The sequence below is a fragment of the Eucyclogobius newberryi genome, unplaced genomic scaffold (assembly GCF_026437365.1).
Source record: "Eucyclogobius newberryi isolate DKJ021-1_F unplaced genomic scaffold, fEucNew1.0.hap1 SCAF_16, whole genome shotgun sequence".
NCBI lineage: Eukaryota > Metazoa > Chordata > Actinopteri > Gobiiformes > Gobiidae > Eucyclogobius > Eucyclogobius newberryi.
The window spans coordinates 18958274-19022711 of NW_027315790.1; the positions used below are offsets into that span (position 1 = coordinate 18958274).

General features: G+C 41.2%; 3 protein-coding genes across 4 annotated transcripts in view; 1 reads left to right on the top strand and 2 right to left on the bottom strand.

The window, feature by feature from the left end:
* LOC140361898 (juxtaposed with another zinc finger protein 1) overlaps positions 1 to 5956 on the bottom strand; it is a 22324-nt gene extending 16368 nt beyond the window's left edge. The window contains exon 1 of one of the 2 annotated variants that reach the window (XM_072447797.1): positions 5618 to 5956. In XM_072447797.1, coding sequence (XP_072303898.1) covers positions 5618 to 5732 — 115 coding nt within the window. In that variant the 5' untranslated portion in view covers positions 5733 to 5956. The remainder of the gene's footprint in view (positions 1 to 5617) is intronic. The other variant, XM_072447798.1, reaches the window with a different exon arrangement.
* Positions 5957 to 22686: 16730 nt separating this feature from the next.
* On the top strand, positions 22687 to 51453 carry LOC140361899 (cyclic AMP-dependent transcription factor ATF-7-like). The gene is made up of 9 exons (XM_072447800.1): positions 22687 to 23111; positions 28355 to 28418; positions 29024 to 29117; positions 30181 to 30287; positions 31676 to 32130; positions 38288 to 38414; positions 47343 to 47645; positions 48383 to 48646; positions 49515 to 51453. The coding sequence occupies exons 2-9, from the start codon at positions 28365 to 28367 to the stop codon at positions 49629 to 49631; spliced, it is 1521 nt and encodes a 506-aa protein (XP_072303901.1). The 5' UTR covers positions 22687 to 23111; positions 28355 to 28364; the 3' UTR covers positions 49632 to 51453.
* Positions 51454 to 56284: 4831 nt separating this feature from the next.
* On the bottom strand, positions 56285 to 58888 carry tril (TLR4 interactor with leucine-rich repeats). Its single transcript, XM_072447801.1, has one exon. It carries the CDS (start codon positions 58656 to 58658, stop codon positions 56346 to 56348), a length of 2313 nt encoding a protein of 770 aa, XP_072303902.1. The 5' UTR covers positions 58659 to 58888; the 3' UTR covers positions 56285 to 56345.
* Positions 58889 to 64438: the final 5550 nt, after the last annotated feature.

A 64438-nucleotide genomic window follows, 5' to 3' on the forward strand; every position in this document is an offset into this window, starting at 1 on the left:
GCGTAGTGATAATATATGCTGCATCATAATACTTTTCAATAATAAATGATGGTTTAATCATCAAACTTAACTAATGACCAGTGCATTATGGCTGAATTTTACAGAGATATTCATTTTGACATTTGACATTAAGGGAACTGTGGATTTGAAATTCTGATGCTTATTATTATCCTACATTAGGGGTGTTGAAAAAAAATGTATTCTTAGATTATACAGTACATTAAAGATTTTGGATCAATTCCAAATTCTTGATTTTAAATGCAGTCATTGTTCCTGCTGTATTTACTGTCATAATAAAATGCACATGCATTTCACGTGATCAGAAGACTGGTGGTGAACCATTTTTTATAACATATTGGTATGTCACAATTTCATTAAAACATGAACATGTGTGCAGCAGCAGCAGCTGGACTTTCTCTCTCCACCGTTTTTTTAAATTTAGTTTTTAATTGAATCTCAACCCCCAAAAATCTGAATCAAATCGTATCGCTAAGAACTTCAAGATGCACATCCTTATTCTACATCATATAAAATATAATTTATTGCACTTTTAAGGTCTATTTAGGAATATACATGTATCGGAATACATATATATGGTATATTGGACCTTGTATCAGGATATGTATTGCATTGTGAGGTACTTGCTAATACACTTTGGTGACAGCATTGCTTAGTGGAGACCAGAGCCAAATGAGGAAAACACATCAGATTTATATCTATTGTAGATTATGTTCATTGGACAGACATTCTCTTCCTTCCTACTGATCTACCGCACTACTTTCCTGTTCAAAACACAAGCACGAAAGCAGAAAATCCCATGCCATCAACAGCCTATCCACCAATATATGCAATAATGCAACAGATAATTATCAGCATGCCTGAAGCAGAACTTGTATTATAGCCTACAATGCATGATCTGTGTAACCCTGTCTAAACAGATCACCAGTGTTTGGGATTCCCCTGCATCGCTCCCCTGGTTTTGTCCTGCTGCTTCCCCGCTTCCCCCCCTCCTCTGCTGGGCTGTCCTCTGCTCTCTACCCCCGTCCCCCCCCCCATCCCCTCAGGGCCAAGCGCTGAGGTAACACACAGGTACAGTCTTGTCTCAGTTAGCAGAAGCCTGAGATCACCACATTCCTGCAGCCTTACCTCCCACAACAGCACACTTCCTCCTGGGCAGACACCACCGTAAACAGGGCATGAGACGCAGTGAGCTCAGAACTCTCTCTCACGGAAGCCTTCGCCATTAGGGCCGCGCCAATATGCAGAGTTATCATGGTCACGGTATCAGATAGGGCCAGATTCAGATTGGAAAGAAAATACCATTATAACACTGACTTCTGATTCACATTTTTTCCCATGTATTATGTTTATTATTTTTCTATAAATTAAAAAAATAAATTAATTAAAACATATATTTGATTTTATTCCAAGTTACTTCAATGTACTCATCTAATTGCGTTGTAAACATATTGTTATGCCATAATCTAAGTATAAAATCTATTCTATCCTCAATCTAATGCTTTGTAAACATAAAAAAACGAAATATATATATATATATATATATATATATATATATATATATATTTGCTGCTGCTGCTTTTGTACTGTTGAAACAATGCACATTGTAGGGCACAACTACAAGTTCCCTGCATCTTCAAAAAAGTGAAATGAAAGGGAACAAGTGGTAGAAAATGGATGGATGGATGGATGGATTACATATTTGGTGTTTGATCAAGCTTTTCAAAATGGTATTGTAAAATCTAGCAAAAACGATTGTAAAAAAAAAAAAACTGCAGGATTCAACTATGGATGCTGTCAGCCATTATGCTTTATGTATTAAAACAATACAGGCTCGGGCAGGATATGAATATTCTTTGTGTATACTTTGCGTACTCTTGTTACACTAAGAGTACCTAGCACTTTACTCCACAAGAGGGCAGTGTGTTCTCAGCTAATGGATGAACGGCATGGGACGGAAAGTTAACCTTAAAAACGTTATGACTCTATATCAGTTTGGTTCATGGAAGTGCTTTGTCTAAATGTCCCAAACTTATCTAAAAATGCATTTATTCTACATCTTCACAAATATTCTACACCTGTTCTTGCCCCATATTAGTTAGTTTGTGTGCTTATCTGGCTTGTAATCCAATTTTGACTGAATCAAAATTTGGATAGTCAAATGTTCAAAACCTAATATTTCACATTCCAAAAGCACCTTATAAACGCTATAATAATGAAAATAAATGTGTTTTAAATAAGGTAGAACAATATTGGAAAAGAAGTGCGTGGTTGCAATGGCATCTCAGGGGAAAGCAAGCATTTTGTATATTTCACCAATGCAAATCCCTCTGCAGCCAGTAGATGGAGCCCAAAGTCAATTCCTGACATGGGAAGCGCCAGAGTGTCATGAGGTAAATTTGTTTTATGCAAACTTCTTTTTTGTTCTGAAAGATGAGATGCCAAAGTAAAAGTGTTCAAAGGCCAATAACCATACAAATAATGCATAATACGTGTTCAAACTCTGTTAAAATAATTAAAACAAGACTAAATCAAGACTAATTTAGACTGAAAAAGGGAATTGTGAATAAAATCAGCCTTTTTCAGCAATTTTATTCTAAAAAATGTGCATTTCTGTCTATCTTATTGCAAAATATTAACTTTGCTGCAATTATTGTGCCAATTTTGCATTATATAGTGCAGCCCTTATTTTAAAACACACAAAACTGACCAAATATTTCACAAACACATGTTTTGATCAAAAGAACAACATCTGGATCTTCCACACTAATAATGTTGTTTTATAGGCCTCGGCACAGCAGGTCGCCCCTAATCCCTCTGTTATCTCCCAAAACGACATTCCTTAGCGGCATCTCGCCTCCAAAGGAAGTGAGTCGGATCAAATCAGATTAAGTGCAGATTGAGTATTGATTACAGACAGTCTAAGTTAAATGCCAGCCGCCACTTTCTCCTCTATCCATCCGTCATGTGTGTTCTTCTAGCAGCCGTATTGATCTGAGCCGAGCAGACACGCCACGGGGCACAATTCATTAATCCAACCTGGACTACGCTGCCGGGGGGGTCAGGGGGGTCAGGAGGTCAGCCAGATGGCCAAACACACAGCACTGACGGAGAGGGTAATCACGCAACGACATATTACTCCAACTACGCCAGTAATGTATTTGACGGTGTGGCAGTAAGTTCACTTGACGTACAGTTTTGGTTTCTCAAAACTTTTTTGCTGCACCGCTCTTTCAGATATGTTAGTTTTCTCATTTTTTGTGTCCTTAGAAAATACTCGGACTGCACGATACATCAACGCAACAATCGATATTACAACATATTGCAACAACGCCGAGGTCTTCCTTCTCACAGAAATGTACTGTTTTTCAAATTAAAATGTTGGAAAAAAGCAGATTTTCTTCATCTTTTTTGGGTCTAACTCAGTATTTTTTTTTAAGATATGAGAAACTTTTTGAAGGCATGGACGTATTAGTTTCAATATAACTGAAATGATTGTGTCAAAAAGTATTCAAATATTGCAATACTATAACGACATAATGAATATCTTGTCAATTCCAAACAAGTCCAACATATTTTAGCCCTTGAAAATAGCCAGATTGTGTTCATTCATTGTTCATTGTGTTGTCTCCAATTACTCTTACTTAAGTAGTAGTTTCCCCAAATACTTTTTTTTTACTGATACTTGAGTCATGTCTTGAACTATTTTGCACTTCTACTAGTCATATCATGTTGAAGTTCTTAGTAATATTACTTTTTTGCTACTCTTCCACCGCTGCTGCTTATACATACTGTAGAGGAGGTGGGTGAGGTGTCTTGCCCAAGGGTACAAGTATAACAGCAGTATGCAGTTGTGCAAGTACTGGGAATCGGACTGGTAACAGTTTATCTCCGAACCTCACTATAAAAGGACAGCAAGCGACACAAGATAAGTTACTTTCAATAAAATATTAACCAACTTCACTAGGGCTCAATCAGTGCACATACTTTTACTTTTCATATACAGCAGGCCTATGCGTATTTATCTAATAGGGATGAGCCATGTGTTGGTTCTAATATTATTTTCACAGACATCACATCGGTCCGTTATTGAACATTTGACCTCAGTGCATCATATTTGTCTTTTGGAACAAACTAATGAGTCAAAAATGCACTAGAAGAGAATCAAATTAATCAATATTCCAGCAAAATAATGTTTTACAACAACTTAACATACACATATATATAATACAATGATCAGCAACTCTATGTGAAATGATACAAGCAGAAGGAGGGGAACAATTAGTGGTGGTAACCGTGGCAACTTCCTGAATAAGGTGAATAAGCTGATGCAGGTAGTGAACAGCACAGTCTCATTTTCACCCTAAGAGTGGCGCGATCTGAGACTTTACTTTATTACATCGGGTACAGCTTCTTTCATTTGGTATCTGCAAATATCGCTTATCGGACAGATAATGGATATCAATATGCACCACATGATACTCTCCATAACTGTCGATCAAATTGAATCAGAAATGTCGAAAAGCATGACAGCTTTGTTTGTCAGAGTGTAATGATCAGTGCAGCAATCTGATGGTCCACTCTTTGTTGTGAGGACAGCAGGTGTGCGCCAGTGCCTGTCCCCTGCCCCTTCAGAGAGGGCCAGTTTCCATGACAACCAGCTCAGTGAATCCCCCCTGCCCCATTGCAAACAGTCTCCTGAGGACAGATACACATCGCTAATCATGATGAGGACACATCAAGTCATTAATAGTCTAGTGGTGTCCTCTGCAACATCATATGTGCCATAGTGAGGTATTATAATGTCATGGCAACGCGGGGGGGAAGCAGGATTTATCATTGACCATGCACTTCAGGCTTATGGAGTTTGAACCCTTCTAGTTAATGCAAAAGTAATACCTATGCTATAATTATTGTGGCCGTCGGCCGCCTGCACATTCCAGAGCGGCTCTGTGCGCATCACAGGTCACAAGTCAAAGAGCCTCTTGTCTGCTGGAGCAAATGTAATAAGCACAGCAACAAGTACGAGCCTTGTGCTTTGGCCTGAATCTCATTTTCAGACTGTTGGAAGTGTCAATGATAATGAGGCGGTGATGCATTTAGAACTATAGCCTTTATAAAGGTGATTCCTTCATGTGCTGTGATGACACCTTCAGTGACTAAACTGACAGGCTTCTGTCCGGTGCAACAGCAGCGTGTGAAAGCCGAGCATCCCCCGGAGCCCGGGCTCCGGGGCCGCGCTCCGGGGCCGGGCTCCGGCTGCACCGCTAGTTACCTATGGAACCTACGGCCTCGTATTCTAGTTACGGCTGCAAACAGAACTACCACGTAAAAGCGACACACCCGCAGTGCGTGACGAACACCGTTACTGCGGATATAATGCATGCGGTGCGCAACGTGCAGAGCCCCGACCACCACGAGCCCCGGGGAGCCCCGCGGAGCCCCGCGGAGCCCCACGGAGCCCCGGGGAGCCGCGGGAATAGCGGAACGAGGAGCGCTCCGTCCGCAGACTGCTAACTAGCTCCACCGTGTGCTAGCTGCGAGCGGCTAGCTCCGGCAGCCCCCCCTCCTGGCCCCATGCCTCTGGCCCGTGACTCACCGATGTGATTGTCCTCGATGTGGACGATGAGCTCGGCCAGGGACTCGAACTGGAGACCGCAGCCCCCGAACCTGCAGGAATTGGAGAAAAACGAAGCGGCCGCGATGCCCGTCATGGTGCGCGCCACGGGATGAAAGGGTTCGGGAGCCGGGGCGGTGAACGAGGAGCGAGGAGGCAGAGGCTTCGGGTCCGGGGAGGGAGACACCGGGGCGGGCGCGCGGGTGGCGGAGCAGACAGGACAGCGGCAGACGCAGCTGGAGGCAGGACGGAGGTGGGGGATGGGGGCAGGAGGTGGGCTGCGGTGCTACGTCACGACCTGTGCCACAGCCTACAGTTCACCTCCAGCCCACAGTTCACATGCAGCCTACAGTTCACATGCAGCCCACAGTTCACCTCCAGCCTACAGTTCACATGCAGCCTACAGTTCACATGCAGCCCACAGTTCACATGCAGCCCACAGTTCACATGCAGCCTACAGTTCACATGCAGCCTACTGTTCACCTCCAGCCCACAGTTCACCTCCAGCCCACAGTTCACATGCAGCCTACAGTTCACATGCAGCCCACAGTTCACCTCCAGCCTACAGTTCACATGCAGCCTACAGTTCACATGCAGCCCACAGTTCACATGCAGCCCACAGTTCACATGCAGCCTACAGTTCACATGCAGCCTACAGTTCACATGCAGCCCACAGTTCACATGCAGCCTACAGTTCACATGCAGCCCACAGTTCACATGCAGCCCACAGTTCACCTCCAGCCCACAGTTCACCTCCAGCCTACAGTTCACATGCAGCCCACAGTTCACCTCCAGCCCACAGTTCACCTCCAGCCTACAGTTCACATGCAGCCCACAGTTCACATGCAGCCTACAGTTCACCTCCAGCCCACAGTTCACCTCCAGCCTACAGTTCACCTCCAGCCCACAGTTCACATGCAGCCTACAGTTCACATGCAGCCCACAGTTCACATGCAGCCCACAGTTCACATGCAGCCTACAGTTCACATGCAGCCCACAGTTCACATGCAGCCCACAGTTCACATGCAGCCCACAGTTCACATGCAGCCTACAGTTCACATGCAGCCCACAGTTCACATGCAGCCCACAGTTCACCTCCAGCCCACAGTTCACCTCCAGCCCACAGTTCACCTCCAGCCTACAGTTCACATGCAGCCTACAGTTCACATGCAGCCTACTGTTCACCTCCAGCCTCCAGTTCACATGCAGCCTACAGTTCACCTCCAGCCTACAGTTCACCTCCAGCCTACAGTTCACATGCAGCCTACAGTTCACCTCCAGCCCACAGTTCACATGCAGCCTACAGTTCACATGCAGCCTACTGTTCACCTCCAGCCTCCAGTTCACATGCAGCCTACAGTTCACCTCCAGCCCACAGTTCACATGCAGCCTACAGTTCACATGCAGCCTACTGTTCACCTCCAGCCCACAGTTCACCTCCAGCCTACAGTTCACATGCAGCCTACAGTTCACCTCCAGCCCACAGTTCACATGCAGCCTACAGTTCACATGCAGCCTACTGTTCACCTCCAGCCCACAGTTCACATGCAGCCTACAGTTCACATGCAGCCCACAGTTCACATGCAGCCCACAGTTCACCTCCAGCCTACAGTTCACATGCAGCCTACAGTTCACATGCAGCCCACAGTTCACATGCAGCCCACAGTTCACATGCAGCCTACAGTTCACATGCAGCCCACAGTTCACATGCAGCCCACAGTTCACATGCAGCCTACAGTTCACATGCAGCCCACAGTTCACCTCCAGCCCACAGTTCACCTCCAGCCTACAGTTCACATGCAGCCTACAGTTCACCTCCAGCCCACAGTTCACATGCAGCCCACAGTTCACCTCCAGCCCACAGTTCACATGCAGCCTACAGTTCACATGCAGCCCACAGTTCACCTCCAGCCCACAGTTCACATGCAGCCTACAGTTCACATGCAGCCCACAGTTCACATGCAGCCCACAGTTCACATGCAGCCTACAGTTCACATGCAGCCCACAGTTCACATGCAGCCCACAGTTCACATGCAGCCCACAGTTCACATGCAGCCTACAGTTCACATGCAGCCCACAGTTCACATGCAGCCTACAGTTCACATGCAGCCTACAGTTCACATGCAGCCCACAGTTCACATGCAGCCCACAGTTCACCTCCAGCCCACAGTTCACCTCCAGCCTACAGTTCACATGCAGCCTACAGTTCACATGCAGCCTACTGTTCACCTCCAGCCTCCAGTTCACATGCAGCCTACAGTTCACCTCCAGCCTACAGTTCACCTCCAGCCTACAGTTCACATGCAGCCTACAGTTCACCTCCAGCCCACAGTTCACATGCAGCCTACAGTTCACATGCAGCCTACTGTTCACCTCCAGCCTCCAGTTCACATGCAGCCTACAGTTCACCTCCAGCCCACAGTTCACATGCAGCCTACAGTTCACATGCAGCCTACTGTTCACCTCCAGCCCACAGTTCACCTCCAGCCTACAGTTCACATGCAGCCTACAGTTCACCTCCAGCCCACAGTTCACATGCAGCCTACAGTTCACATGCAGCCTACTGTTCACCTCCAGCCCACAGTTCACCTCCAGCCTACAGTTCACATGCAGCCTACAGTTCACCTCCAGCCCACAGTTCACATGCAGCCTACAGTTCACATGCAGCCTACAGTTCACCTCCAGCCTACAGTTCACATGCAGCCTACAGTTCACCTCCAGCCTACAGTTCACATGCAGCCTACAGTTCACCTCCAGCCCACAGTTCACATGCAGCCTACAGTTCACATGCAGCCTACTGTTCACCTCCAGCCCACAGTTCACATGCAGCCTACAGTTCACATGCAGCCTACTGTTCACCTCCAGCCCACAGTTCACCTCCAGCCCACAGTTCACATGCAGCCTACAGTTCACCTCCAGCCCACAGTTCACATGCAGCCTACAGTTCACATGCAGCCTACTGTTCACCTCCAGCCTCCAGTTCACATGCAGCCTACAGTTCACCTCCAGCCTACAGTTCACCTCAAGCCTACAGTTCACATACATCTTACACTATTTACCTGTGGAGAAAGATGTGCCTGGGTTTTCCTCCTTCATATGCATGCTTTGTAGGACTTATGCAGGCTTAGCACGCCTCTCAATCAACACCAGGGTATGCACAAGGATAGGGCACCAGCAGACAGCACACACGGCTGGGAATAGTTCAATCAAAGCTCTATGGCTGACCAAAAATAAATAAAACCTACATATAGGCCTAAACCTGATTCTTTTGTGTGCAATTAGTTGTAAGTAGTATATGTTGACAATTGGCCCCTGAATGTAGATATGGCCCCTGAATGGCCCCTGAATGTAGACATGTTGATATTATTATGATTATTACTATCCTTCACCGTATATTGCAAAATCGGGAGTGACAGTGAATATTGTTATAGACAAACTCACCACCTTAAACAAATACAAATATACCTCTATATTTGCCCATTCAGCCGGCTAAAACCAGGCCTGGTGGAAATGCCAAGGTCAAGATTTAACTATTATTCTCATGCTTTGGATCAACATTGTCCTGCCCAATGACACTGCCACAGTATGCACAAATACGATAATAAAAGGTATATGTTAAAAACAGATAAGCCCTTCCTAGATTATGTCCTGAGGTGGAAGCGGATGTTTAAAATCTAAGAATATATCATATTTATAAAGGAGCGTTCAAATGCACGTATGAAACAAAACATAACTCATACTTTGATAGTGAAAACACATTAAAACATGCTCTAAACTGGTTATGACAATCTTCAGACTCTGCCAGTCTAAAATAGCCTTTGATCTTGAAAAAATAAGTTCTGTATAGGAAGCAGAGTCTATTCCCTTCATAAAGTTTAAAGATGAAAGTGATATAATGCCAGGGTGGTGCAGTAAAGAGGAGAGGCTCTGTACTCTATGAGGGGCACCTTAAATCTCCGGCTTCGTCCAGGTCTGACCGGTCTGGGGCAGACTTGTTAATCGAGCGTTATAACAGCTATCGTAAACCACTGAGCACTAACTACAACAAACAGGCTTCAGAAAGGGAACAGATTCTCTGCTCAGTCAGCCATACCAGGACACTCAGGGTTTGATTTGAGAACAGAGATGGGTATTGTCCACAAATCTAACTAAAATAGAGGTAAAATAACATAACTCACACAGAAATAAAACGAGACTATCACCAGTCAGACATAGGGATAGGCAATATTGACAAAAATGTATATCGAGATATTTGGATTATTCTGACAATGAAAACAATTAGAATAGAACAAAGTACTCAGTAATCAGAAATGTACTGAAATGTGCTGAACATGCTGAAATATATTTAAACTGAACAGTTTAAATATATTTGTTATTACACATTACATATATATATATAACATTATTTATTTTAATTTATTTATTTAAATGTATTTATTTATATATATATATATTTTTAATGAATAAACACAACAGAGAAAGCAAATGAAACAAAGCTGAGACATTAATTAAACTTATGACCATTGTCCAACAAAAACATACAACTCAGTCCAAAGATTGTAAAAATGTATACATTTTCAAATTAAGCCCGAAGGTTATTTTTCCCACTTGACTTGATGTCTATTACTATGTCATAACTATGTCTAAGGGCCCATTACTAGGGCCCGAGAGCTCAGTGGTCGCCACACATCGATTTACCTTAATAAAAATAACATATTTGAGGGTTTTAGTTGTCAGTGTAGCTTTGTTTAATACAGTATGTACTGTAAGTATCTATAAAAGTCCTGTCTCTCTAAGCCAAAAGGTTCATTTAACAAATCAAAGTTTTAATATTTGATTTTCTTTTATGATCTGGTAAAAATATTTATACACATTTTTTTATCCAGAATCTTTGGTTGGTGCTGTTTGATGCAAATTGGCAAAACTATATTGCTTGTATCTCCTAAACAACAATTGTGCTATTATAAATTGTTTGATATAGCCTTGAACTGACATCTAAGAGGTTACGTTCATTTTGATGGTCATAATTTCAGATGGTGGGTAAGGACTTATGTACCACTATGGGAGATTCACTCTTAAAAAAGATATATGATAAAATAGAAATCCACATGAAATCATTTCATTATTTTAGGGGGATTGGCTCCACAAACCTCTCTCTTTATGATCAAATAAACTAAACAGAACGATCATAGAGACTGAAAAAAAGATTTAAAAAAATACACACACAAGGTGGAAATCAAGTAAACACAAATACAAACAAAGTCATGGCATATTTTCTTTACGTGCCCAAGTCCATTGTGCCTACATCTGCCTCCGTGGTTTTAGATCTGCCTTTATTGAGGATAAAGAAATAGTCTATTCTGAAATAGATTGCATGTGAATTAGAAATATAGCTGTACTGGCGTGTTCTAGGGTTCATCTCCCTCCAGATGTCAATCAGTCCTAGTCTTCATTAATTTACAGAATTCCAATCGCTGCTACAGACTAGGGTTCCCTCAGAGTGGTTTACAATCAGGTCCATAATATCTGTATAAAAGGTGATATCACTCCCTGGTGGAGCATACACATTAAACAGAGCAAAAATCCTTCCATTAATAGCAGTGGAGGGAAGTCCATTACTAATGAAGGGCCCCCGAGAGCTCCCCAGTCGCTCCTGGCTCCAATCCACACAAAGAACTGGATACACTACCTCCCCACTTCATCATGCCTCCCGGCTGCCCACTACATGTATTTTTCAATTGTCCCACAATTCAATCTCCCACCTTTGGCACTGCGATGAGTGGATGCAACTAGACACAGAGTTTATGTAAATGTACTAAAGCAAACGACCAACATGGGGCATAAAGTCTGATGTCAAAAACAAACAAATCACATCACTATCATCAGTCTCTTCGAATCAACAGAAATGTATTACCATGAGGCCACAACCTGTCTCCATCTCTTGTTGCTGTTCAGTTCTCTGTGTTTTGCCTCATCCTGATGTTCTGATGTTTCCTTCAAAAGTCATCAGAAGAGTCGCTGGGAAAGAAAACCCATATCTAAATGTTCTCTTCCTGAATTCCTCACAAATCTGGTGTAACTTTGCTCGTTGTTGATAAACCTCGTATGGAATATCTGGGGCAAAGAAGACGCGTTTGCCTTTGTGTTGGAGGCCTTCTTTATATTTTGCAGCCTTCATAACATGTTCCTTCATGCGATCATTAAGAAACCTCAGACCTTGTGATTTATCAGTTGCTGGTCCAGGCAATTGGTTCTTTCTATTGTAACGGGGGGACTTTTGGAGGAAAACTTTCAGTATCTTCTCCTTCCTCTCCTTCTGGGAGCCCCACAAAGTTGAGGTTGGGTCTACGTGATCTGGACTCCAAATCCAAGATCTTTTCATATTCGTCCGCAGCATCATCAGCTGGGCTCGGGTCTCATCCATCTCAGCCCTCTGTGTCTGCAGTTCATCTGTATGGTCTGAAATACGACTGAACAAGGGCCCAACAGGTATATCACTTATATCGATATATCGGCACATCAGCCAAACTCCCCCCTTGGCATGTTATACGTTGTTTTAAAGCTTAAACTTTCTAGAATCAGCCAGAAAGATGAATGCCCCAATATGTAGCGCAGCTCTATGTTTTTGTGCAGTAGGTTGTTTGTGTGTCCGAGATGCCGTAGTGCAGCTGGATGCAGCTCCAGAGTGACGCTCTTGTTTGTGTGGCTCCGATTAGTCATGGCTCTGACTGAGGCAGCTCTAGATTTAAACAACTCCTCAGCACAGATCACACCAGTTTTTATCAAAGTGTCAGTGGAGAAGATTCTGGTTGAATAACATTAGCATATCCATAGCAGTTGGGCCCTAGACTAAACTTGACTCGAAGGCATGTCTCTGGGTCCTGTGTTTAAATAAACTTCTCCTTAGAACTCCAACCTCACTCTTCTTTCAATTCTACAACCATTAACCAGGTCAAAATCTTAAACAGCAAATTCCATGATAGAATTTGAACCTTGTTGCTGTTGTTGTTGTTGTTGTTGTTGTTGTTGTTGTTGTTGTTGTTGTTGCTTTTAATGGCGGCTGGCAGCCAACTGCAAAGATGCATTTACCGCCATAGAAAATGTCACCTGCTTAATTTTATATAAAAGTTCTATAATGTTGTGATGTCACAAACCAAACCTATTCAAGTAGATTTTTTCAAGAAGTCTAAAGAATAAAGTATAAAGTCTAAGATGTACAACTACAGTATGTGGCAGTATTGTAACACTTGGATACCAAACGCCATAAAACACCAAAGAAGAAGAAGATAAATGCACAATAACTGCTTGTGTTCCATAGACTTGTCGTATGTATGAGGTCCAGTGTTTCCGGGGAGGGACTTGCCTCTAGCCAGACATGCTCCACATGCAGAGGGCCCATGAGCTCAGCGGTCCCCACACATGTGCAGTGATCTCACACCCTCATGCAGATGTTTTCAGTTACGTTCAACATGGCCGGCCTCATTACACACATGTTGTATCGGGGCGCAGTGTGACGCAGGTAAGGCCGGCGTTACGCCAATCACAACTACTAGCATGTGTGCTGAGGCCGCACCGGGAGCACACTGTATGACGGCACGGAGGAAAGAGCCGAGTGGGTCGTCATGTTATGCTTTACTTTTGAATTAATTTGTATTTGTATTACGTTTAATAATAAGTATTGCCTGGTACGGTATAATACGCATCACAATACAGAGTCAATGATACATATCTTGATACTCAGAGCTTAATATGATGTGTGCCATGATACATGAATATTTTTTAAATAACTGTTTAAAGTTAACTAAAATTGTGTTTTATGTAGACTTACAAAATGCATTGGAATTTCATGTTTTCAATGTCCTTAAGCTCAGAAGACAATTTTGATATGAATAAGTTACCTTTTCAGCTCTGCAGATTTAGTTTGAATGCAGTAGTCAGCAGGTTAATAAGATCTTGCATATTGCCAAGAGATCCATCACAATATATTCCCATATTGTTATTTTGAGTACAGCACTAGTCGACGGTTAACCCTGCTTCACTTCTCCATCTGAAAAAGCCGTTCTAAAGTTATGCATGTGGTAGAATATTCATGCATGTGAAAAGCAGCGATGTGCCCAAGGATTTGTCAGAGCTCAGATCAAGTTGGATACCACTCTGATAATGAAATTGTTTTATTTATTTGAGGACAGTGCACAATATACATTAACCTTATCAGGACAGATGCATTGTACCAGGTTGTAGCTCAAGCGCTAATTTCCACTTATAGTCCCTGGGCAGTCTGATGTTATTAAGTCAAACTGAGGGGAGGAGCCTATTGTACGTGGTAGGGGAAACTGGAGCACCTGGAGGAAACCTACGCAGACACGGGGGGAACAGACTCCACACAGAAAAGCCTTCGAACGTCTTGCTGCCACCGTGTCACTAATGAAGCTAAACAGGGGTAGAACTTGTCAGTACTTGGATGGGAGACAGCTGGGAATGGGGTCACGGAACACAATGGAACCTGTTTGTCACTAACAGAAACAAGAAGCATTCGAACCAATGTGCTGCAATTTGTCGATCCAGCCCAACTCCTCCCAACACGGGATTTACAAAAGGCAATAAAACGACTACTTATCCGCCCAAACTACAGGAGAGAAGACAACGGACAGTATCTCCAAGTAAATCTTCATATCAATCAATACAGACAATGGAGCAACATCAGGGCTCAATATGCATTTACTATAATTGTAATGGATAAATACAACGTATTAATAGACACTTAAACTGTTAAAACATATGATTACCATATTTCCCGCACTATAGGGCACACTGGATTATAAGGCGTGCTGTCAATGAATGGTCTATTTTCGATAATTTTTCCGTTAAAAGGCGCACCGCACTTTAAGGCGCATTAAGCGAAACAAAACGTGTACAACACAAAATCGCTTTGAGTTCAGGAAGAACAACCAGAATGAATCCATACATAGGGCGCACTGGATTATTGGGCACTGTCGTTTTTTGAGAAAATTAAAGGCTTTTAAATGCGTTTTATAGTGCGGAAAATACGGTACGAAGGATGACTGACTTCCATTTCCCAACACTAGATTCACCCCAAGTTCATAGAGGAGAATCAGCTGGAAGACTTAGACTTCACACAGTAATAAAGCAAACGCCAGCTATAATTAAACAAAAAGACAATTTTGTGTAATTTGAATGATAATATATGAACCTGTTACACCTAGTATGAATGTGTCTACTCCAGGGCAGCTGTGACTACAACAATAGCTTACACCCACCAAGTAGGGAGTGAATCAATGAATAATGCACTCAAGCTTAAAGCAATTTTGAGAGTCTGGAAAAGGCAGGTTTATTTGTAGAGCACATTTCATACACAAGGCTATTCAAAGTGCTTCACACGGCAGGAAAAATGCATTAAAATCACAAAGAAATTACAGAAACAGAAATAAATAAAAATAAAATTAACTAAAAAAAAAGCACCTAGCGAAATCCAAATTTATCGGACCACATTGGCAGGCCTTCCAGACACTCCTTCCCATATTTATTTCACACTGCTCCGGGATGGACACATCACTTTTAGATTGATTTGTTCCCATATCTGCCGTTTACTGCAAAAAAGGACTATATGGGATTAATTATTATTCTAGATTTATACATCCTATTTCCTCCTTTTGCACAGAAAAAGCACAGAAATGACTCCCTGGAGCTGTATGGACTTCAAAAACACACAGGTGGAAGAGGGGCATTTCCTGATATATTCCAATTCTGCCTTCTAGCCAAAGTCAAGCCCTTTCTTTGTCAGACAGACATAGTAAACACCATGCTCAAATTCATGACCGCAATGCACTTTTTGTTTGTGTGAACCAGTGCACTGTCCAGCACCTGAAGATGGTCCAGAATGCTCCTCCTCACCCTTTGACAAAGTACTTATGAAGTGGACAAGTCACTCTTATTGCCTTTGTTCAATGCCAAGCTAAAAACATACAATAGCTTTTAGCACATAATAGTATGTCACATTTGTTTGTATGTTTTCTTTATTTCTTTTTTTTAGCTCTTTTAATGCACTGATGGAGAATATTCATGAAAAGGTGGTACATGAGTGTGGTAGTTAAACCATATGAGTGTTTACAAAGGCCATAAAATAATGAAAATATAAGTGTTTAATAATTTGAAACACTACTACTATACTACATGACACACATTCAGTGCAGTCGGTGTGTAATAGAAGCTGAGAAGGTTGCCTCTCCTCTGCCCCTGGCCTTTTATTTCAGCAGTGTGTGGCTGACGTCAAACTGAGAAGGATCTCTGCTCACTCTTAAACCCACACAAAGGGGACTGTCCCAGCATGGAGCCAACCAGGCAGCACAGCGGCTCAAAGTGCCTCACAGCAAGATGGTCCTGGGTTTGGTTCCTGGATGTTCTCTCTCAGGTACTCCAGTTTACTAACATCAACCTAAAACATGCACAATAGGTTAAAGGGGACATTCCTTCATTCATTCATTCATTCATTGTCTTCCGCTTGTCCCTGTTCGGGGTCGGGGGTGACTGGAGCCTATCTCAGTGACTTTGGGCCTTAGGCGGGGTACACTCTGGACAGGGGCCAGCTCGTCGCAGGCTTTACAAAGGGAGCATATTATGTTAAATCAATTCCTCACCATCATGATACTTTGATTGATTGATTTCTGCATATTTGAGTAATCCTTGATTGGCCTGCACTTGAGGCTGGAGTGCTCAGAAAATTCCTGTTTTCACCTACCCCCTATCCCTGTACTCTCGCCTCGTACTTAACCTTAACCTGATAGTAAGCTTCTAAAATGTCACTTTTCATGTAACGGGAAATCTATTGCCTTCACTGTGAATTATCATGAGTTCGGCAGTTTTGAACAGGAAGTCCACCTGTTTCTTTTACAAACCGTGTTTTAGCGCAGTTAACAATAAAACAAAATGTAAAACAAATGTTAATGTTAATGTTTTTAATTTCGTATTTAATTTGGAGCCCCATTAGCTTCCACATGTGGTCACTAGTCTTGCTGGGGTCCATTTAGCATCAAATCAGAACACATTATACACAATCGCATTGGAGTTTTTACAATACATGTCAAGAAAATAACTTTAAATATAATTCTATTTGAATAATTACAACTTAATATTCAATACAGATTAATTCATACATGTTTGTTTTAGAGTCTGTCTAAAATAATATCTGTTACTTTTCTGCCTTATACCCACAGCTGATTCCCAGATGCTGAGTATCTAAGTAATACAGTTCTCCTTATACAATTTGAATTTGCAAACGGAAAAACTAAATCAGTAGAGCTGAACTGCCACGTGACATGTTGGTGACAATAACCACTAATAGAGTGGAGTGCGTCTCATTCACACTGGTCCTATAAGAACAACCAAGAGCGATCCTGGCAGCTCTATTCTGAGCGAGCTGTCGTTTTGTGCTCTTGGGAAGCACTGGACCAAATGACTGAGCAGTGCTCCAGACAAGACCAAAGACAATATGACACACCTCTATGACAAAGCAATGCCTCTGCCCATCCTGGACACAATATAATTGATCTGATCAGTCCATGAGAGATGATTGTCTAACTTGACACCCAAGAGTTTAGTTTTGGTCACCTGCTCTACCAAAGTTGTATCAATAATCAAATTTCCTTTCCTTTAAGAGATGTATAGTGCCAAAAACAATACGTATGGTTTTGGAAATATTTAGAACTAATTCATTCAACTCCACCCAGTTGGTAATTGAATGTAGATGATTTTAAGGTTCAAACTTAGATTGGGGATTGAAGGAGATGCACAGAATCTGCATACAGTACAACTTCTGCATTTCAAACATGGGACCAATCATTTACAAACATTGAAAATAAAAGTGGACCCAAACAGCTGCCCTGTGGAATGCCACATGATATGTTTAGTATCAGAAAAACTGCTTATTAATGAAAGGGACAATTGTGAAAACCAATAACACTTAATCTTCAACAACAGGATATCATGAAAATGCTGTTGTAAAGTCTAAAAGTACAGCATACTCCATATTTGTTAGGCACGGCCCACTGGTCAACCATGAGCACTAATGCAGTATTTTACTTATGTTAAAGATCAATACTAAGTACCAAAGGCCCAAAGTCACTGGGATAGGCTCCAGTCACCCGCGACCCCGAAAGGGAAAAAGCGGCAGAAAATGAATGAATGACTAAGTACCTGAAAAAAGCACAATATAATATATTTCCTTAAATAGTTACTCCTGACCAGGATTCTGGAGATGTGTCTCACTGTTCCTGAAAGTGAAGGAATTAAATGTATATCTCTCTGTATAGATTGAAAAAGTGAAGTGTTTCTACAGACGTCATACATACCTACATACATACATACTTACACACATCACACATACATACATACAGACAGACAGACAGACAACGTACATACACACACACACACACACACACACACACACACACACATACAACATACATACATACATACATACATACATACATACAGACAGATAGACAGACAGACAACGTACATACATACAACATACATACATACATACACACATACATACACACACACACATACATACATACATACATACACACACACACACACACACACACACACACACACACATACATACATACATACATACATACACACATACACACATACAACATACATACATACATACATACACACACACACACACACACATACATACATACATACATACATACACACATACACACATACAACATACATACACACACACACATACATACATACACACACACACACACACACACATACATACATACAACATACATACATACATACATACACACACACACACACACACACACACACACACACACACACACACACACACACACACACACACATACAACATACATACATACACACATACAACATACATACATACATACAACATAATTTCACACACACACACACACACACACACACACACACATACACACACACACACACACACACACACACACATACATACATACATACATACAACATACATACACACATACACACACACACACACACACACACACATACATACATACATACAACATACATACACACACACACACACACACACACACACACACACACATACATACATACATACATACATACATACATACAACATACATACATACAACATACATACATACATACATACATACACACACACATACAACATACATACATACATACATACAACATACATACATACATACATACATACAACATACATACATACACACATACATACATACATACAACATACATACATACATACATACATACAACATACATTCACACATACATACATACAACATACATACATACATACATACATACATACACACACACACACATACAACATACATACATACATACATACATACAACATACATACATACAACATACATACATACATACACACACACACACACACACACACACATACAACATACATACATACACACACACACACACACACACACAATAGACAATTAAAAATAACATTTACATTTGCATACAGAAGATCTCTCAGTCTGGTCCTCCTCTGCTGTGTCTCAGGACAAACACCAATCAGGTGTGTTTATCTCAGTGACATAATGTGAAACAAAGCAGCTCATTGGTCATTGAGTAATTGGACAGATATCCTGTGATCATTTTTTTTCTTGGACCTCTGTGTAAACAAACATGTTTTAGTACAGACAGATTACGTGTGTGCCTGATTGATATCTTTGTAAATTATTTGGACAAGTTCGTATTCTTGGCTGGCAAAGAAAAGTTAAGCTCGTCTTATTGCAATGTCTGTTATTGCTCTGTCAATATTATTGTTTTAGTAAAGTGGCACATATCCTAATCCCTATTTAGCAGAACTATCAAATACATCATTAAATGCAATTATAGTACTAGAAGTGATTATAGAAGTGACTATACTGTAGTGTTGTTGTGTGTGTATTTTATTTTCAGGTACATCTATTGTGTAACTGGTTCCTGTTAGCTTTGTTTTGATTTTTGATCAAAACTGGTATTAGCTAAGAAACAAACGAGCCAATAAGACAGGTTTCTAATGTAACAAAATGTAACTTTTTTTTGCCCCTTAACTATAAGATGAAAATATAAACGTGTTGTGAACTTTGTAAAAGGTTTGACAAGTATGTGCACGTTTGCGTATCTAGCAAAAATATCTTCAACATAGCAATCAAATGCTGTTTTCCTCATTCTGCACAGCTCTATTCTACCAGTTAAAATAACTGTAAACCTTCCTTATCTGCACAGTGCACTGATTCACCACCCGCTCAAAACACACTGACATCACCACTACTTCCTGTTTCCTTGCGTCGTCATGGCCACCGGGATTTGCATACTCTTGGGGATTGGTAGGTGATGAGTCAGAGGGGCGGGGTCTAGGTCAATGGTTCAACCGCAACAACAGGCCCGTATGCATGTGGAGCTCTGCAGAGGAGGAGGAGAGGAGGAGGAGAGGAAAAGGAGGAGGAGGAGGAGGAAGGCCCGGAAAGCAGACCAAACAAGGCCCCTGTGAGCGCATGTCTTTGAGGAGCGGAGACAGGGATGACCTCAGCCTCCTCTGCTGCTGCGGCGTGACTTCACAACTCCATAACAGTGGCCGGGACAAGTGAAAACCATTAGACAGCAGGAAAAGTGTAACCAAGTTTGTTTTAAGAGTGGCTAATAGTGGCTTTAAAGACAAGTGGATGACATAGCTCTCCAGACATCTAGTCCAGTTAATGGGAGACAATAGTGTCATAAAAACATGACAAAGGACCTACAAAGCATTTTCAGTTAGCTAATAGTCAAACCGATGGAGAATTTAAGATGCTAAATGCTAAACTTTTCATTCAGCATTCATTCAGAAGTATTCTAACAACATGGGATTGTTAAGTGTGACATCATCAGAGTTGTTTGGGTCCAAGTGTCCACAGACACGAACGCCGAAGACAGGCACTGACAGACATGTCAGGGACATAAACTGTCAATTGTTTGCTTCAGCATTTTTAGGACCAGATTATAATGGGAAAAATGATTTGATCTTTTATGTCTAAGAAATGACCTCCAAAGGAAGACCAGACTTCACTGATTGTGCACTTTTTATGCAGTTTAAAGAACTTGTAAAATGTTAACCAGAGGTGATCCAGAAGATTATCGGGTTGTTCCATTCTTTTGTTTAGCTTTTTACATCTAAGATTTCTAATGAAATGTATAATGTAATGTCACTGGACGTTTGGCACGTTTGGCCATAAACTTGTTTTGGGCGTTGATGTTGTGGTTGTTGTTGTTTTGTTACTTTTAATGGCGTTTTTGCAGCAAACTTAAAAGGTTCATTTACCACCACCTACTGTAGTTGTGTTTGAATTTTTAGGTTAGAAATGTCAGTTGTTTTTTTTGTTCTGTTACAATGAAAAGGAATAAAAGTGTATTTTTAGCCAAAAAATGTCATAAGTTGTAAAAAGTCGTAAAAAGTACCAACTAATCCTGAATCAATCAGTTTTCATCATGAACGAGATCATTATTCTTGCTGTTTTAAGCTACTTAAGATGTAATCATTATTATTAAGAGGTACCAAAGTATGATTGTGGTAAAGTATAAATCTGTAGGTCAACATTCCTTAAGCACGTGGCCAGTAAAACCTAAAAATCAGGATTTTGCCTTCATATTAGCTTAGTATTTATGTAAAAATACAACTGCAAATATTTTTTAGCCTACGCTCTGATATCAATTCATGCATGAGTGGTTATCAATTGCCAAAACCACCTTGATTCTTTTCATATTTTGTGATATTTTGAGGAGGAGTGTGCCATCGCGATTCTAAATTTGGTGATACAGTATTGAGTACAGTATCATGGGATGCTGCATCGATATGGTCATTATAATCATTTTTGGTATAGTTTCCCAAATTATTTTGTGACCGCACTACACTTTTGCTGCTTATTTAAAGGTTGAATGGAACATTTTTGGACCTAAATCTGAGTCTCATTTCCTCGTGGCGTGGACTGCCAATTCGTCCTGCCACGTATCAATCATAAAACACACCTACTGCTCACCTGCAGCCTCGTCGGCTCATCCCCAGGAGAGCAGCACGTTTCCCTGTGTCTAAGTGCATGGATCTATCATAATATATTTCCCTCAGTGTACGGGACAAAATTAAGACAAAGAAAGACAGTTCGAGCTGACTCAGAAGAGACGGAAATCTACGGAGACGAGAGATGCGATGTGATCCGTCGCGCTAATAAACAAATGCATGTGTAGCATCGAGTTCTCAAATCGGCGAAAAATGGTCCATTTCGCCTTTAAAGAAAAGAAACTTGTTTGGATGATCAAACTGGGTGTATTCATTTTGAGATTGTCCATGTTGTGGTTTAACAAAGAAATACGTTGTTAAAAATATATTGGGTTCTTTAAAAAAATAGTGATATATCTTAGAATATCACGAGCAGTATCTCGATTATCGCATGTATCGCAAAATCGTGACATCATCGCATCTGAGACATGATTCCCAGCCCTAATTCTGAGGCAAATTCCAATTCATCTATTGAAATCACATTATGTTCCACTTCACTTTTGCCACTTCCATTCCTCAGTGTGTTCAGTCTTTGTTCACAAACGTTACAAACACCCAAACCATAACCAGGGGAAGCTCTCAACGCAGTGCCTAGAACCATCCGTCACCCTTCTAAAAAGTTCCAAAAGTACACTCAGCCGACCCAAGAACCCCGTGTCCCGTGAGCGCGCTCCACCACCGGCCCGGGCTGCCGCAGCGCTGCCCCGCCGGAGCCCGCCCCCGGTCCTGCCCCATGCCCTGCCTCCGTCCTGCCCCCTTTTTTTCCCCCCGCGCTCTCGTACGGGACCGCTATGATTTAGAAGTTCAGGAATCCCATGTCACGTCATCGGGGGGGTGATGTAATGCCGCTGTAAATAGATCGTATTGTAATCTTGCTCCAGTCCAACGTGGTTCCTCTCCGCGGCTTTACAGTCCCCTCACCCCCGGAGACAACTGCACCCCGCTGCCGTCCCAAAAACCGCACGACTTTTTGATATTTTGGCCGCGCTTTTGCAAACTTTGGAAGGAACTTTTTATCCCGATTCCCCCAAACTTGCCGCGGGACGGTTTCAGGCGGCGTCTCGGAGCGGATACACGCGGGGCAGGAGGGGGTCTATTCAGGGGGGTGTGACCGTGACAGCGCTCCGGCTCCGTCCAGCTGTGAACGCCGGGGGAAAGCGCCGCTGCTGACCGGGCTGAAGGACGGGGACAGTCGTGCGGGTCATGTGCCTGGAGACGACACGGTTCCTTCTTCTGGACACGGGACGGTGAGCTATAACCGTGAAGCTGCCGCGGGGAGAGCGCATGTTGTTGTCGACGCTCGTCTGAAGGACCGAAGACGCGCGGACGAGCCACAAGGTTTGTGACCGCAGTTTAAAGTGTCACAGGTTTACATGAGGACTACGAAAAGTCTGAGGAATAAAGTCTGGCGGTAATGCAACAATTGGATGCCAACCGCCATAAAACAACAACAACATGGTTTTAGAATTATCACTTTTTTTTTTTTTGATGGGATAGGACCTGTGGCGAGTTTTTTCCACAGTGTTTGAGTCTGTCAAGTTGCAGTTTGTGAAGAAAAATAGAAGAATAAAAGTTGAAAATGTACAGGAAGTAGTGCTAAAGGGGAATTCGCTCTCTAGGTCATCAATAAGCGACATTCCATCGGCAACTGACACATTTTGTCTGACAGTTTAAACAACCATTTAAGAAAATAAAAGTGTTGTCAAGTAATATTATATGTCAACTCGTAACTATACTGTGTGATTTATATGGATTTTGGCCCTTGTGCAATATGGTTGCCGTGGGTTACAGTTATGGAATTACAACTACCTACATCTGCGGCTCATGCCCAACCAGGAAGTAACATTATAAACTCCACCAAAATGATCAAACATGGAAAAAATAGGCAAAGGCTTTAGTATAATCTTAAATATAAAATATCTTCATTATGTTTTAGTGAAATTAGCAGGCTAATTAGCCTCATATGCACTTGCAACCTCATATGAACTTGATTCTGGCAGGTGTACTACAGAGTTGTGTACCCAAGAACCATCGTACATGCCACAAACTTTAGTTGACGTCAGAATTCAACTTAAAATGAAATGTCAAGTTACATAATAATAACTAACTTGACTTGTTATACTATTTTAATTACGCAGGACAAACAAATGCATTAAATGCATTTTTAACCCCAACAAAATGTGGTTAGCTTGATATTGTATGTTTAGCCTCATATCTCTTGTGTCGAGATTACGTTGCTTAACCAGGAATTTTCCACAATATGACATTAAACGTACCTTGAAAAACATACACTCTTATTGTGAGTGGAGTTGTCTCTTCACAGTTCTGATTTCTTTGTAACTCGTATATGTATATATATATATATATATATATGTATATATATATATATATATATATATATATATATATATATATATACGAGTTACAAAGAACTATATATATATATATATATATATATATATATATATATATATATATATATATGGCAAAATGGCAGCATAGTTGAAGTCTTAAAAGTGATCATTTTGAAAAGTTATTTAAATATTTGTGAGCGGTCTGTTTTCCCTCTAAAACGCTCTAATCCTGTTTAAATGGGCCACATGCTGGGTGTCTGCTCTGCGCTGGATTTGTGTCTTATGGATGATGTCATGCATGGATGTAAGCGTCCTGACAGAAGGTTTGGGAGAAAATGTGCTGACTCCGCCTCCAGTGACAAACCGTTGTTGAATGGAAAAGGATCATGGCTGGTGAATTGTGATCAGGTTTATTTTATTTTTTGAGACTTTCTGATAAAGTCACAAATTCAGACAGAGGGCAGGTTAAGATCTAAATCCATTACATTTGAGAGCTGGTATCTGTATTTTTTTTTACTGAAAAGTAGAAAGTACTTTCCATATCGTTTTAGGAGTTATTTTGAAAAGTTTTGTGTTGAGCATATAAAAATATATACATACAATTCAGACAAAAAAATGACATTGATTAGAACTGCTACAGATGACCAAAGATCAGCACAATTCTTCATCAAATCACTACATACTACTACTTAAATAGCTGCTGCTTTTACTGAATCCACTTTTATCTATACTTGTACTTCCTATATGACATGAATGCAGTCTCTTATAAAGGCGTCCCAGTCTTTCCTTAGACTGTATCTCCCTGAATGTTTCCGCACACGCTCGGTTTCCCTTGCTAGCGCGGCCCGTGCCTGTGTGAAGTCACCGGGCTGAGGTAAACGCGGGTCAGGGCAGGTCGGGGCCTGTCAGGAGAGAGCAGCGTGCCCGTCTTCTCCGCGTCACCTCCTGCATTCATCCTCGTGTCTGTCGTTTGGCTCATCACCTCATGTAAACTCGTTCAGGTTTTCTCAGTTTTTACATTCTCACGCACAGGGATAGGATGAGGATTGCTTAAAGTTGACAAAATGTTTCAGATAGCAATATGAACTATAATGCGTTTGGGTCATTTCTACTTTAAGTACAGGCAATGACAAGCAAATATCTTTTTTCCCACATTCACAGGTGATTCTCTGGATTTTCTGTCAGAACAGCAAAACTATGTGTCCTTTTAAAAAAACATACAACCAAGAAATAGACAAGCAATTTGAGAGAATGGTCACAAACTGTCCAAAGACTGACTTGTGGGGTTTCTGCCAATAAAAATTGCCTGTAAAGGAGAATAAAAAAGTTGATAAAGGAGACGGCTGAATTTGTCTTGAATTAGCCTTGTGGAGTCTCTGAGGATTAATTGAAGATCTGCTTCATTCTTCTTAGTCTCACACTTGTTACGTGCTTTTGTTATTGGAAAATTATTCAGATCTCTGTCTGGGCATCAACCATTAACCATCAAATGCATCATTGTGTCATCATGACTAATACGGTAAATCAAAAAGGGCACAGCCACTGCAGGAATCTATTAGAGTAAAAAACAAACACACACACACACACAAAATAATAATATATATTTACCGGTATATATTGGCAATTGGGAACTATTTTTGGATTATACAGAATTTCACATGCTGCTGACTGAATTGTTTTCACGCAGCAGGAAAGGCTGAGTGAGTGACAGCACTGGGTAAAAATGGAGTGTTGAAAGTTGAAACTAGAGGTCAGATCATAGTGGTTGAAAACACTGCTCTTGTGGTCAGTGCATGTGGGATTTTTCCTCTATTTTGTGTTAAATAAATATGTAACAAGCAATAGATCGAAGTTGTGGGTTTTCAGACTATAATATAATACAATAATACAATACTCTGATTGGACCATGTAACAAAATACAATACAAAATATAATTTAACGCAGGTGTTTGGTAACTAAATACATTTTTGACGCATTTTCAGAACATATTCTAGAGACCAAAGAGTTGAATTTGAATATGATTCGAAAACCTAATTTAAAGGTGCGTAACCTTTCCAGTGGGGGGTACGCCACCTGCTTGTTGTGGATATTCATCACAATTGCCAATGAGTAATAGATATGTGGCACTTAGAATGTCACAATATAAAATTTAGAGTCACGATTATTGTGAAATATTGCAATTTTATGATTAATCACAATTATCGGCAAAAAGAAAGAAAAAGTTTGTATTGTGCAAATATTCCTGTGTTTATTATAATACTTAACCTGCCCACCTTTAATACAGCAGATTATTTTGGAAATAAAATATAATGTCAACAACAAACAGCTTTGTGAAGTATAAAAACAGCGTTAAAAGGTAGGATTACGCACTGGTAGCACTTGTCTCGTCCTCTCTCTCTCCTCCTTCCAGTCTGTGCATTCTGTGGCTCCTGCACTCGCACTGACTGTAGTTGACCCGCACCAGTGTTGAGCTCTGTATGTAAGGGACCAGTTGTCAGTCACATGTACTCCAGATACTGTAATATTATAAACAGATTGGGCATGTTGACACGCTTGGCTCTGTCGGATACACACACATACACACAGGTCCGCACGCTGCCCGGGACTTGCGTGGTTCCTGAGACATTTCTGCTGTATACTGTAAATTCCCCAAACCCGATAAATAATTGACCGTGGCCATCAATATATTTGTGGTAATTGAAAGAAAGGTTTATCTTGACATTCCTTGAGGCGCTTGGTGAAATCAAACTGACATTTCCCTGTCAAACTATTATAACCAGCATAACTTTAGATTTAAGAAATGTTTTTTATGTGGTTGTTAGCATGTCATTTTGGTAGTGAGTTGCTAAGAGTAACATGTTTTCTAATGAGGCTCTTGTTTTACGGATTGAGTAGTTGTAATTTGCCAAAACAGCAACTGAACAAAACGTACCGCTCAGGAGCAAGCCCAAAAATATGCGACCCACAACTCTCTTTCAACTTTCTAAAAAATTAAGCACAACGTCGATATATGACTTTGCTGACTTAAATTAAAATGTTGTGTCAGAATGACCTTGGCCCAAATCCTTATTGCAACAAACAATATACATCACAATGATAATTAAATCAAATTGTGGGCCCCCCTGTGGCTCGTGGGGCCCAGTGCATGTACTCAGACTGCCTTTCTCTACTCACTGCCCTGCCAGTGTTCACTACCCCTCGCTTGCTCCCTTGAACCCGGGACCATCGCACTCCTGCCCGTGTTATTACCTCTTTACGGAATGTCTGAGTCTTTATTTGCGGACGCTGGAAAATGTGTGATCCATGTTAGCCACGTAAACAACAGCTAATGCTCCTTCATAACAGAGGAGGGAGGGGCCTTATTATCGTGCCTTATTGATGAGTGGTTTGAGAGGCACAGGGCGGGCTGGGGTCCTGTCATCACGCCTGTGTTATTTACCAGGCCTCTGCTGAAAGACTGATTGGAGCTAAACAATTGGGCCACTATCAAAAGAGCAGTGTTTGCATATGCCACTAATAATAATACTAATAATAATGGGGGCTTGTGAAAGCACTTGTCCTAATAAAATGTTGTTTGCTGTATAATAACAAATGAGGAATGTGCAGGAGGAACAAACATGTGGTTAGCTGTACTGCAGATGTGTCAGAGAGGTGCAGCTGGGGCTGGAGGTATCAGACCAGGCATGTGTCAGAAAGGTGTCAGTGCGGTGACACCGTGGCCATTATGGTCAAGTTTGGGACATACTGTGACATTTGTGTTGTACACAAATGTATTAGTCCCTATCGTGGGACAAATACAAGTTATTAAAAGTGATCTTAATCTTTAAAAATCTAGTATTTCTTGTCTATACTAAATAATCCATTACATACATCAAATCATCCTGCATTTATTAGAGGCACAATGCACAACTTTGGGTAAAGACCTTTCAGTATACTACTACTGTAGCCACAGCTGCCCTGGGGCGACATACAGAACTAAGGCTGTAAACCTTTTTCAAACAGCTCAGAATCAGATAGAATTCACAAACTAGGAACTTGCTTTGGCTTAAGGTGCAACATACAATAATCAATAATAAACAGCAAAATATATCAAAAAGGGCATGCATAAAACTGAAGTGAGAAATGGAGAGAGGGTACAGACATTCAGCAAACGGTTAAGGTCCCGGGAAGTGAACCCACAGAGCTGAGGTGGTAACAACCTCACATGTGTGCTTGTGTCTGTTCCAGGCTGTGGGACATGAATGAGCTCCAGCACAGGCCGTATGTGTGCGGGGCGCCCGGCTGCTCACAGGTCAGTGCCACTCTGATGTCCATTTTACATGTGCACTCACAAACTCACATGTATGATCTGCTCTTCTTCTATGCTGTTAAAAATAAAGACAGAGTATGTAGAATTTGTATTTAACATTATGTATGTCCTTAGATCAACATAAATTACTTTTACTAATAACACGATTAATTCACAGAAACAGAAACCCACATGACTCTGATTTGGGTTGTCAGGTTCAGTTGTGATTGTAGTTAGGGTTTCTTAAACTGTAAGGGCGCAGTCTACATTTCACCCCTTAAAGGTATTAAAGGTGTGTTTTATAGACTTTTATGAGTGTTTAACCATGTTGCTATGTTAACCTTCATCAGACTCATTCTGATCGTTTAGTGCTCAAATTGCAACCATGGAGTTCTTTGAAAATCAATCTTACTTGTTTTCCACACACATTATTTTAAGATGTAAAATGTGCAAAAATGAAATTATTTAAGCGTAGTTAGTAGGTAAAAGCCTGAATAATAATATAGAACCTTTAATTATAATACTTTTTTGTAATAGTAAGTAAGCATTCACACCATCATATTTAGTTTTTAAGTGTATTTTTATGGAATGATTTCTTTTTTGTGCAGGGATTCCAGACAGAGGAGCACCTGAGCATCCACAGACACAAGCATGAGATGACCCTCAAGTTCCCCTCCATCAAGAACGACGCTGCCTTCACTGGTTAGACAAAACACATCACATAAGCTTGTATCAAAATTAGTCAGCATCAAGCTTAATACAAATATATATGTTTCTATTTTGCTCCTATTAATGTTATATGTATTTAATATAGACCCTGCACGCAATGACAATCATGTTCTGTATTTCAATACAAGGATGGTGCGATATGGATTTATTTCTTCATTTTTGAGTCAATACCAATATAAATAGTGATTTGTTGTGTAATATTAGCTGATGCCAACATTAAGGGGCTAAACTAGATTTTTCTTCATGTAATACAGTAAAATCTGTGTTGCCCCAGTAAAGATGTATTGTAAAAGCAGCTCTTTGGGTCAGAATGAGATTGCTGTGTTCTGTCTGCATCTAAATATAGAGCACTTTATTCTCATCAAAAGAAGCAGTACACAGTTAGCATGCAGACTGATTTTGATCGAGGAAACTCCTCCCATCACCAATCCCAACATTAGACCCAATATATTGTCTTAATGTGCGTATCTTGAATTCAATGCCATACAAAGCGTTTGGCATAATGACAAAATATAGACTACAAATTGATATATAAAATACAAAAGATTAAATAGATGCACCAAAGATTTCTTGGCAGTTGCATCTAACATTATTCAAACCAAATGCAATTCATAAAGATATGTAAAAATGTTGTGTAGAGGTGTAGAGAAGTGAAATAAATCTGGTAATAAACCGGGTGTAGTTTTGTTTACTCTAGCTTTAGCCACGATTCACAACCACGGAATTACTATTGATTATTCTTTTTTATGTCAATTTATGAAATTGGCCTGACGACTAAAAACTATAATTCAGCTACAATTTACATTTGATTTAATAAGAAAACATTTGTGGGTGACGTCAGCTGCTCACATAGCAGACCTCTGCGAGCGTGGAGACACATTCCACCATTAAAAGAACCAGAGCGCTTTTAGGTGAACCAATCTGGGGAGCCAAGGCCAGTTGAAACATGGCTATAGAGAAGAATACAATTTAAAAGTCCAGGGATGTGATAATGGTGTGGCTGAGCTTGTGCCCTCCTTCTATGTTTCCCTTGTAGCTAATACTCCCACTCCGACCAAGTTTCTGCAGAACTGTGATGAGGTGGGCCTGTTTAAGGAGATCGAAGAGGAGTTTCTACAGGCACAAGAGGAAGAGAAGAAACAGGTAAAAGGCAACCAACACCCTCATTCTGACCCTTGTTTTCACTATCCACTAAATGTTCAAAAATCATCATAGGCACTTTTCTTTCTAGTTGGAGTTTGCATACCTTGAACCGCAGTGGTGGAAGGGTTTGAGCACCCCAATTATCATAGGAGCTATGTTGTCAGGGGCTTCCTGTCCATGGAAGGATAACCCAAGGCAAACAGGTCCTGGGTGACGGGTCAAACCAAGAGCGGTTCAGAAGCCCCTTCTGAGTAACAAAGCAAGGCCAGTTAAGTCGCCTGGATTGGCGTTACTTCAACGCCCACGTGGGCAACAACAGTGACACCTGGAGAGGGATGAACCTGAGTGGTGTTCAGTTATTGGACTTCTTTGCTAGCCATGGTTTGTCCATAACAAACACCATGTTCACGCACAAGGGTGTCCATCAGTGCACTTTGCACTGGGAGATCCTAGGCCGATAATCTACTTTGCTTTCGTCTCATCATACTTCCGAGCGTGTGTCTTGGGCACTCGGGTGAAGAGAGGGGCAGAGCTGGTGGTGAGTTGGATCCGCTGGTGGAGGAGGAAGCTGGACAACCCCCAGCTTGTGCTGTCGCAGAGGCAAAAACACAGGTTGGGAGGAGTTTAGGGAGGCCATGCAGGAGACTATTGATCTGCTTCAAAGAAATTCAGGCTGCCTGGCGCCTCAAGAGGGGAAAACAGTGCTTCACCAACACTGTTTATGGTGCGGGTTTATGCAGTTGTTGACCTCGATTGGGGCCATTTGCCCTGTTTGACTGGAGCAGGAGCTGTGTTTGCATTGCTGGCAGTAAGTCAGACCTGTTACCAGTGCATGTTGGACTCCGCCAGGGCTGCCCTTTGTCACTGGTTCTGTTCATTGTTTTTATGGACAGAATTTCTAGGCGCGTCAGGGGTCGGAGGGTGTCTAATTGGGGATTTTGTAGACGATGTTGTCCTGATGGCTCCATCAAACCCGGACCTGCAATATGCACTGGGACGGTTTTCATCCAAGTGTGAAGCAGCTGCATCTCCAATTCGAGGCCATGGTTCTCAACCAGAAGAGGTTGCTTGCCCCCTCTGGATGGGTGGAGAGTCCTTGTCCCAAGTGGAGGAGTTTAAGTATCTTGGGGTCTTGTTCACAATGGAAGGAAGGAGCGTGAGAGCGTGAGAGCGTGAGAGCGTGAGAGGTCGCTGCGTCGGATTGTTGTGGTGAAGAAGGAGCTGAATCTCTCAATTTAACTCTCTCGATTTCGTCTGTGGTCCTCTGGGTTCTCTGTCTAAACTAACCTGCTCACTACTGGTGACACACAGCACTAAGGATGGGTCACATGCAGAGAAAACAATCTATAGCACCACAGTCTTAATATGTGATTATTTTGTCCCAACAGATGCTTCCTCAGAATGGGTCATCATGTATGAACCAGAACCAGCTTAAAGGCCGGGGGGCTCCACTGTCGCTCCAGCCCCTGTCCCACCCTCCATCTGCTCCTCAGCACCACACACACACTCATTCCCACCACCAGCCCCATCATCCACCTCACCACCAGCCCCACAGCCAGCCCCATCATCCACCTCACCACCAGCCCCACAGCCAGCCCCATCATCCACCTCACCACCAGCCCCACAGCCAGCCCCATCATCCACCTCACCACCAGCCCCACAGCCAGCCCCATCATCCACCTCATCATCAGCCCCACAGCCAGCCCCATCATCCACCTCATCATCAGCCCCACAGCCAGCCCCTGCAGCACCCTCCTGCCCACGGTCACCTGATGGGCCCCAGCTGCAGCCTCGCCCCTTACCAGGCTGGGTCCATTATCACTCAGAGCCACTCACACTCAGGGTGAGTACTGACACTTTCTGAGCTTAGAAGGTCACCATGTTTACATGTAAGAATAAGGGAGGTCTATTATTGGTTGTTATATCCCGGACCAGTGCATATTGTTATATCCTGAGAATAAACAGTTCATCCTTACCATGGGGGACTGTGTAGTCCCTCAGTCCCTTCAGGTAGGTTCCAAAACAAAGGAAATTGAAGGCATTTCACAAATCATCCAAGTAGCTTCTTCAATGAGCACTTAGTTGTGGTCAGGGGGGCCATTGGCACAGATTGGCAGCCATTAGTCTGCCTTAAGGCAGCTGTGACTGTGTGAGTAACACACTGAATAAATCGCAGAGTTTACATGTTTTCATGTGTCTGGGTGGCTTTCCTCCTTGCACCATGCATTCTCCATTAACCCAAAAACATGCACATAGATCAAATCTGCCAACTAAGGTAGTTCTGACCAAGCCTAACACAAGAGATGAATCCCCAGGACTGGATTGCTGCGGCCCAGTGCACTGACGGAGATTTAGTCAAGAATACTTAACCCCACTAATCTGCTCCCTTTTCTTCAGTTGTACCCACATTACTGTGAAAGTGAAGTGGCCAATGGATGAAATCATGTTTGTTTTTAGACAACTGACTCCCATAAAGGTCTCATAAACCATTAGACCAGAGATAAGATACGATAAGATATTCCTTTATTGTCCCACATGGGGAAATTTCATTGATGCAACGCAGGTAGATACAGAGGTAGATACAGAAGAACAGATCACTTATAGGAAGTTTGAAAAACACTTTCAGTAGAAGATCTCCTATAAACAAAAACTCCCATAGACAAAACCTCCCAGAACCCCGCTGATGTCAACATCGTTGACATCAGCGCGGTTATGCAAACCTAAGCTTTTCCCTCACCAGGCAATGCAATGTTTAATGGCTGGAAATGGCATGAAAGCACTTATAGCCTCGTTCTTTTTTGGTACATTTAAAGGAAACCATAGCCTGGGACAGACACTGCAGTGCCTGACCTATTTTGTCCGTGAGTTCATATGCATAGACATAGAATATTTCCTTTTAATTCCACCGTTTCTCAGTCTGGTGCAGTCTGTCTCGCCCATGCTGTTTGAGAGATATTAGCGCTGTGTTCTGTCTGGCACTCTCTGGCATTTCCCTTTTGTTATTTATCACCACTCTAATGAACTGAGAGGAGAGGAGGGAAAAAACTCTGGCAACAACTGAGAAAGAACAAAGTCTACCCACTCAAAGCCGCCGCCAGCACCGCCCTGTCACCCAACTATCAGACCAGCGGACCAGACTGTGCTGCGTTCAAGAGTTCAGGAATCCTCAGCACCCAGACAATTAAACCAGACTGTGGTGCGATGTGCATGGCTCAGGGTATCCACAGCACTAAGACCAAGGGACTGCTGTGTTCAAGAGCTCAGGAATTAAAGGCTAGGATTAATAAGATCATAGAGCAATTCAAAACCTTAACTTCAAGCGCACCATTAAGGCGCTATACCTGATTTTTACTTAAAAACCTGTGTGGAGGGACCTGAGTGCTGTGTTAAATGGGATACAGTGTAGGGTCTCAAACTACATGTATTCAGTTTATGATTAAGGAAGATTTCTTAGCAGAAACGAGACAAGACGGGGCACCTGGGTTAAACCCAAAGAGCTAAGATACGGTCCTTAATCGCGCTCGTTAAAAAAGGTCTGAAGGGTGTTTCACGATTCAGGGACTTATACATAGTCTATTCAAACAAACAATAGTCAATAACTCTTTCGTGTAGTTTATTTATCAAAAGGGTAATCAAACACACCGGAGCAGAAATGCGCACAGGTAAATCACAGGTGATGTTATATCATATTTAACAGCAGATTTCATGCGGATAATGTTAAACCAGGGTTTTGCCTTTGATAACCAAACGTGTCTATGCTAATCTATATCAAAAAGAGGGAAAGTGAGAAGCTAAAGGGAGGAGGAACAGCTGAGCTCTACCCAAATCACGCCACAAAAGAACCGAACTCTGAACTCGGCTTACGGTTCTGTAGAGACTTGGTCCGGCTGGTCCTTGTCCGCGGACGAGGTCCGTAGCGAGGCGTCGCGTGGAGCGGTGTGACGGCGAAGGTTCGTGAAGCGGGCGGCGGCCGTGGAGCTGTGTGCTGGCCTTGGAGCGGAGTGCTGCGCCGGGGAGCGGTGTGCTGCGCCGGGGAGCGAGGGGTCGCGTGGAGCGGTGTGCTGCGACCTCCTTGAAGCGGCGGCGGCAACGGAGGCGATGTCCGGGAGTTCCTTAGCGGTAGAACGCTTTAGCGGCGTGTTAGCTCCTCACGCGGCCTTTACTCAGATGAGGACGTAGCGCTGATCCACGTAAACGGCGTAGATTACTTCAAAAAGAAAAGAAACGAAGTAGCAAAGAAAGTCTCTGTCCGGTTTAGCGCTTAAGCGTAGTTCCAGGTAGTTCCAGGTAGTTCCAGGTAGTTCCAGGTAGTTCCAGGTGGTTTCAGGTGGTTTCAGAGTCCAGGGCTGGCATGGCCTTGTCGACCACGTGACGGACGGATTTTGTTGAGACAAAGGAAAAGTGAAAGGCCCGTCCGTGGAGACGGCTTCCAAGAGAAAAGACAAAGGGGATGAGAAGAAGAGAACAAGAGAGCGTTTCTAGCTTGGAGCGTCCTTTTGATACCTGGCCCGCAGGGCATGCTGGGAGCGAAAGGGGCGGGCGCTACTGCGAAAACTTCCTGTTTAACATTTTCCTGACCGAGAAAATAAAACTGGAGTAACGTAAATAATAATGGCAAAAACATTGAACCCTGTTTTAACATTTACACGTTAAACACTTTTGGCAGTTTGTGCACATTATTTCTTGAGGTAGACACATTTTACATCTTCTTTCACCTGTGATGGGCGCTCGAGTTAAAGCATTGGGAATATAAAACCTTAAACAGTGGAAAAATACGTAACACAAGGTGAAACATGCGGTGTAGGGAGTTGATTCGGACAAACATTCATGGCATAATCACATAAAACATAGTTTTCATCGAGGCGTCTTCCTGTAAGACTGTGGGGAGAAGATCTGTTATCAGAAAAGTCACAGCGGCTCCCCTGCGGTGAGGGAGACAAGGAGAACGAAAACCCCCCAATGTTCAAAGAGAGATTTTCTGTTATCTGGCCGTGGAATGTCCATCTCCATTCCCCTACAACAGTTTTAGTTAAAAGATTCTTTAATGGAATATTTCATTAATACGTTAACACATTTTTAAAAGAGAATTTAATACATGTATCTGCAAATACTTGAATTCAATATTTTTTTTAGTTTTTAAAAGACTACTATATTAATGGATTGATTGATTGATTGATTAATGTATGAATTAAGTATTCATCTTTAACAAAATATTCTTAAACATATTTTATTAAATTGATTTGTAAAAACTTTTATGGCAAGATGATGGTTCATATGGCACTAACTTGTCCGAGATGTACTTTGGTGCTAGGCCATGGAGAGACTTATACACAAGCAGAGCTGCTTTAAAGTCTATTCTCTGAGCCACAGGGAGCCAGTGCAGCGACCTGAGAACAGGACTAATGTGATGGTACTTCCTGGTTCTAGTCAGGACCCGAGCAGCAGTGTTCTGGATGTACTGCAGCTGTTTTAGCTGACCAAAAACGATGATTTCAGTCTTGTCTAAGTTCAGCTGGAGAAAGTTGTTTTGCGTCCACACACTGATCTGTTGGATGCAGTGACAGAGTGAATCCACTGGTCCATATTCACCTGCCATTAAACATGATGAAACATAGAGCTCAGTGTCGTCTGCATAATTGTGGACACATTTTCACTTCGTATCAACCAACCTAACGGCAGCATGTAGAGGTTGAACAGTAGGGGTCCCGGGATTGACCCTTGGGGCACGCCACAGGTCAGGGGCATGTGGTCTTTAGCCAATTTAGGGCAGTGCCAGTGATGCCCACCCAGTCCTCTAGTCTCTGTAAGAGGATTCCATGATTGACAGTGTTGAAAGCAGCACTCAGATCTAATAGAATTAAGACTGAGGCTTTGCCTGTGTCAGTGTTCAGGCGGATGTCATTTGTCACCTTGACTAGAGCAGTCTCAGTGCTGTGATGAGGTCTAAAACCTGACTCAAAAACATAAAAGGAGTTGTTTATTAAGAAATCATTGACCTGTTGGGAAACAACATTTTTGATGCTTTTGCCCAAAAATGGCAGATTAGAGATGGGCCGGTAATGACTCAGTACTGCGGCATCAAGACTGCTCTTCTTTAGGAGAGGCTTTATGACCGCAGTTTTCAAAGACATTGGGAATGTACCAAATTTAAGCGACATGTTTACTATGTCAGGGAGTGGTGCTCACAAACTGTTCGCACAGACTTCATGTAGATGAACTCAGACTGGTGATGATCTCCTGGACAGTTTTGTCTGTTACAGGTGTAAATGAGTTAGCTCTAAGTGTCTTGGTGGTTTTAGAGTTATTATTTGCGTTATTGTGGAATTTATAGAATTTTGTATGTCCTAAACTTTGTCGTTAAAATTTAAGAAAAACTTTTAAAATTTGCATTACCTTCTGGGATTAACGTCTCCAATAAGCTTTACTGTGGCTCTACTGGTCCTCTTGGCTAAAGTAAATCGAAAAATAATAAATGGCAACCAGTAAGGAGCTCTCTGATTGGTTTACACGCACCTCTAAAAAATCAGAGCGCTCATTAGTACTGATAGTTCTCTTCATAATGTATTTATTTTACATGGAAAAGCTAATTGGAGAAGCTAATAAGATAATCAAATTTAGTTTGCAAAAGGTTTTCCTAAAATTATGTGTAAATGCATTAATTTATTGTTGTACTAGCTACTTTTAAAAACAAATTACGTATTTGTTAATTGCTGTATTAAATGTTCTTTAAAAAAAATAAAATTAATACAACTTTTTGTTAAAAGTAATTCATGTCAGGGAGGCAAAATATATATATCAAATAAGGCATGCATAAAATAAAGACGTTACTAATAAAGTGAAAATAGTCTTGGTCTGAATATAATACACAAAATTTACAGATGTCATTTGAGTATTATTATCAGGATTAAGCCCATAAAAATCATTGTCAAATTGTCAATATGAGCCACCCCTGCTGGCAGTCCACTGCACTGAGCCCAAACCAGTCCGTGCTGCGTTCAGTTGCCCGGGAATCCACAGCACTCAGCACATCCACACATAAGGTCGTGTCTCATGTCTCTCAGTCTGGGTTTCCACAAACTCAGGAGGCAGAAGTTCACTCTCTTCAATCAGGTTACATAAGTCGCAGAGATGACCAAGTCAGTTAAAAATAGCCACAGTGATATAAGTGACGAAAATGCACATATTAAATTGTGTAATGGGTTTGGATCATCATCATAGCAAAATAATAAACAACACTTATTAATTAAATAAGATTAAGTGTAAGTAAGTATATAAAACAAAATAATACATTTAGTAGTTGCACTATCGTTTGGAGAGGGTCTTTCATGTTTACTTGTGTTTCCATGGTGATGCAGACTGGCCTGGCGTCCGGCCGTACACTGTTGTGGTTATGTTCTGCTCTCTGCTCTTTGTTGTACTTAAAGTGCACACACAGACTGAGGGAGTATGAGCTCAGTGAAGATGAGCTCACAGAGAGGCTAGTGAGGAGCCAGGGCACCCGTGGGTGTCTCCTCTCCTGCTGGGAGTCCTCAGCCTGCTCACCACACAGTTACATGTCAGGCTGTCACGTTGATTTCTCATTTACAACCACTATTTATATATTTAAGGTGGTTGGATTTATGAAATGTGGTGATTCACTCAGTTCAATTGACTTGATGTAGATTTTTTCATACCACAATAATAATATATAACCATAAAAACTATTCTTACGCAATAGACTCACAGAATAATAGCTCATTTAAGTTTCCATGTGGTCTTATACTAGTTCTGATAAAGCTCAAGCGCATTCTAAAACTGTTTCTAATTTTTTTTTTATTGATACTTGTTCAAATGATTATCTGGATTCGAGCTTTAGTATTGATTATTATCTGATTTTAGATACTTTTGAAAACCTAATTAGGATCTGGCTGAATGTTAATATAATGCTAGGTTAGAAAGAAAGTAATTTAGAGCTCCAATATTCAAATGAGTTATCCAACAGCATTGGTGATTGTTTGCAGGCCGGTGCCCAGCCCTCTGTCCTCTCTGCTGCACATGAGGAGCAGACACAGACAGCCTCTGGCCGCCTCTCTGCCCGGGACCCTGCCTGACCCCGCCATGCAGGGGGCCGCCGCTCACCACATCAACGTAAGTATAAATGACATGCACATCTTTACACATTTTTTTGGACATTGTCTGAATATTGTCAGGTTCAGTTTATTTGCCATTTGCAGTATAAAAAAGAAATTGGAAAAAGTGTGAGAAGCAGAAGAATAAAGAAGAATCTATTTAAGCTGACAAAAAAACCTTTTCGGGAGACACAAAGCACATAAATAAGACTGTGGGCAAAAGACAACACACTGTAGTACATTGTTTGTAAGGGATTTAACACATTAAAGTGCATGTTGGAGTTTTAAAGCGCCTTGTTTAAAGTCATCACCACCTGTGGGAGGAAACTGCTGTGGTGGTAGACTAGTTGGCTTAGTACTACACGATGGCGCTTCAAATGAGTTTAAATGTATATATTTGTATATATTATAACATTATATTATCATAGTCAATAATCCCCCCCAAAAAACAACAATATATTATTTTTTGTCATTATGGAGCTGGATTTATTGTTTAGTTAACCTTTTTATTTACCAGGCAATACAGTGTCAGCTTGGCACCAAGTGGCAATAGTGTGGTATCTTAACAGTTTATTAATGAATGTACTGCACCATAGTCAGATGTTAAAGGTGCCAGACCTTGTGGAGGCCTTTGCATGGAGAGTTTGATCCCCATCTCTGGTTAAATGTCCTTTCTGCTCTATTCCACATACTATACTATAACTTAATAAACTATACTATAATAATTTGATTGTACTTCCTGGTTCTAGTCAGGACCCGAGCAGCAGCGTTCTAGATGTACTGCAGCTGTTTTACAGTTGGTTTGGAGAGGCCAGTGATCAGGCCGTTACAGTAGTCTAATCTACTGGAGACAAATGGATGGATGTCCAAGTCTGGTTTAGACACTATGTTTTTTTTAAGATGGAAAAAGCTGCTGATGTTATTGTAAAAACACATTTTTGAATTAGAAATAGTATGTTTCTTGGTATAAAACTGTTCTCTTATATAAAAAGCAAAGGGAATTGCTCTGTTTAAATTGCCATCAAGAAGAAATAACTTTGAATATGAATATAATTTATTATTAAATAAGAATAGAGGAGAAGCAGAACTAAACAAAACTGAAAGGCTTAGAAGATTGTATTATATTTGAGTGTATTTGTATGAATTGGTTGAGGGGCAAAGGTAGCAGGTTGATGGCGTGTTTCAAGAGATGCTAAATGCATTTGAAGTGCAGCGGCACCACCTCTGTCCTCTGCTATATGTCCACACTCAGACATGCAGCCTCCATCTTTAATACATCCAGGTATAACTCTCATCCCTGATTCATGTGCTGGCAGCGAGGCCAAAGTGGTGCTAATATTTATATCCAACAGCAGAAGCCACTTCACACCAGGTGAATGAAGCCAAGGTGCCCGCTCTAAAAGGCTGTGCCCTCCCGCAGACCTGTGCTCGGCTCTGGTAAAGAGTATCTCTGCTGTATTTTCAGCACATGTCTGATATAACAGCTCTACCAGGGCCTTTACGCGATACCCAAACCATGCTCCTCGGCTCAGGGTATGTGCGGCCTCTTGTTTTATGGCCCTGTCTGTTTTGGTTATGCCATAAGCCATAAGCCCTGATCCCCCAGACCGGTTCGCCGAGGAGCGTTTTGGAACGGTTCTTTTAACAGTGGAACACATTTCAATCCTCTTGACTTGATGCAGCACGTTTTCTTAATAATACAATCTAAATCATATCTGAATTATATTTTTAATCATGAGGCCAATCTCTGCAATTCACAAATTGTTCCATGTTTGGTGCTGTGAGCTACAACTAGGAAACAAGAAACTACTTCCAGTTTTGTCAGCTTTTTGTGCATCTATTTCACTTCTACACTGCATTGCAACGTAGCTTTACATATTTCACTTGAGCAGAGGGTTATGAGCAGAAAAAGAGATGTGCGGCTTTGGGAAACACATGGAAGAAAGGTGACTATTTAGACGTTAGAGCTGTGCTTCTGTGATGACAGCTCTGTGAGGAAAACCTCCAAACCAGTGCAGGACCTGGACAGATCAAGGGCAACAGGTAAAAACACAGGTCAGGGTGTAATAGCATACTGAAAATACTATTGTAACTTAGTATTCTTAAGTCAATTAACCTGTGTCCCCACCTATGTCCCTAATAAAAATAGATAATAAAGCATTAACATAACAGAGTGAATCTGCTGTGAGCTGCACTCCGTGAATACAATAGGAATTAATTTAATTCACTGCATGAAGAGTATTCTCACTAAGCTTAAACTATAGGCCAACATGTCTGTGATCTCAACATTTCATATCAGAAATCATCTCATGAATCCATGTTCCTGTTCCTGCTGCTGTTGCATGAAGATGGTGTGTCCACAGTGTCCACAAATAACTATTACTAGTCTATATAAAGCTATTTAATTTAAACAACTGTTGTAATTTTATTTTTTACTGTATGTTTGGCCCGTGACCCAGCCTGAGTTTGAAATTCGGCCCTCGTCCAAAAATGATCAAAGCGAACAGGTGGAAACAAGACTATAGTGTCACCATCACAACAACAACAACAACAACAACAACAACAACAACAACAACAACAACAACAGGGAAATAGTATTTAAAGTAATCGATGAACATGCAATACATACAATAAAACATACTTGTTGTTCTGGATAAAGATTAACACAGAAATAGGCACTGGCAAAAGCATTGTTCATTGCCGTTTCCAAATACTATATTACCAAATACTAATACCAATACTGTTAGGTGAACCAATACCTAGTGAGTGGGAAACACACGCAAAAATATAAAGATCCCAAGCCCTACTTGTGTCAGCTTTTCATGCAACCCCAGGTCAGCTCTGTCCACTAAAAAGTCTCCCCTTGGATTCAACTAAGCAAACACAGTAGGTCCTCTCCTCCTCTTGGAGAACTGCTGCAGGTGATGATCCTTTAGCTGCAACACTGTATTTAAACTCAACTAATGCAGTGATAGGCTTCTCATTTCTGAAACAAGCATGTGGAAAGACAAATCCTGTGGTCATTGAAAAGATGTCAGTGTGTTTGAGAATGGTCAAATCATTTAACATCAAGCAGAGAAAACATCTAAGGAGAAGCAGAAACTAATGTACTTCAGATCTGAACCCAGTGAGAGAGTTTGGGACGAGCTGGAGAAGGCTTTGTGCACTCTCCATCATCAACACAAGATCAACTGTGAACAATAATGCACTGGATGGAAATAAATAGTTTAATATTGCAGAATCTTAGTGAAACTTTTTCACAACAAATGAGTGTGTGCCCCTTTTTCTTCTAAAGCAACTTTTTTTTTTTTTGCTAGGCAGTGTAAGTTCAGTGTTGTGTCATAATGTCCTCCGTGTGATTAGCTGTTCAGTGAGAGAGAAATCATCTTGTTATTTTGGCCCGTCTCTGTTTGGTTCAGCATCTGTGTGAACTGGACAACACACAGACAAGCTTTCCACTCTCCAGTGTCAACAAGTTGGGCGCAATAGCTTTCCTGACAAATACTGGGGTCTAAAGTACAATCTGTCACCCATTCACAACTCTATTCTCAGGCCTAAGCCAAAACAAAGAAAACAATAGGTCTAATCAGAGTATCAGGTATATTGTAAAGCAGCTCTTAGGGTGAAAATGAGAGTCTAATTATAGATGTAAAGCTGTGTACCATCAGCTTTATGTCTCCAGATGACACCACCAAGAGGGAGCATGTACAAGCTAAAAAGCACAGGACCTAAAATCGACCCCTGGGGCACACCACAAGTGATTAAACTAAACTAGTACTGTTTTTCGATATTTTTAGGCAGTATCTAAACCGTATCTGAGCATGTGATCCTGTCCGTTGCGTGTGTTCTTTTAGTTACCCTGCAGGTCACAGTTTCTCCTCGGGTCCATGTCGTATCAATAGTTAAAGCGCTGCGTGCCATCAAAAGCTGCTCCAGACCCGCAGTTGTGAAGTGTGCCTGCTCCTCGACACAAAACATTCATCCATACACAATGAGGAGATACGGAGACAAGAGCCAGGGAACATTCGACAAGTCAAGTCAAGTTTGTTTTATATGGAGGGCATCTATGGTGACCTGGTGTTGAACCATGCACTAAACCTATATTGGATATCAGTGTCTCCGCCCACATCCCTGTATTTCAAACTCCGAACAATAAACAAAACAACAGAACAAACTAATGCATATGCAGATCTATTTTACCATGAGTTTTAGGGCACTGCACCCTGAATGGTCAAAAGTGCCCAAAATCCTACCTTCAATCATGTGAATATTGTTTTGCTGGCATACAAATACATATTTAATACACTGAAACGTGATGAATGTATTTATTGATCTAAAATTCTGAATCACGCAAGAATTCCTTTATTATTATTCACAGCTATATGTTTTCTTTTCCGCATTGTAGACATTCATTTGTATGTCATCCTTTGTATTAGACTTGAATATTACCATTTTCCGTATTAGACAAATTGGATGATCAAACTTGCAAGAATTTCAACAATTATATTCACAGGAATAAATGACTAGCTGGAGTTTGAATTCCATCAACCATTTTTTAATTGATCCCTAGAACTAAAATACCTATACACACATTATAACCTCATCCTCCACACTTCTCTTTACTTTTTAAAATAACAGAAATAAGCAATATGCATCTAGAAGGTATCTGTACATTCTACTCCACTACATTTTTAACTGGACAGAAAAGTAAAAAGTACCGTATTTTCCGGACTATAAGTCGTACCAGCCAAAAAATGCATAATAGAGAAGAAAAAAACATATATAAGTTGCACTGGAGTATGAAATAAGGTTATACGTGTGAAAATAACAACTAATCACATTTAAGTCGCTATAAGTATAAGTATATAAGCATAAATATCAGTATAAGTCGCACTCTGGCCAAAACTATGAAAAAAGGTGCGACTTATAGTCCGGAAATTACGGTAGTTTATTTTTCTTATGGTTTGAGGACTTGTTTGTAGCACATTCATAGTGATGTCCTGCCTAAAGGTTTTGAGTTCAAACGAAACTAAATATATACCGTACATAAAAAGCAGTAGACAAGAAATGTATTTGAATAGCTGCTGATCAAAGACCAGCACAACATGTACAGCTTTAGTTCTCAAAATATGTTTTTACTTTTAAAGTCAATTTTTAAACGGGCACTTTTAGTAGTAGATTTTTCTTGCTCTACTTCTTATTTTACTTGATTTTTTTTGCACATGCATCTGTACTTTTACTTAGCAACACAATTGGGTACTTCTTTCACTGCTTAAATCGTCTACTTTCAATAATCATAACACCAAATCTGATATAGTGACGTCCCTAACCTGTAATATCACATCACCAAACTCTCATCTCCCTCCACACCGACTCCACCTCACCTTTAATCCTCAGCGGCCCCGTGTTTTGAACCTGTAACCAGATCTGTAACATTAACACTCTCGTATCTTAACCCCAAAGTAACAGCGCACAGGCGGCTCATTGTTTCCTGTTGTGTCTCAGTGAAGCAGGCCTGCAGCAGACAGAAATATCATTGCAGTGTGTCATCCATATCCCGCTCCAGAGTGGAGGCATGATGTAACGCTGCTGTTTCTATGTAGTAAACACAGAGGGGTTTGAGTGGCAGGCGGGCCCAGGGTAGAGCTGGCACACACTCACACATGAGCTCATCGCTGGCACCGGCTGAATGGTGCCGGTCTTAAAGGCGCAGTGCAGCGGGGCTGGTGCCGTAGTGGTGGTTTGTAAAGTGTAAAGCGAGGACTGGAGTGTTGTTTCAGTGCTGTGTTTTTAGACGGAAGATTTAGACTTTTTGGACTTGAACATTTTAATCCTGGAATAGTGCTAGTCCTGGTTTTACTTTTGTCGAACTGGTTCATTTCTGGTGTAGTTCTTCTTGTCACCATGTTTCAGTCCCATTAAAGACCTCATTCAGTCCAGTGTTAGTCCTTATAGTCCCACTTTGACTCTATGGCTTAGTTAATAGTCCTATAGTTCTGATTTACTGAGTGAATGGGTGAATGCGTTTGTTAATTGCAACTTTTAAAACATGATTTTTTAAAAGAACATTTAATGTACTTTTTTTTGTATGCATTTAGTAAAACAATGACTTGATCCATTTATGAAAAACCTTTGCTGTAACTGTATTAGCTTCTCTGATTAGCTTCTCTAGTTAGCGTCTCGGTTTAGCTTTTCCATGGCCTTCCTGGCTAATGTAAAACAATTTATACACGTGAACTATAAGGAGCTCTCTGATTGGTCACAATACATTTGTAAACCAATCAAAGAGCTCCTTACAGTTCACTTTTATTATTTACTTGACATTAGCGAGGAGGATCAGGAGGGCCACGGAAAAGCTAATTGCAAAAGGTTTTCCTAAATGGATTTGTAAATTAATAAATCAAAGTACATTGAATACATAGTGTTTTAAAGACATTTATAATATACGTTTTTGTTATAAACCTCAACTAGACCAGGAATAACACACTAACAAATAAAGAACGGACCAAACCAAGTTAGGGCTAAACTGGGCTCACCAGTACAAAACCAGGACAAGTTTGAAAGCACGCATTTTACTTAATTTAAAGAGCCATATTCTAATTTCTTTCTACTTTTAAGCGTTACAATTTTCAACCTTAAAAAAAAAAAGCTGGAGGAAATCCAGGAAGTGCTTCTCTGTATTTTCAGTTGATGCACCTTCACTTGACTCGTTCTGTTTATTTTAGCACTCAAATTACCTTCATTAACTGTAGCGTCACAACTGTGAAAATAGCAGCTTTTGTTTTTAGCCTCATTTAAACGCCTTCACAGCACAAGCAGATAGTGAATCCTTGTGTCCTCATCCACCGCTGTTGCTATTTCTCATTTCCCCTTGCCTTTTTTAAGATATCAGTCATAAAATACCAATAATAAAACATGTAACCAACATAAATACCATATATTGTGAATTAAAATCTTATAGTCTCGATACAGCTGCTCTTGTAAGAAACAGAACATATTCCAGTTGTGTTTGGACATGCTCTCACTCGTCTCAGATCAGCAGATGACAAACCACCACAGCGGATTAGCATGTGTTTTGTTACGGTCTGCTACGTTAGAGTGAAAGTAAAGTTTACCAGAACTTTGATGTGTTTATTTGTGCTTCAGAGAGCAGCCATTTTAGTTTCGACATACTATGGCAAATATGGCGGAATCGGCCATTTACGGGCGGCTTTTTACGTGTTAAAATGTGCCGAAACTTGAATTTGACCTTGGTATACACGCGCAAGTATACCGTTTCATGTCTACCACAGCTTGAACAGATCTAAACAATGATAATGTATATGCGCGTTTGTATTTGTAATTGATTTTTAAAGCATTGCCCAGATGTTTTTGGAAGACCTTTGAAATGTTTAGTGCGGTTATCACGTACAGCTGAACGTCTCCCCGCCTCCGTTCGAGCCGAATGGGTTCTTAGACCTGCTGTAGACCGGGACAGGAGTGGTCCGACAGGTGAAAGTCAGACCACCGCACACCACGGGGGAAACGACCACTTGATTTTGGTTGTTCAGCGCACTTGGAGTTCTCTGTGCCTGGACTAAAAACCTCCCGTCGGTAGCTCAGCCCGGCCCTTGTGTAACAGCGTGACCAGGGGCTGATGTCATGCTCCAAACTCAACCTCTCCTCCCCCCTTCTCCCCCGTCTCCTCTATCCTTCCTTCCCTCCCTCTCGTCTCGCTCCTCTCTATCAGGTCTCTGCCTCCTCAGTGCCAACCTTCTGACCCACGTGCCTCCTCCCTACCGTCTCCTCTACCTCCTCTGTACCTCTCTTTTCTTTTCTTTTCCTTCGTCCCGTCCCTCTCCCTCCCCTCTCTCCATCTTCTCCCTCCTCCCCAGGCGCAGGTTGAAAGGTGAGCTGAAAGTGTGGCCACATGATCCAGAGGAATTATAACGTGTGAAAGTGTCTGCGGGTTGCTGCTCGGACACTTTAGTTTAGAGTATTTTTATTCAGACTAAAGCCAAGTCACAAGTGCATCTGCTTTGACTCGTCGGTGTGTTACTAAAACAGGGAGTGGAATGGTCAGTTCACATGGCAAGTGATTCATTAAGGGTTCGTTATTAGGTTATGTTATTAAGTATTGATAATAATTCAGCTTAATTCAGTCCGATGCAGTTTGTTCTACACACTGTATAAGGCACGTAGACAAACAGACTCGTCAGCTGGTCGGGCCTGGATCTTTATTGTCTTACACCTAAGTGGGAGAAATGTTGAAAAGATTATTACAAAAAATAATTACAGTATGTTGCTTTGGAGATGCGGTATATTATCTAAATTAAAATGTCACTAAGAATGCAAGTTTTTCAAGGTATTTTCAGCCATAGAATTACCTGTCATAGAATAAAGGCCTAGTATACAGTAGATAGTCTACAGTTAAGGTTAAGGCACACTTTATCGTCTCCATTGCCAAATTTGCTCTGCATTTGACACACCCTTCAATGTTACTGGGGCAACCAGCATCCCCGAGGCACAGGGTTCAGCCTTTTTGGACCAAACCGCTCATCATGTTGTCTTTTTATAGATCCCAAATTTAAAGTGAGAAAGTCATATTACATACTAAAAAATACGTACGCATAAATGAAGCCCCAAATCGTGAGCTAGTCTATGTCAGGACCTTTAGCTGGAGGATTTTACTTACGGTAAAGACACGGGGGCAAAATATGCAAACTCCACACAGAAAGTCGAACCCGCGACCTCTTTTGCTGTGAGGCGAAAGTGCTAGCCACTCTACACTTCCAGGCAGAACATCAACATCTCCATGGATACAAGCAGGAGGTGGAAAGGATGGCTTGATTTTGAATGTAAAAGCAGGACATAATAAGATGGATGAAAGGGGGACATGCTGTAGTTTAGTGTCGGGGGCTCACAGTGGTCTTCATCGTCCTCATTATCAGTGTGTGTGTTTCTCCAGAGGCTGAAGCACCCGCTGGGCCCCGCCTTCCACCAGCCCAGACTGATGTCCATGAACAGAGCGGGTCCTCCCATGGCACACATGATGGACATCATGTCACCACGACAACAGGCCCCGCCCTTACAGCACCATCCTCAGCTATCTCCTCCGCCAATCAACTACCAGCAGCGCTTCCACGTCCCGCCCCCTCAGCACATAGGTCACACCCTGCACCAGAACGCCCCGCCCACTCAGGCCCACCAGTCCCCGCCCCCTCGACCTCACCAGGGCTCGCCTCCTGAAGCACCTCTGTCTAATTCTCAGGTAAGAGCACCACCGGGCTGCTTCTGTGCGCCCTCTACAGGAGCTCAGGAGAATAACAAGTCTGTGAACTCCTCCCTTTGCTGCTCAAGGCCGGAGAACACTGTGCCCTGTGGTTTAGTTCATTCCTCCTCAGAATACGTCTGCACTTGTACACCTCACTTAGTTTAAAGAACCAGTGGCACAGACAATATTTGCCATATTATCTACCATTTTTTATTCCCCAAAGTTGTGATTTGGTCATGTTTTAGTATGTGGTGTGCCGGGGAATCTTTTCAACCATAAAAGTGCACCGCAACTCAAAAAAAGTTGAAAATACTGCTCTATTCCAGTGTTACTGCCTTTTTTCTTTATCACTCCATTAGTCAAGGGGCATTTTGCCAAGAGGAAGGAAGTAGTTCTAAAAATGAATCCCTCAAATATCTCAAAATGCAAAGACTATTTAAGAGCGGGTTTAAACGTTGTATGAATGATGTGTGCATTTAAGAAAACATTGTTGCTAGGTAACAGTTATGGAATTACCAAAGTGTATATCCCACCTGCTTCTGTAAAATTATAAACTTCAGCAAAATTGAAAAACTAGGTAAGATTTTTGAGTAAAATCTTAAATATAATTGTTAAGCTTGTTACATCCACAGTCGTCATAGCAACAGTAGATGAAGTAAAGATGACGTGGACAAAAGCATACGAGCAAAAGTCATGTGACATTCATTTTCTGTCCTTGTGTTCTGTTGGTCCAGGTGTCCCCCGTCTCCTCTGAGCGGTCCCTTTGTCAGCACTCCTTCTCTCAGGCCGGGCTCGGGGGCTGTGCGGGCCCCTCAGACTCTCCAGGAGCAGGGCCCCGCCGCAGAAGAAGCTCAGAGCAGCATCCAGATGAGCGCAGGCAGAAGTTTCTGGAAAGGAACAGAGCGGCGGCCACGCGCTGTCGACAGAAGAGGAAACTGTGGGTGTCGTCTCTGGAGAAGAAGGCCGAGGAGCTCACCCACACCAACCTGCAGCTACAGGTTAGGCCAACACCCAGGCCTGTCGCCATGGTGAAGGGTGATATACTGCTGTAGGAAAGATGAACAGAAACTACAGTATTCACACCATGTTGTGCCACTGTCTAGGGCTGCATGATATGAGAGAAATATCGAATTGCCATTTTTTTAAACACGTATTGCAATCAAATTTGCATTTATGTTTTAATGATACGATTCTGTTCAAAGTTCACATATTTTAAACCTTGAAATGAGAATTAACAAAAAGACTGAAATAGGCCTTTCAACAAACAAACTAATAAAATAACCACATGTATGTTTAGACAGAGCTAAACGTGTTTTATGCAGAATAAGACCTGATATGTCGTTTATAGAGGAAATTATGATACAGCAGAAAATGTCTTTGTGATTTGCTAATCGCGTTCATTCAAAAAGTGATTTTGATTCAATTGCAATTAATCTTGCAGCACTATCATTGTCACAAAAGCCCTAAAACAGGATAATCCTGGTAAACCTTTGCAGTACAAGCAAAACTTTTTTAGAAGATATAACTTAGAAACAAGGACGTTGTCCAATCTGCACCTACATTTAACATTTTTAATTTATCCACTTTCATCCATAGATTTCATGTGACATTGTAACTTCATAGACCGTTTTCTATCCAATATTTTTTTCTCCCACAGAGACATAAAGATGTGCAATTTTAGCAATATTTACACATCACATGATTAAAAACGTGTATACAAGTAATACATTTTTGCATTTACACGTTTACTACAGTTGATGTCTCGTCATACACATTATACTCTGAGAATCAAACCCAAAGACGCGCTGGTTACTGGGCGAGCCTCTCTGACCGACCAACAAAACCTGATGTTCTTTTTGGTTTCAGAACGAGGTGACGTCGCTGAGGACAGAGGTGGGTCAGCTCAAGCAGATCCTCCTCACGCACAAAGACTGTCCGGTGACGGCGCGGCAGAGGGAGGGTCAGGGCTTCTCCTCCGACTGACCACCGCGCCTCCACCCTCAGCCCGGACGGACACCATCATCTCCACCCGACCCCAGGAGTCACGCACTTCACCCCACGGGAAACGGCACATGAAATGATGCCCAATCCTGCTCACTTCTAAAGACTTAAAGGGGCTCTATGTGGTACGGACGCAAGCATTTACATTAAGGATAGTCATCTAAACGGAACTGAACCATGCCATGCCAACCCCATCTGTGCTGTTTAACTCAGTGGAAATGGAAATACTACTCTCAGGTTGGAGACTGGATACAATTACAGCCACGTTTTGACTGGCCCCCGGTCCCCCCGAGATTGGGCCTGGTCCCCGAGACTGGCCCGCTTTGGCGCGCTTTGGATCGGTTCTGTTAAAGGTGCGATGTGTGTCTCGCAGTGGTCTGGTACGTGAGCAGCTGACGTCACCCAAGCGTAACAAACGTCTTACTTAAGAAATAAAATATAAATTGTACCTGAATTATGCTTTTTCTACACAATGTCCATCTCAGCAAGTCACAAAAAGGCGCTTGAGTTGTTCCAAGTTGGTGGCGCTGCGAGACGTGCGCATGGATAAACAGGGTACAGCTGATGCTAATGTGCGCTTGCGTTGTTTTGCTAAGTCTGTCGGCGTTTGGTGCGGGATTGCGATTTTTTTTACCTTGGTTTGCATTTTCTCTTGTCCAGTCATCTCGCTCAGAAGTAAACCAGACCACTCTCCCCCTTCGGACCGCTTCAATTGACCGGTACGGTTCACATAGGACAGTTTCGGACCGTACCAATCGGCTTTAAAGTGAACCAGTCGAAACGTGGCGTACTTCTGCACTCTTGTACGTTATAGGGTTACTTTAACATGTTGCAGCCAAGTACGGTCTTAGTCTTCTAAAGTGTTTTAAAGCTGGGTGTACTCGATTGATCTCTCGTAAAGCCTTTGGCGCACTGCTGATATTCACATGCACGCATTTTCAACAGCTTGACAACAGCTTTTTCAGACGGAGAAGGGAAGCTGCCAACACTCAGTAAATCACACTCTTTCTTTCTGGTTTGCAGTCGATGCAGCCGGCACACAAGGTCCTTATTTATAAAAGTTGTGTACCCGAGCTTTAAGGTTAATATTGGTATCGACTATGTTCATCTACATGTGCACAAAATGTAACATCAGTATCAAATTAAATTGCTAATGTTATTGAATTACTCAGGCTTAACTTTTATCAGTTGACAGGACCAGTGGTGGAAGTAAGAATAGCACATCAAAAATCTACTTAAGTACAAGTTTTGAAGTAACCGTTTAAAATGTGAATTTAAGAGTAAAAAGTAAAAGGATTTCACTCAGATTTAAAGTGATTTTTTTTGTCCATATTTTTGTTTGCTCAAAGCTGAAGTAGAAAGCACAGACACAGTACCTGCGCTCACATGTAGGGAAGTACACTACTTTTACTTTTGTACTTTACTTTCCACCACTGGACAGGACTAATAAGGACTAAGTCTGTGGTCATTAGTACATTTTCATGTTTTGATTCCCTGCTCTCTTTTTGCCAATCACATCAAATTGTCGAACTGGAACACAATGTATTGCACTATATTGCATGCCACAGAGAGTTACACGTGCAATGTCCTATGGAACTAGTACTACAGATCCCCGTGTTGCACTCAGGACAGGAGCGGTGAGGAGAAACCCTGGCCTTTAATATTATAGACCTTTGTAAACACTGTACGCGGTGTGAAACAAGCAGAACAGATGTATGCAGTCAGGCACATTTAGATTTCTACTGTCTTTTTACATGTATGTACAGTATTACTGAAAAATAAAAGAGATATTTTCCTGTACAAAGACTACGTAATTATTCACTTTTGTTTAAAATGGTTATGTTTGCTACATTTATGGATGTATTGGTCAAACGATTTACTTTATTAAGAACTGGTGGGGAAGGTCATTTGTTTGTATATAGACTCTGCTGCCCTCTTGTGGATACTTTTGTTGGTGCATGTTTGGTGATATTACAAACGTTACATCCTCAGAGTATCAACATGTCAGACAGAGAAGAGTAGCTGACATATTCTCTTCAAAGATTCAAAATGACAGAAGTATTTCATAAGATCTTTCCCTAGAGCGGATTCTCTAAAAGGACTTTTCCCTCCGCTCAGAGAAATCTGTCTATGCAAAAGTTGAGCTAAGTTTTATTGTGACCTTAATGTTGTCTGCTCAGAGTAAAGGTGGACGGATTGTTAGAATAATGTATACTCACATAATACACAAGTTTAAAGTGTTATATTTTGTTGAGTTTGACAGTGATGGTGTCTCTTGTCTAACACTTCTACTGCCTGATTATAAAGAGATTTTAGTGGTTTTAATGTTAATGGAATCAGAATCATAACATAAACCAGATCATAACAGTGTATTTCAGATTTGGCCTAAAAAACAGATTGTATGTTGTGTTTATATTTAAAAAAAAAAGATGCTGCTACAAATATAGAGCTAATACTGTTTTTGAATGTGCACTGTGTAACTTTAGCAGATGTAATAGTTCCACAGAATGGGAGTTAGACTTCTCTCCATAGACACAAGCAGGTGGCGCCATCTGGCCAAGTCACATAAGCCTCTCAGGATATTTACTATTGCCAATTATTGTTCAATAAATAAAAGATGGAACAATACATCTGGGCTCAGTATTTATCATGTGTTGATGTTCTGTGCCAGTGGAGACATTTCTCTAATGTTTATGTTTTAAAGATTGGAGCTGTGGAGGGTCAAATCAGTAACAATTGAGTTATTGTCATACTAACTAGCTTCTTAAGGGGTATAAATTAAATTGTGTGTTGATTTTTTTCAAACAATACTGTATTTTGAAAACAGTTCAGTGGTATTACCCTGCTTTAGGGTTATTGTGCCAGTGTAGATGTTCTACCTTGGCACTAGTCTGGATTATAAAAAACCCTCATCGGTCGATGATTCTACTCACAATACTGACATTTCAAACTAAGGATCCATATTGAATTATTTGTTCAACACAAAATAATAGTACTTTCTTTATGTGATAGTTTGGTCTTATAGATCTGATAAAGCCATTGATTTGGTATCATTACTTTCCTCAAATGAGCATAGTTAATGATTAAGATCTTAAGTATTTTAAAGTGTTTTAATGTTCATCTGTGTCTAATTTAATGAGAAATTGTAATCTGGAAAATGTATATATATTTTTTTAATTTTAATGTAAAAATGTGCATTTGTTTTTCATCCATCCATCCATTTTCTACCGCTTGTTCCCTTTGTATTTTGTATTATTCTTAATTATTATGTTTTTATTATTATGTTTTTTTTTACTATGTTTTAGTGAAATAAGTAAGTTAACATTAGCAGCTATGTTGATGTTACTACAACTTGTGTTACTTTTCCTGTTACACTTCCATTACAGTCCATTTTCTAACTCTCTGCGATGAATGTCAGACACTCCCAGTAATTAACCTCCAGAACAGATTAAAGCTGTGAGCGCTGCATGTGTGAGTGATTTGAGGGAAACGAGAGAGAAGGACCCGCCCACAAACCTGGAACCCAGCACTCACCCACCCAAACCCGGGACCCCACCCATCACCCAGCAGCACCCGGACACAGACACAGAGAAGAGCTTGACCACAACCAGAGCACTGCTTCAAAAAGTAACCAAGCTCAAAAGTACTGTACTTAAATCACATTTTTTATGCATCTGTACTTTACAAACTACAAATATTGATCTAAAAAGGCTTAATAATAGAGTCAGGTCCACTGTATTTTTGAAAAGTGGCTACATGACATTTTAAAATTATACATCATGGCACTCGGAATCTTATTTTTTGTCAATTAATCCCACCTAAGACACTTTTTACTTTTACTTCACTACATTTGAGAGTGGAATCTGCACTTTCTTCTGCACATTTGTAAACATTTATCTGCCTGAACTGGCTGAGGGGTTATTTCTCCTCAGCATGTTCATAGTGTGAGTCAACATCCCAACTTTGAGTTAAATGGAGTACTTTTTCCACACTGCAAACAGGTGCTAACTTATGTTTATTTGTGGACAGTACATGTTAATGAACATGACACACGTGCTGTAAACACACTGGACTGTTGCCATGGGCTCATTTCCATCCGTGCCCCACATTCACGCTCACAAACACTCTCTCATTCATCTATGTGCAGGATGTGGTTTTACTCTTTGCAGTTACATTTGAATGAAATTGTACTTTTTGGAGTTGTTTTTTTGGACCGCATACTTTTACTCCTATTAGGCAGTAGTAAAAGTAAGTACCGATATTAAACTGAATGTGCTTAAATACAATGTTTAGCTATCTGTATTTTAATTAATTCAATTTGATAGTTTCTATACGTTTTTACTTTTATTTCACTACATTTGACAGCAGATATCGGTTCATTGGTTTCAATTCCACTACATTTTGACTGAAATGTAGAAAAGTAAAACGTACTTGAAGGGTTTATTTTTAGTACATATCTTGACTAAAGGGTTTGAGATGATTGAACAAAATTTATATGTCAAAATGACTACAGCAGCTTCTGTTCTGTTTACCCAAACTAAGCAACATTCCTTTGCAAATATATTACATTAAACACTAATAGTTGTCCAAATCTGTGTGGAGTACTTATACTTTTTTACTCTAAAGGAATATTTTGATTGGGTTCTTCAATACTTTCGAAGATTTCTTAAGTCCTCCGGCCGTATTTTATTTGAAGTAAAAGTACTCTTACTTGATTAAGGGTTTTGGTTACTCTTCCTTGCCTTTTTTTTCTTATTTTCTTATTTGGACTTCTGCTTTGTACTTTGATATTTTGAAATATTTTGAACTAATGTTACACTAACTTCTTCTACTGTGAAATTGTGACATTTGGCACATGTTTTTGACAGCCTGTTTGATGATTGAAGAAACCCTCGAAACCCTTCTGAACACAAATAATTGTTGTTATATTACCCTAGAAAACAAAAGAAGAGCAATCACACATCACAATCACATTGTTGGGCCTTTTTACTGCATTTAAAAGCATCATAAAAGTACTGAGACATCGACAACTATATAAAACACACACAATTATGTTACAACAAACTGTACAGAGTCTGACTGGAGTCTATGAACACAATAATAGCACCATGTTTGAAATCAGTGACAGTCATATTTCATATTTACACAGGATGGCTGTGGCAGATGCGAGCGGACAAAGGAAAGAGTAGGTTTCCTCTGCAGAGAAACGAGGCTAAATGAGCTGCTGAAAGGAGCAGGAAGACACATGGATACAATATTACAAACATTCATATTATATTGTTCAAAATATGACAGGATTATACAGACAGAAACGTGAAAAGAGGAGTGAAAGTAGTCAAAGTGCATTATGTGATACTGCAATTCAAAGGTGAGTAAACCATTAAACCATGAACCAACTTATTTCCACTTCAGATGCCATGTTATTGTTCAAAAAGTCTTAAAAATCTTGAAAACATGGATTCTTACTGTGAACGGGGTTGTCCTTAATACAAGTTCAAAGGAGAGATATAAGTAAATCATCATTTTACATTGTGTTCATTGTAAACTGAAATATTGATCTAAAAAGGCTTAATAATAGAGTCAGGTCCATTTTATTTTTGAAAAGTGGCTACATGACATTTTAAAATTATACATCATGGCACTTGGAATCTTAATTCTTGTCACCTAAGTACAAGAATGTGGCGTAGGAGGCAGGTGAAAACAGGACATTTCCGAGCGCTCAAGCCTCAGTTGTAAGACAGGATTAACTCAAACAAATCAATTTAAATAGAACTTTGAGTAAACTAATGATGAGGAAACAAGGTTGAGAGCTCATAAAAGTTGATGCATGTGTCCCCTTTAATGTCACACTGAGCAACATTCCAAACGTTCCAGTCCATGGAGCAGGAGACAAAGTGTATCTTTAAGTCACTAACATAGCTTCATGACTTTATACCATTGTTATTGCCCTCGTGCTCTCTTCAGGTCTGAATGTCACACAGAACGCCTCCCTCCCTCCACAACATGAAAAAGGTTGTTTATTCTTTACTTCATGTGTATTTGTTTGTTTTATGTTTGTTTTTGTTGTTTTATGGATAAAAAATGAATAGAAAAAAAAAAAGAAAAGGTCGTTCATCTAATACCGTTTAAGTGAAAAACAAAAATGATGGGGTTTGAATGTAAATGTCAAGACACACTATTTTATTTACCTCAAAATGTCTGTTGTTATCCTGGTGCCATTTTCAATACTGCAGAATGGTAGATTTTAACACAGTAAATTATGTCGATTTAAGGCACAGTATTTAACTTTCTGGAGGTGAAAAGTCCCCTGCATAATCCCATGGAAATAGAAAGTTAAAACCATACTTGGGAACATGCTCTCTGGAGATAGGAATATTTTATGTCATGTGGAATAATTTAGCTAAAGAACGACTTTTTTGGGCTATGGAGACAAGCCCACTCACAGTAAGGACACAGTTTTCATAAATGTTTAGGGCAATAAACGATGACAACGCTGAGGCAATGACAACGTTTCCCTACATGGATTTTTTTTCTTACTTACAATCATTTTACTCAAATAAATTCTCCTATTAACCTATAAAATATTTCCTACTGTGGAAATTATAAAAAAAAAACCTTGCTTTCAAACTGTATTCAAAAACAATATTGCACAGATTTCAACAACTGCAAAGGTCTTCATTGTGTAAATGAGTGTTTTTAGTCTGTAAACCTCTGCATCTCACTGGCCCTTCTGACCGTAGCACTGTCCAGAAATCTCTCACAAGGGAACTCTATCAGATCTCTGTCTTCCAGCGGGGAAAGCCTGGCCGGACCGCCGCTTTGGTACGAGCTAAAGTCTGCAGCCACCGCCGCAGCCGCCATATTAGTCGCTCTGAATTGCCTCCTGGTCGAGTACATGTGCCGAACGTGCACCGCCGACTTCCTTTTCTGCAACTTCCTCTTTAAGCCCCGCCCCAACCACACCGCACCGATGATCAGCAAGAGTAGAGCGTTGACAGCTAGAGTCGCTACGGTGACTAGATACAAGTCAAAAGTTAGAGGTTTAGCATTGGCGTTTTCGGGTGAAGTTACCAATCCAGTGCAGTGATCTCTTGGCGCAACTTTGCAAACCGATCCACCGACGACCCCTTCGATGCAAACCATGTACGTAACGTCAGAGCTGAGTTCTTTAAGCGTGATGGATTTGGCAGTGCTGTGGGCGTAAACGTAGCGCGGAAACTTGTCAGTAGTTCCAAACCGGTCGAACAAAATCCTGAAGTGAATTTCCTGATGATTTGCGTCTCGTCTTTGTGTGTGGCAACGGTAATCCTTCGTAGACCAATGGACTCTTACGGAACTGGATGTAATTTGGTCCACGGAGACATTGAGGATAACATTTCGGTTAAAGACGCAAGGGTCGGTGATGACAGGTAGATCTAAACGGAGGAGATCAAAATTCCCGTCCAATTCATATTCAGTGATGTTGGTCGGTGGAACTTCATTGATTCCGTGAAAACTTGTTGTGATTGATGGAGGATCTGTTCTGGGAATGATCTTAGACTTTTGCTTGCCTTTGCGTCGTCCCCCAGCAGACCTAGCAACAGGTTGTGACCTTACCAGATGTGCGTCATTTTTCTCCGATGTTCCTTCCAAATTTGGACCACCCTGATCTCCTTGAACCTCTTCCATTGCTTGGGGTTTTACATTTGTGATCATCGCGACTTCGCCTGCTTCCTTTACCACTATTTCCCCAGCCCGGCTCTCCTCAGGTACCTTTGGACCCTGACACAAATGAGTCCAGTTGCTAAGGCTTTGAAGCTGGGACGTATTCACATAGTCCAGATATGTACCTCTTAATGTAACAGGGAAATGACATTGCACCAAAACCGACAATGGGTTACCCCGAGAATGTGCCTCTGTCATCCACCTTTGCAGCTCTTCCAATCGGCAGTCACATGTCCAGTTGTTGCCATGGAGATCGAGGTCGTAAAGCCGGGTGTTGAGGGTGAAGCTGTCTCCGGATAAACTGGTAAGAAAGTTATTTTTGAGCTTCAGCACTTTGAGATTTTTCAGATGGGAGAACGCTAAGGAATCCACTTTGGCAATGCTATTCCGGCTCAAATCTAGTTCTTCGATGCTTTCCAAGGGGTTCAACGTTCCAGCCGGGATTTCCTCCAGCTTGTTCCCATCAATCAACAATTCCCTAAGGCCTGACAACCCTTGCAGAGCCCCGCTGTCCAGACGCGATATCCGGTTGTTGCTAAGAGCTAGCGTCGATAACTTATGGAGATTTTGGAAGATGCCTTTAGCAACATATTGGATTTCGTTGTCAGACAAAAGCAGCGTTGTCAAAGCTTTCAGTTGGGAGAATACGTGACTATTCCGGAGCGCTTTTTGTTTGTTATGGGATAGATTTAGGAAACGCAGGTTGGAGAGCCAAGAGAAAGCATGTGGGTGGATGTGCTGCAGCTGGTTCAATTCTAAATGGAGATAATGTAAGTTTGTTAGGCTTTTAAAATCAGTGTCTTTCACAATTTGCAAAGCGTTTCCATCCAATCTTAGTTTCACAAGAGTGTCTAAATTAGCAAAAAGTTCTGATGGAATTCTCTTGATTTCATTGTCATTCCCATAAAGAATTGTCAGTTTTTCCAACGATTGCAATGTCCCAGAAGGTATGGACGACAAATTATTATGACCCAAGTACAGCTCTTCCAACTTGGATAGGTTCTCAAATGCTTTTGGATGGATACTACGAATTTGATTGTATTGCAAGTTCAGCCTTTTCAGATTCCCATACCTTGCCAGGTCATGTGCAGAGATGTTAGTGATGAAGTTCCCACCCAAGCTGAAGACCATTACATCTTCCAAATTGAGTGACCCGTCTTGGGGGATGTGTCTGAGTCCGCGGTTTGTGCAGATGATATGGATTGGATGTTGGCAGTCACATCGCTCTGGACAAAACGCTGACGACGAACAGGTGGAGAGCAGAAGGAGAACCCAGACTAGCACAGGGGCCGTGCCGGAATCCATCCCGCAAAGAGTCCTACGGCATTTCCCCCCCCAAAAAAATCACGTCTCCAGTTTAGAAGACAAAAATAAGTTCTCCATGGTTTGAGAGTTGGAGAAGTGCAGCAGAAGTATTGAGAGCAGAAGTCGCTGCTCTGCTGAGGGGCTGTGAGAGGAGAAAGAATCGGGGCTCCTCCCTGAAAAGCCCCTCCAACCCCCAAAGAGGTCATCTGCAGCCAATTACAGCACTCGGGAACGCAGGCATAAACACACTTCCATGTGTTCAGAGTTGACATACTTTGCAGAGAAGGTGTCAAATGGTGTTGAGGAGTTCTGAATAAAATGACAACAGAAAAGGGAAATGTGGCTCTAGATAGGAGTATGTATCTTTAGTATTCACATTTGGGATTAAACTCAGACTACACCATTACTAAACCAGGACTAGAACAGAACCGAACCAAGTCTTAATCAGGATGAAACAATGGGACTAAAACTATATATGCACTGTAAATAGGTAGGAGTGTAAAGACAACATTTATGTATTTAGTTGTGAATCCAAATATGATGTCAGTATGTTATTTAGTATGATACCTTCACACAGTCCGAAACGGCATTGCCTTGTTAAGAATTGTCTGGATAGAAGACACAGACATGGAGCAGATGTGTGGAACCACACAGGTAACTCTCCACATGCATGCATGAAGGGAGGACAGGAAGGGAGAGGGAAAGAGAGAGGGAGAAGGGGGAGGAAGAGAGAAACACAGACCGTGAAATAGATGGAGTTATGAGAGAGAGGAATGAGAGAGTGGGGGGTGGGGGGCATGGGAAAGGAAGGCCTTTGACCGAGTTCCACCTTCAACACTGAGGCCTGGGATTTACTCTGAGCTCAGACAGGAAGTCCCGCCCACACTGTCCCCCTGAGGAGATAGCTTTATAATGCACACAACTCCATTTCTGAACATCTGAGTCAGACCCTCCCGTTGAGGTTTGGCACAAGCACAAGTACAAATGGACTCAGATTTGAACTTTGACAGCCACATCAAATTAATGACATCGGACAAATTAAAGGCCAAAATAAAAAGTGTGTAAATTAGACTTGGAAAGACTTATCCCTTTTGTATTGTTTTTGAGTCACGCCACCTATAATGTGGTATTCACCGTTTGAGGTCTCACTTTTATCTTTCATTCCCATCGTGTCACCACAGGCTTTCAACAACTTTGCTCCCTCCCTGTGGAACAAAACACAGAGACTTTATAGATTAAATAATGTTATGCCTTTTAAAGATTTTAAAGAACTGGTCAAGGACTACCAGCAGTGCTGATGTACTTGTTTTACTTCATTTTATATCATTTGATCTCATAATGTATGTGTAAATGTGTTTTTATGTATCGGTTAATTTGATTTGTTTTAGTATGTTGTTTATTTTGTGTTGCGTTTTAACAGGGACCCATGAAAAAGAGAACTTTTCTCATTGAGTTTTCCCTGTATAAATAAAATGAAATGTGGCAAATAATGTCTCCATGCCAATCCCTGGGTCTTTGAATTTGGCAGTGGTGATAGTTGGATTTATTTTTTCATTTTTTTCTTTTTTTGGTACGGTAAGTATTTTCAGGACACTCCAAATTGGCAACTTATTATTTTGAGTGTTAACTAAAATAAGAAACATTTTCGAGGAACCTGTCAGGACTAAACATGGAGAATCTGCGTTTCAGTTTTATGCAGTTAATAATCTTCAACAGTCTTCCTGAAGATGTGAGACAGGTTCAAATCTATAGGCTCAAACTGTGCTATACAAATAAACTTGCCTTGCTCTGAATGAAGTTCAGCTTTGTCTTTAAGAACATATGATATGAGCTTCATGGGAGTATCATCCCAGCTGTTCAGCACATTCTCATTTCAGATGATGAGACGTTAAGAGTAGAGAGAATGCTGTTGTTGAGTATGGACGTATTGAGCGATGGTTTTGCCTTGACAATTCCCACTTCCCATTCCCAATATATAAAAAAAAAGAAAAACGACTGAGGGTGATGTCAAAGCAGGGAAATGCCTGAATATCCAGACGGAGAAGTCATCATGGATCTGACCCATGGAGTCTCCCCATGTTTGTCATGGGCTGGAGCGCTGCATGTTCTATGACAAATTTGGTCTGTTTTACTCATATTGATCGGTCAAGATTTTCATTTTGATTAAACATTTTGTTTTAAATAATAACAGACAGCACACAGCGGTCTGATTCTTAAACTAGAACTATTCATATAACATATCTATACTTGGCAAAAACAGATTTTATTTTATGACATTAGAAAACAAACAAACAAACAACCAACAGATACAGCTCCTTTGTAAATGGCACAAACCCCAGGGCCATGTCTAATCACTACATTTTTCTATAGATTTCTGTTTCCAGGATCAAAAAATCCCTCCTGGTTTATGTTCTCTGTTTAAGCTTATGTTGTGACTTGACCCTTCTCTGACCTCTCCTGATGTGAACCATGTGTGCAGTGCTACAGACTGGTAATGACAGAAGGCTCCTGGGCACTTTTAGGTGGAGTCCGACTCTAGGTTCTGGGCTGGGCTCAGAACAGAGGCATCAGAGGCGGTAATGGGGAGGTAGAGAGTAGTGTTTGGGTTAGGTGCAGACACTGGGGCGAGGATGACGTTCAGTAAAGCACTGCTGTTTACGAAGCCTTGAGTTATGGAGACAATACATATGTCAAGTTGAGTGGTGTAGTTTTGAGTGAGAGTAAAAAAGAAAAGTTAATCCTAAAATTCTCTGTGTAATCAGCAGTATAATTTCAAAGTCCCATAAAATTAAGTAAAAAACTGATCTGTGTTAAGTTCCTAGTATGAATCAGTTTTACATCCCTCAGTCCAGACGCTGACAGTCGGCTCAGTTCCTGTCATCCATTTCTTTTTTACTGCCTTTTTAGCTCCAACCAAAAGTACACTTCACATGCATCCATCAATCATCTCCATCGCTGGAGTCCTACATCCGAGGTACATTGTTTTATTTCTTTTAGGTACTTTGTTTAAGTCGAATGGAATATCATGTCGAAGATCTGCAGCACCTCATTGATCTCAGTCCTGAAACACATAGTAATGATGAGCCACTGCTGGAAAAACATCCACAGTTTTTCCAGCAGTTAGCAGATCCCTGTGAGAAGTTAGCATTTTGACTGTTATAAAGAATCATGATACATTTTTCCTTCAGAATTCCTTCCACAAAAATGTTGTTGTCCTTCATTGAGATGTGATATGAATGAATGAGAATACCACTTTATGTGAGGTGACGATGAGGGGACACCAATATCACATAGTTAAAGCTCATGAAAGGTGGTTTTGCAAAATGTGTCTCCTTTAATGAAACTTGTTCTTGCCTCACAATAAAGAAGTCCTGGGCCCATTTTGGTGGAGAGCTGTGAAGAGTTCTGGTTTTCATTTGAGCTCCAACTGTCACAGTCTCTGTCCAAGACTGGCACATCCTCCTGCATTTCTCTGTCCTGACATCACATTTATTGCTTAGAGAACCAGAAGGTTGTGTAATGGGTTTGATTTTCTGATCATGTGCGAATTTGCATGTTCTTCCTCTGTTCCTCCATTAAAAATCTGGCTTTCCATACCACCGAAAACATTTAGGACCTGGAGCTGAAAGGAAACAGTCCAAGTTTAGACCAGGGTTAGTATTGTCCTATAGACTAGACCTGCAATGACTTTGTCTTGGTTTTGTCTGGATATATATGTTATGATATGTGACTTTACCCCGACAAGCAAACTTTCCCAGCCTGCCATTTGACCCGGTAGCATTTAGTGCTCTCGCTTCAGATGAAGTAGGTCCTGAGATCGATTCCCGGGTGGTGCAGGACCATTCTGTGTGGAGTCTGCATGTTCTCCCTGTGTCTGCATAGGTTTCCTCCGGGGTACTCCGGTTTCCCATACCACTAAAAACATGCACAATTGTATGCTGGTGTATGAATGAAAACATGTTGTGAGAGTGATCGAAATTAGCGCATTGCTTCAATTTGGCATGTTTACAGCATGTATTTCATGTATGTTCATTAACGTCGTTCCGTCAACAACACAGCACAGAAACAAATCTACTCAAAGTTTCAAATAATATCCTCCGACTCGCTTGCCTATGAGGGATGTCAAGATTATTTGGGCGACAATCATGATTTTTCAGGTCAAAATATAATAGTAAGAACCAAAAATGAATAATCGTGACAATTTCAGAAGCTAAATTAAGTTGTTTTAGTTCCAATTTATAGCACAAAAAAATAGACCTAAATGTAAATAACCTGAAAATGTGACATCCCCAACACCTATCCATCCTCGTTCTCCTGGATCTCCCTGCAGCAAGACCTCCCTCAACATGACCTGACCTGTCCTGGCTCTAATCCTATGTCTCACACACCGACAACAGTTTATCCAGGTCAGCAGTTTATCCTCCGCTGCTCTACTGTTGCAAGGTGTTCCCCAAGGGTCGGTGCTTGGTCCTCTTCTGTTCATTCTACACCTCGTCCCACAGCGAAATCAAAACTTGGCTCCAGCAAAACTCTCTCAGACTAAACTGGGATAAAACAAACAATCATATTTGGCCCAAAAGAAACTTGACGCCACACTTTCTCCAGTCCTCCACACCCTTGTATGGTTTTCTTCTTGACTCACTAAGTAACATTCAAAGAGCTTGTCAACCAAATATCCCGGTCTACTTTCTTTAATCTTAAAAACCTTACTCGCCTCCATTCCTCTCTCACTGAAAACTGTTTTTTTGGAGCACTCAAATGAAGAACAATACAGGATTAGTCAAAGATGATAGGTTATCTCCTGCAAAATCTCAAAATGTAGGTCAAATATTGCAGACAAAAATGTGTTCACAAAGAAACAGCGGTGCACAGAGGAAGGAAACAGCAGATGAGAGAGAGCACACAGCTGTTATAATCATCAAGCATTTGGAACTTTAACTGTGGAGGTGTATCCCATTGCACAAACACATGTTGTAAGTACAGTCTGAATGTATTGTGTATTTAGTACTTCTGATTGGTCTGAGAGTGTACATTTACAGAGAAAGAGAGAGGGCAGCCTTAACCTCTGCTGCCCCCTCCACCTGGTTCCCATTGGGCTGTGGGGGTCAGTCGTGTAGACGTCCTGCAAGTGTAAATGGAAACAGTATTATAAACAAGAGCAGCGCTGGAGGCTACATGCTAATGCTGATGAGTGTAAACATTCGCGGACTGTAGATCCATTTGCTTGGCCTGAAGCTGGTGAGTGAGGCTGGGAGCAATCAGGAAGAAAGAATGCTCTGTGTCTGTCCTCATTGTAGTTAGTATGATGTTATTCTTAAGGCACATATGATATGAGCGATATGAGAGAAAATGCAATGTTCCAAAATATGATTAAAATTGCGATAACAATATTTTTCTATCATTACAAATACACATTTATGTAACATTTTTAAAAATGGGTAAATCACATCACATATAAGGATACTAGACGTCTCTCACACCAGACTCTACCTTAAAGAATGGACCCAATGGACATCATCCCAAATTGTCCTTGGTGCGATTCTCAACCTTTTATCCAATCCAATCCCACGATATTTTTATAGCACATTTTATGCCAAAATCCAGTGTTGCACATAATAACATATAAAACAAACATTTAGCTCTAAAGGTCAGCAGAAATAGGTGTCATTTCCAATAAATAGAACTAATAAAATCAGTCAGTGCAATAAGACAAATAGAAGCAATCAATTAGATAAATGAAATCAAGTAAATAAAAACTGTTCAAAGAAGAATAAAATAGA

Coding starts and splice junctions, on each gene's coding strand:
- LOC140361899 (XM_072447800.1), top strand. CDS start 28,365: ATGAATGAGCTCCAGCACAGGCCGTATGTGTGCGGGGCGCCCGGCTGC. Junction 32,131..38,287: donor CAGAGCCACTCACACTCAGG/GTGAGTACTGAC, acceptor GATTGTTTGCAG/GCCGGTGCCCAGCCCTCTGT. Junction 47,646..48,382: donor CACCTCTGTCTAATTCTCAG/GTAAGAGCACCA, acceptor CTGTTGGTCCAG/GTGTCCCCCGTCTCCTCTGA.
- tril (XM_072447801.1), bottom strand. CDS start 58,658: ATGGATTCCGGCACGGCCCCTGTGCTAGTCTGGGTTCTCCTTCTGCTC.